The sequence below is a fragment of the Dipodomys merriami genome, unplaced genomic scaffold (genome assembly GCF_024711535.1).
Source record: "Dipodomys merriami isolate MVZ:Mamm:240054 unplaced genomic scaffold, mDipMer1.0.p SCAF_9, whole genome shotgun sequence".
Lineage (NCBI taxonomy): Eukaryota > Metazoa > Chordata > Mammalia > Rodentia > Heteromyidae > Dipodomys > Dipodomys merriami.
Genome location: NW_027206512.1, coordinates 26,472,429 through 26,533,376, shown reverse-complemented (window position 1 = coordinate 26,533,376; position 60,948 = coordinate 26,472,429). Strand labels below are relative to the sequence as shown.

The 60,948-nt window shown below is 35.7% G+C and overlaps 2 protein-coding genes across 2 annotated transcripts in view; both read right to left on the bottom strand.

The window, feature by feature from the left end:
* Positions 1–754: 754 nt before the first annotated feature.
* LOC138821040 (transmembrane protease serine 11C-like) lies at positions 755–44,393 on the bottom strand. Its single transcript, XM_070013117.1, has 10 exons — positions 44,338–44,393; positions 36,133–36,248; positions 32,770–32,888; positions 30,577–30,644; positions 26,703–26,866; positions 12,960–12,998; positions 9,178–9,349; positions 7,647–7,906; positions 5,487–5,629; positions 755–916 (listed from the first exon to the last, which is right to left on the bottom strand). Exons 1-10 carry the CDS (start codon positions 44,391–44,393, stop codon positions 755–757), a joined length of 1,299 nt encoding a protein of 432 aa, XP_069869218.1.
* A 14,410-nt stretch (positions 44,394–58,803) lies between these two features.
* LOC138821039 (transmembrane protease serine 11D-like) overlaps positions 58,804–60,948 on the bottom strand; it is a 49,367-nt gene continuing 47,222 nt past the window's right edge. Inside the window, exon 10 of the mRNA XM_070013116.1 lies at positions 58,804–58,965. Within this exon, the coding sequence (XP_069869217.1) occupies positions 58,804–58,965 (162 nt within the window). The remainder of the gene's footprint in view (positions 58,966–60,948) is intronic.

Sequence of the window (60,948 nt, the reverse complement as noted above, 5' to 3'; positions counted from 1 at the left end):
TCCCAATGAGCTAATATTTTAGATAAATGACAGCATACAGGCTAGCAACACATTTATAGACATCTCTGACCTCAACCAGATTGTTTCTCTAGAAGTCAAAAAAATGAGAAGTAGAAGCAACATTTGCATATTATTTATTCGAATTAGTAATTTGTGTTATTGAGAACTTCAAGGAATTTGGATATAAACAGGATGACATTATTTGCATGTTGCATTCAATCCATATATTGAAACAAAACCCTTGGATATGAGGATGCATTTTTATTGTGTGTATATGTGAGAATCATTTTCTTGCCTCACTTTCACATTCAGAAGAGAATGAGACAAGGCAACAAGCATCCCGTTCTATTCAGTGCACCTCAGGGTCTGTCATGCTGTTTTCTCTCACCAAAGAAGACAAGACATAAGTAGAGAAGAAATTAGCACTGACACATGGGCCAGAAAGAAAAGAAGCAGATAAAATTTCCTGAGCAATTCTGCAACTTACTATACAACTGAAAAATATATGAATTCAGTGGCATATATGAGTTTGTCCGCAGACGTTTTTTATATATTCAAAGACAGCTTATTGTTAACATCTATTTGAGATTTCCCAAAAGTTCTAAATCTGAAAATTATCAGAGTAATTACATGTATTTTGATTTACAACATTAAATGTGCATAAGAAGTGATATGTAAGTTAAATATGGCCAGGGAATGATAACATAAAATGTGAATATAACTTTTGAGCCTTAATTGGCAGAAGATTTCTATACTAGAGACCAGTTTTGGACATGATCCAGTCTCTATAGTATGTCACTCGAGTGTAGACACCAGGCTTGTTTGGAAGAGCACACTCATCTCCCCAGCTTACAATACCAGCAAGGAACCAGGTGCCTTTAGAATCTGCACTAACCAGTGGTCCACCAGAATCACCCTAGAGGGAAAAAGAATAATGTACAATCACTATAATTTAAAGCTAAACACTGGATATTATTCTTTTATAGTACATACAGAGAAGAAAAGGAGACAAAAACCTCTAGATACATTAATACTTCATTGGTACTAACCTAGAACTTTCTTCGTGTCCTATGAACATTAACTTAAATCCAAGATGCAAGTATATGTTTTTAGATATAATAATATAATGAAGAAAAACAGACATGAAAAATTTCAACTGAAATTTTCATTCAGCAGAGCCATTGAAGAAGACATTGCTTAAATAATCATCAGTATACTGAGGAACACTTTTCCCAAACCCCTATTTTCAGGTAGGGGTTGTGGAAAAGGGAGGTTTGTATTCATCTAACACCAATACTACATTATTTTCATCCTTCTTTCATGAACATAGCTCTAATTTTGTGAATTGTGTAATTTGGCTATATCCCATCAACACAGTTTTAACCTTTACACCTATTTCCCAGAATGATGAACCTTTTCAATGTTTGGATTTTCCTTTGCTCTAATCCTCAGCATCCTGGATATTTTTCACATCTATAGGGATGATACAGTTAACATCTTAGCCCACAATTTCTTTGCTTCCTTGACTCTTTTCAGCCTCATTTTTATTCAATAACTCCATGTCACCATTTCTTGTCATTGCCTACTTGCTCTACTTGTGAAATACCATTACTCAGCGTGATGACTTCATGTTCTACTTGTTCTAGTTTACTAGGCACCTACTCTTCAACTTCACCACGAATGCCAATTTGCAAATTCCTTTCCTTTCTTTCACAACTTTATGTAGGATACATTCCTTAATTTACCCATACCACTATACTCTCCATAATATGTTTAGCTCCTTATCATCCTGGACTCAATCATACACTGGGAAATACAATCATATTATAACATTATCACCTAACAACGTCTTTAGTGTGTCTGGCTACTTTCTTTTATCATTTTTTAGTCAGTCATTTAGAATTCTTGTGATTTCACAACTCAAAAGAATCCACTTTTAGCACTCACAGCCCATTGTACTAGTTTCAGATTCTGAGAATAAGCAGAGGGTAACAGCAATCCCATCCTTCCTTGCCTTGTCACTTGTAACTGAACTCATTTAATATATATTTTTTTTTAGGTCCGGTCGTGGGGCCTGAACTCTGGGCCTGGGCGCTGTCCCTCAGCTTTTCAGCTCAAGGCTAGCGCTCTACCACTTGAGCCACAGCGCCACTTCCGGCTTTTTTTTTTCTGCTTATGTGGTGCTGAGGAATTGAACCCAGGGCCTCAGAGGCATGCAAGGCAAGCGCTCTACCACTGAGCCATCTTCCTAGCCCCCCTCATTTAATATTAGCTCATATTTGTTTCTATTTTTCTTCTTAGATCGATACAGTTCAGCTTTAAAAAATGAGGAAAGTATTCACAAATAAACATTGTTTATGTTTAAAATGAGCACACACATATATATTTCAAAATATTCCATTGTTCATTTGTATATATCTCAGAACATACATTTACTCCAGTCAAGAGAATTGTTATTCATTACTCCACATATTTATGTATGAGAATATATACAGTCCATTTTCATAGCATTTTCAAGCATACAACACATTATTATTAAGTTACTATGTTATATAATAGGTTCCCTAAACATTAATTTTGTAGTAAAGTTTTTCCTGTTTTAAGAATATTTTTCCATTTTTTTCCTATTTCTCAGCCACTGACAACTATCATTGTATTCTGTTTTGATGGCTTTGATTTTTTAAAGATTCAATTGGGAAGTAATTGCAGTAATTCTATTTCTTTGTCTGACTTATTTCACTTAGCACAATGTTTTCTCTATTTGTCCATGGTATCACAAGTGGCAAGATTCCTATTTTATATGTAAAATTCTCTCTATATATTGTAATGCAATTTATAAAATATAATGTAACATACATTATATATGTGATATGTATATCATGCATAACTGATATATAAAATATATGATATTTAAACTATTTGTTTTTTCCCTTCTGCTCTCCAAATTATACCAACATCAAATACAGTGAAAACAGGGGTTATACCATGGGGGAAGGACATACAAAGCAACAAAAAAATCACATGGTACCTTATAAATATGTTAGGAACAATAGCAAGAAAGAAAAAAAACCCACTTGTGTCCTTATCATGGGGTTCATTGCAACAATGAGATGTACAAGATGCTATGTTGAAAAACAAACTTTATAATTCAGTTAGGGGGGGATGTAGTTGTGGAGATGGGAGGGAAGGGATAGTAGGGGAAAAACAAAGGAGGCAACAATGGTTAATAAGAAATGTACTCATTACCTTGATCATTTGATTGTAACCCCTCTGTACAGTATTTCACAATAAAAAACTTACTTAACTAGTATATGTCTGAGTCAAGCAGAAAAGGTCAGATAAGTTGATGTTAGGGGAATAAACCCCAAGAAAAGTATTCAAATCGTTTTTTTCCCTTTCATGCAATTGTTTCTGTCATATTTATAAGATGATTTCTAGGGCTGGGAAGGTGGCTCAGTGGTAGGGCGCTTGCCTTGCATGCCTGAGGCCCTGGGTTCGATTCCTCAGCACCACATAAGCAAAAAGAAAAAAAAGCCGGAAGTGGAGCTGTGGCTCAAGTGGTAGAGCGCTAGCCTTGAGCTGAAGAGCTGAGGGACAGCACCCAGGCCCAGAGTTCAGGCCCCACGACCGGACCCCCCCCCCCCAAAAAAAAAGAAAAAAATAGATGATTTCTATGTTGCTTTGTATGTCCCTCCCCCACAGTATAACCCATACTTTCAGTGTATTTGATGTTGGTATAATTTGTGGAGGGGAAGGGAAAAAAAACCAAATCGTTTAACTAGGGAAAAAAAACCAAATCGTTTAACTAGGGATACAGGTGGACCCATTGCAACAATGAGATGTACAAGTTGTTATGTCGAAAAACGAACTTTACAACTTTGGTGGAGAGCGTGGGGGGGGGGGAAGGGGGGGAGTAGAGAAGTATGGGGAGGGATGGGAAGGGGAAACAAAGAGGAGGCAACAATGCTTGATAAGAAATGTACTCATTATCTTTCCATGTAATTGTAACTTCTTCTGTACAGTATTCTCACAATAAAAAAAAGTATGATATTGATCTGTTGGAAGACACATTTATTTTTTCCATCCCTTGGCTAGGATGAGTAGTGCTACAATAAACATATCTCTTTGAGATACTAATTTTATTCCCTTTGCATATATACTTTGAAATGGAATTTCTGAGTTATGTAATAGTTTTGTTTTTATTGTTTCAAAAAAACCCTCCATGCCATTTTCTATAATGACTATAACAATCTACATTTCCAAAAATGATATACAAGAGTTCCTATTTCTTCACACTCTTGCTGAAAATATTTTTCATCGTCTTTTTGATAGTAGCCTTCATACCAGGTGTAAGATAATATTTCATTATGGTTTTAATATTTTACTCTGAGCATGATATTGAGAGCTGCTTTCTAATTGTATACCTGCTTTCCAATTGTATGTCTTCTTTGGAAAAATGTCTATTTGTGCCATTTGTAAACAAGATTTCTTCTAACTTTTTTCAATAATTTACATAAGAAATCAAATAAAGCTGATAAATAACTATATCATTAAAATGTTTAGGATAGATGAAGTCATTGGGAGTACTACAGACAGAGTATTTAAAAATAATAAAACACATGTGTCTACCTGTGTAAGGTAAGGAGTTATGAGGCTGAGGATGATGAGCTGAGAGGATTGGGGATTTAAGCTCTTCCTAATATCAAAGAATGGTTTAGACAGAAGACAATTGGAAGGAATGAAATATATAATTAGAGATGATAAGTATGTACTGTAAGTAGTTGTTTCCATGTCTGCTGGCTCCTAGACTGCAAGAACATGCACTATTCATTTTAACTTCCCAACATATAACCCAGGGTCTGGCACATAGAAGTCAATAAATAGTCATTAAATGTAACAATGAACAAATAAAATAAGCTTCTTCTTTAATTTACCACCAATTCTGCCACAGTACTTGTATTTTGTTAGCTCCAGTGCAATTGCTAATTACAAGCACATAGTGTAGCATGTTGAGGATGGTTTGCAACCATCAACACATGCTGCAGAAGATGGTCACTACTAGGATAAATCAATATTTGTAAAGAGCTTAAAAGAGTGCCTGTTACATAGGGATGCCATCTAAAGTTTGTTAGATAAAGAAAATACTTAGAATGCTGGAGCCAGATTGTGAATGTTCCATGGTTGCTTGGTTTGGTATTAGTATTAGCTATGTGTTTCTCAGTGAAAGATAAAAACCATTATATTCTACTTCATCTCTCTATTGCTTACACAATGGGCCTTACCAATACCCAAAGCTTCTTATAACAGGAAGCATGATTTAAAATGTCAGAACATTAATGAAATTTATATTGATGATATAGTTTTAATTAGATGATGGGACCAAACCAACCATAATCAATATTTTAAAAAATCTGAGAAAAACAAAACACTTAATTGTAAACATAAAACAAAAATATATAAATTGAATATAGATGAGGCAGATTTACCTGGCAGGCATCTACACGTCCTTTTAGGAACCCGGCACACAACATTCCACGGGTGATGACTCCACCATATACTTTTCCACTGTTGCATGTCTTATTATCTATAATCTTCACTGATGCTTTTTGGAGTATATTAGGAGTTTTTCCTAAAACAAAAATTACATTACATTATTTTTTTTACTAAAATTCAATTTTAGTTTTTCTAGATAGGTCATTAATATCTGAACTTAGCACTTTCAATTTCTTTTTTTCTTTTTTCTTTTTTTGTCAGTCATAGGGCCTGAACTCTGGGCCTGGGCACTGTCCCTCAGCTCTTCAGCTGAAGGCTAGCACTCAATCACTTGAGCCTCAGCCCCACTTCCAGCTTTATCTGCTTATGTGGTACTGAGGAATCGAACCCAGGGCCTCATGCATGCAAGGCAAGCACTCTACCACTGAGCCACCTTCCCAGCCCAAGCACTTTCAATTTCTAAGTCAATGTTAAAACATGTTTCTTAAGTGAACTTAATGTTTTCTCCTTACATTGTAATAAAGAAGCATACAGTGCTAATGGATACTCCAAGCTATTGTTAAACAGTGTCATACTTAGAAATACTTAATGCTTATAGCCAAATGTAATGGGCCTTTAACTTAGCTTAGAATTTTATATTTATTAAATGTACTCCTTAAAATAATAAAAAGTTCATAACATGGAAACATGTTTCATGGTTGTTAGCTAAATTTATTACTGTAATTCTTCACCCTGGAATTAATTTAAATATTTTCAAAAGTATTTTTTGAGGGGTCTGGGAAGGTGGCTCAGTTGTAGAGTGCTTGCCTAGCATGCATGAGGTCCTGGGTTCGATTCCTCAGCACCACATAAACAGAAAAAGCTGGAAGTGGCTCTGTGGCTCAAGCGGTAGAGTGCTAGCCTTGAGCTGAAGAGCTGAGGGACAGCGCCCAGGTCCAGAGTTCAAGCCCCACAACCAACCAAAAAAAAGTATTTTATGAACTTAAGTAGCCATTGCATTATTAAGGTTATGATGCCCACACATACACACATACTCATATACAATCTTTACTCAATTAAGTATTGAGTTTCTTGTTTTGTTTGATCAAAAATGCTTTTTCCAGCTTGCATCATGGGTTCACATCTATAAGCTTACCTACTCTGGTAAGAAAAGTCCATAAAACTCCATCTTTAACTAACAAAAAGCCATACTAGAGGCATGGCTCAACTGGTAGAGTACCAGTTCTGAAACTTTGAGCTCAAGCTAGAAAGACAGAAAGGAAGGAAGGAAAGAAAAAAGGAACAAAGAAAGAACAAAACAAGCAAGCCAAAACGGTTCACTCTCCCAAATTCCCACCCCTTGGTTAAAGCATAATTTATAATGCTTAATTTATAATTTACTTATTTATAAAGCTTTAATTTATAGTTTACATGTTTCTTATATTTTGTGATTATTTTTGTGATTATTATATATGGATGAGCAGACAAATGAAGTGGATCAACAAATATTTGTAAAAACTCCCCTTGTTAGGAAAATTATGCTAACAGCTCTTGGAAATTATAATTTCTGCATTAATGATCCCAAGGGTGATTTTCAGTCCATTATACATTATTCTCTTTAAAATGATTAGGAAAATCAGAAAAAATTTCTCCTCCTCCTCCTCCTCCCCTTTCCTCCTCCCCCCCTTTCCTCCTCCTCCTCCCCCTTCCTCCTCCTCCCTCCCTTCCTCCTCCTCCTCCTCCCCCCTTCCTCCTCCCCCCTCCTCCCTCTTCCCCTCTTCTTCCCCCTTCCCCCCTCCTCCTCCTTCCTCTTCTTCCTTCTGTTGCTCCTCTTCTTCCTCCCCTTCCCCTCCCCTCTTCCCCCTTCCCCTCCTCCTCCTCTTCCTCCTCCTTTTGATTCCAGTCCCTGGAGCTTGTATTATGGCCTTGGCACTAGCCGAGAGCTTTTTTGTTCAAAGCTAGTGCTCTACTGCTTGAGCCACAGCTCCACTTCTGGCCTTCATGTAGCTTTTGGAGATAAGAGTTCAAAGACTTTTCTGCCCAGGCTGGCTTCTAATGGCAATCCTCAAATCTAAGCCTCCCAATAGCAAAGATTCCAGGCATGGCCCACCATACCCAGCAATTCAAGTTACAAACAACCATTTTTCTGTAATGGAGGGTGGTTCAGAACTCACCATCAGATTTCAATGTTCCCCAGCCAGTGACCACCACATCTGAATTGGGTGGGAATGTGTGATTAGTTTCAGGAAGACATATTCTTCGAATATTACTTGTGTACAATACTGGTGAAGATAGACGCACAACAGCAATGTCATGATCGTGTGCAGGGTAATGGTAATTTTCATGAATTATAATATCCTTGACAGCTCTTTTTGTTCGTTGATCACTCAAAAGAAGCCCAAAAGTAACATTCCATTCTTTGGGATCATTGGCACTAAAGAGAATAGATGTGCTTATTAAAAATCCTCTATATTGGAGTTATAGAAATTAATTTCTTAGCATTTAAAAATAGTTATATTTGAATTCCTGTAGCATTTGTCAGTACTCATAATAAAGCTGTGTGTAACAGAAAATAATAAAAATGTTATCATGAACAAGCAAAATAAGCTCTGCTGAGAAAGATATCTGATGGAAAGTATATTTTATTTCTTGGTTTCAACAGAGAATACTAAAGGGGATTTTTGTAAGATTCATATGACAAACATAAAATAGATTAACTAAGAATCAGACAAAGATAGAGCCTATTTATTTGTTTTAATCTTTGAAAAGAATGAGGAAAATACTTTGGAATTTATTATTTATTATTTAAAGATTTGTACATGTAGTACTGAAAAATAGTGCTGCAAGAAAAATCAAACTTTCTACTAATATGATGTAGTCAAGTAAGATTTTAGAGAGAAAAACAATGGAATTAATGAAGATAACCATTATAAATTATTAAAAAGTATGTAAAGCAAAATGGAGCAATTGTTGAGTGTGAAAATAAATCCTTTAAAAACATTATCACTTCAGCTAGACATGGTGGCATATGCCAGCGGTCCTAGCACTCAGGAGACAAGAACAGAATAGTTTGGAATACATAGAGAATTCAAGGTCATCTGGGAAAAGAAGACTTTGTCTCAAAAAATGAAGCTTCTGTGTGTGTGTGTGTGTGTGTGTGTGTGTGTGTGTGTGTGTGTGTGTGAAGAGGTTGAGATTAGTGATCACAAAGCATCATTTTAAATAGGGCTGAACATGTGTGGGTGGATGCAAAACGGATTCAGTTACTTATAAATAAATGGACCGTAATAATGTGAGAAAGACATAGAAGATCGTGTTTAATTTGAGATTTAAAGTTTTTAGATAATATTCAAGTACATGACTCTAAACTAATAGTTCTCAATTAGGTCATTTTTGTCCTCCCACATTTGGCATTTATTTGAAGAAAACTTGGCTGTCGATAGTGAGAAAGGTTCATGGTGAGTGAGGGCAGGAATACTGTCAAATATTTCACAGCTTTCCACAACAGAGAGTTACTTATCTGGTCCTGTAGTACCACTCTTGACAAACCATGCTCTAGACTGACTATATGGCCTACTTTGCTTATTAATCAGTAAGTAATTTTGAGGTGGTATGTGACAAGATATTCAGCAGTTGGAAGCATAGTTATATAGCCCTATTGCTAACAGATACTAGATTGAGCACTGTGTGCCTTTGACAGCTTACTTTATGAAACAATGAGCAGCAGTGACAAGCCAGCTGTTGCTAACGAGCGTGGCTCCACATCGGTGGATATGATTTTGCTGAAGACTAGCTTGCCAGGGCCATTCTCCTTCCTCTGCATTCTGCCCGCCTGCGATTTTATTGCCAGAAGGAGTGATTGTGCGCTGTCCACAACCTGTTCAAAATAGAGTTAATTGGTATGAATATTTCTTTGCGTGCATATTAATATAGTAAACAGACACCCTATAATTCTGTATGTGACCCTATAAATTCTGAACTGAGGAAAATCTCATAGTCTTAGAGAACTTAGGATAGATTTATTATGAAATGAGATTTCCTGAGAGTTCATTCAAAATATATTGACATTTTACTCTAAACCTATCATTCACCTATACTCTATGTCTCTGTTCTTATTATAAAATAATTTAAGGGATAGGAGAATTGTAGGTTAGATTTCAAAAGATGGTAACTGTGTATGATACTGAGTTACCCAGGGAAATGTTGTTTTTTAAAAAAAATGTGAATGAGAACTGAATGAGAACTGAAAAAACTGAATGAGAACTGTCAACAGTGTAGAAAGAAATGGGGTCCACTTCAGTCACAATATCTGGATAAAAGAAACGACACAAATCAAATGGTTTCTGAAGTTATGTGATTCTATCAGTCTGGATTGTGTGTTTTATGTCTGTTTAGACTCAGAAAATGTGCTGGGGCTGGAAAGGTGGCTCAGTGGTAGAGTGCTTGCCTTGCATGTATGAGGCCCTGGGTTCAATTCCTCAGCATTACATAAGCAGGAAAAAAAAGGCAGAAGTGGTGCTGTGACTCAACTGGTAGAATGGTAGCCTTGAGGTGAAGAGCTGAGGGACAGCACCCAGGCCCAGAGTTCAGGCCCCACGCCGGACCCCTCCCCTGCCAAAAAAGGAAATGTGCTGGACTTTGAAGTCCACACTAACTATACAACTTGATTCTCTCCTTTTTCCTCTGATTACCTTGACTGATCTAGCTTTATTTAAAGCACCTACTTTGTCTCTTATGGTACCTTTTAACTAGAGCAGAAACCCTGTCTTCAGGACCTACTACTGAGAACATATTACACATGACTCATACAGAGACAGTTTTGTACATCATCTCTACAGGAAATACTTGGCAATGTTGGAAACTTTTTTACTATCAAATTTAGATGTGGAGGAGGCTACTGTTATCCATTAAGAAAGCTCAGGGATGCTGCTAAATATCATATAATACTCACGAGAGCTGCTGAAACAAAATGATCTAGCCTCAACTAAATAGTGTTCAAAGAATGAGGCACCTTGTATTAGAAAGTGAGAATATATAAGTAAGTTGCAAAATTAGATAGTCAGTGGCATCACATGTCACAGAAATGTTAGTTACATATGTTTAGATACACTTAGTGCTATTCTTTCCTGAGGGTGGAGAAGCATTAGAAGTCATACACACTAAAGTCTTAAAATTGGGCCTTAGGCTTATACATTTTTTGTTGTTGTTGTTGGTAGTGGTGGTTGTGTGGTTTGAGCTCTGGGCCTGGGCACTGTACTTCAGCTCTTCTGCTAGCATTCTACCACTTGAGCCACAGTGCCATTTCCAGTTTTCTGGTGGTTAATTTCTGGTGGTTAAGAGTCTCACTGAGTTTCCTGCCCAGGCTGGCTTTGAACTGCAATCTGAGGATTTCAGCTTCCCGAGTAGCTAGGATTACAGGCTTGAGCCACCGGTGCCTGGCTAGGTTTATACATTGTTTTTAACTTTATATTATTTTCGAGTCACCCAAATCTCTGGATGTTAAAGCTGAATTACAGCCTTTGTGGCAACTAATACTGATGAGAGCTCTTACCATGACTCATTGAATGTAACTCCCTTTCTTTTCTTTTTTCCCTCCCTTACCAAGGATAAAACAATCCACAGCGTAGAAGTTTCCTCCCTATCCTCCCTCCTACCTGGGCAACTCCTATAGGAAGTTGGCTTTTACCCAACTTCTTTCAGAGCAATATAAAAACAAAGATGCTTCTCTATGGTATAGAAATTTCCCCTAGGCAACTTGACTTCACTGTTTCAGCACTTACTCAGAATTCTCACTTAATTTCTACCCTTGGGTTAACTCCTAAGTTCTCATTTACTCATGATGGTAGTGTTGGTTAAGCTTGTAGTCACCACTTCTGTGATAGTTTGTTGTTACATCTGTGGAAATGCTATATAGCACCCCATAGCTTACTTACACCAAAAGAAATTATGTGGTAAATTTCAATAATTTAAAGAATATAATGAAGGTTGCTTGTTGACACTTTTCAGAAACATTGACCAGATCTATAGAACTCTTATTGCCTTTCTGCCCTTCTTATTTATCTACACTCCATTTTCATGTGCTTTATTGTGCCATACAGAAACTCTATTTTTCTAACTTTGTTTTTTCTTGCCTAACTTGCTTTTTTGTGGTGGTATTAAGGATTGAATTTAAGGCTTTGAACTTGCCAGGCAGATGATCTCCCAATGGAGCCACTATCCAATCCCTTATTTTCAAGGTATAGTTTCACTTTATTCATGCTCTAGTCTGGATTATGTTTCTCCTACTTGTGCTTCCTGTGTCACTGGGGCTGACAGGCATGTACCACCATTGTGCTTCCCGCTAGCAGGTGTGTGCCACTGAGCTCAGCTATTAGTCTTGAAAACTTTTATGCCCAAGCTGGCCTTAAACAAAATTCCTCTGAGCTCAGTCTCTAAGTTAACTAGGATATCAGGCCTCAGTCACCACACTCCAGGCCCCTTGTTTTTGGGTTTTTTTTTTCACTTAAAATATTATCAGAATCAATCATAGGCCAAGTCATTCTGAATTCTTGGTATAAAGGATTGTTCACTAATCAGGCTGAGTAAATATACAAGTCTATGACTTTTTTTCTCATCCCTGACCTTATGCCTGTTTTTAAGTATCTGCTATGACCCTTCCAGATTTGTAATTATTGTGTTTTTACAAGTATTAGATATTCTTTGGAATAATTCACATTAAAATACCATTAAATTGCTTGAGGATTGGTTCAGTTGAAATCTATGAGAGAGAAAAATAATGTAAAACAGCTTTGTGTTTGTTTTGCCCAGGTATCTTCAGCATAATTATGCTGTGATCCAGGTTGAGTAAGAATGAGTGAGGTCAGTGTCTCCTGTCTTTGGAAGAGCCATTGAATCCAGTTGTCACAATCACTCTCCTTACCACTGGCTCTATTCTCAGTAATCTGGGGGATCCTATTTCCAGGACAGGTAGTAGGAAAGTGGCAGCACAATGCCTTGCATAGAAAGGAAGACCCTTTTTTCATAATGGATAGCTTTCTTCTCTACTCTTTTCAAGATCTCTGCTAGGATTAGAATTCCACTCAGTTGGTAGGCCCATATTATTCATAAGTAAAGTAGAAAATATAAATGACTGGTACCAACTATGTGCTTACTGTGTGCCCTACCTTCACAGCAATTTGAAGTGAGGCTTTGGGAAGTTAAATATAGTTATGTAAATTTATTCATTTAGTGTGTGATAGATCTCACACACCTGAATCATACTTTTTAAGTTCTGTGCTAGCCCTTCCTGCCTTTAGGTCTTCTCTGCCATCATAGTATATGGTAATGAGTTCCATATTTTAAATTCAGGATATCAGAGAAGTTAAGGTCCATTGAGGTAAGCATCATACAAGTTTTTCAAAATAGCCTTTATGAATATCACACAGAGTGCCAAGGGGAAGTCTTTTTTGGTATTCAAGGAAAATAGAGTTCTTTGTTGGTGAACTTACATGTATGGAGAAGATTTTCTGCTATTGGCATCGCAATGTCTAAAAGACAAGGGAGAGGAAAATTAAAAGTTACATTTTATAAATAGGTTACATTAATATTGACAATAATTATTTCATTTTTACAAATGTTTTATAGACAGAATGTTTTTATTTTATCTTGGGTATACATTTGTACATTCATAAGTTAGTGCAGAAAGTAATAAAATCCTTGAATTCATTCTTCTATTTATTTCTTAGATGACTCAAGTTTCTAATTGTCAGTTATTTGAAAAAGAAGCGTGATTGTCAAAAGTAACTGAAATATACGAGAAATATTGACAGTACACAAGGTTGTACCTTAACAAATAATGCTAGTAATAGGACAAAAGCACTTAAATTGTTATATTGTGTGTGTGTGTGTGTGTGTGTGTGTGTGTGTGTGTGTGTGTGTGTGTGTGTGTGTATAAATGGCTCTTCCTATATGTGTAATCCTATTAGTACTGTTTGCGAATTAGGTTTCAATTATTTGGTGCCTCTCATGTCCCATTCTTTTGGGATTAAGAAGAATGTAATTTAACAATGAGGCAGACTTGAATATTATCAACTCTTTCCTAGATAGATATATCACTTTAGGGAATATTATAGAATGAAATCATTTATACATATAATTTTGTATGTACTATATATACTATGCCTGTGGTCTTTAAACTTTTTGAATTCATGTGAAAAATATATGAAAAAGGAGACAAACCAATGAGTCATACTCTAAATTTTAGACACACTGTAAACTCACTAGCTCTTTGTATTTTAAGAGTTGTTCAATAAAGCATCATTGGGTGTTGTATGAATTGCAAATTATAAATGTCAATGCAGGTTTATTTTTTAATATGCTCTTTGACTTCAATAAGTCTAGGAAGGAGTATCCAGCTGTACATGCCTATTATAGTTACACACTCTTAGATTAGGTTGCACAATTAAATCTGAGAGACAATAAACATCCTTCACCAGAAAGTCTACCTGTCTAAACAAAAAGACAAGAATCATTCAGCATTCAGTTGGGCTGAAAAGGTATGAGACACACCTACTTGAACAGAAAGCTGGAATAGTTTCATCCTATTCTTCACAGATTCCTTCCAGAAGCTTTTTGTTTGATTTGATAATTTTAGAGTTTAAAGTTGAAGATTTTATGCTTGATGCAATATACTAAATTGGGGGATAGAGGCATGGCTCAAATAGTAGAGAGCATATGAGAAGGCTTCGGATATATATAAATAAATAAATATATATAGATGAGTGGGTAGCAGACTAGCTGCCATGAATAGGAAGATGACTTATACCATCATCCTTTTGGGCTTAACCCTGATTTCACAGTTGGATTTCCTGCCTTTTAAGTCCTTGGCTCAGGCTGGAACACCTGTAGGTTTACCTCTGAATCAAGAATTCAGTAGTACAATCCCAAGATACATAGTTCCTGCTATAGCACATGAAGGAAGAAATAGAAGACAATGGCATAGGAAATAAAGGATAACAAGAAGGCTGAGCATGGTGGCACACACCTATAATTCTAACACTGAGGAAGCTGAGCTATAAAGATGTTTAGTTTCATGCAATCCCATTTGTCCAACCTTTCTTTGATTTGTTGTGTTTCTGGGTCTCTATTAAGAAAATTTCGGCCTGCGCCAAGGAGACCTAGGGTTTCGCCTATTCCATCCTGTAATGTTTTCAGGGTGTCTGCTTTATCTCCAAGGTCTTTGATCCATTTAGAGTTGATTCTGGTGCAGGGTGATATATAAGGATCTAGTTTTAGTTTTCTGCAAGTAGTTAACCAATTTTGCCAGCACCATTTACTGAAGGGGCTGTCTTTCTTCCATTCTATTGTTTTAGCTCCCTTATCGAAGATTAGATGGCTATAGGTCTGTAGGTTCATTTCTGGGTTTTCAATTCTATTCCATTGGTCTTGAGGTCTGTTCTTGTGCCAGTACCAAGCTGTTTTGATTACTATGGCCTTGTAGTAGAGTTTGAAATTTGGTATTGATATTCCTCCAGCAGTGTTCTTTCTGTTGAGGATCGTTATAGCTATTCAGGGTCTTTTATTGTTCCATATGAATTTTTAGATTGCCTCTTCTATTTCCTTGAAGAATGAGGATAGAATATTGATAGGTATCACATTGAATTTGTAGATAGCCTTGGGAAGTATTGCCATTTTCACGATGTTGATCTTTCCAATCCAAGAGCATGGGAGTTTTAGCCACTTTCTAAGAAATTGCAGAGCTTCTGCATGGCAAAGGACATAGCTAGCAAGATTAATAGAAAGCCCACAGATTGGGAGAAGATCTTCACTAGCCTTACAACAGACAAGGGTCTCATATCTAAAATATACCTGGAACTCAAAAAATTAAATCCCCAACAATAAATCTTCAAAGAAACAACTGCCCAATAAATAAGTGGGCTAAAGACTTAAAGAGAAACTTCTCTGAAGAGGAAAGAAGGATGGCCAATAGAAACATGAAGAAATGCTCAACCTCCCTAGCCATAAAAGAAATGCAAATCAAAACAACATTGAGATACCACCTCACCCCAGTTAGAATGGCTATAATCAAGAACTCTAATAACAACAGATGCTGGAGGGGATGTGGCCACAAGGGAACCTTACTGCATTGTTGGTAGGAGTGTAAACTTGTTCAACCACTTTGGAAAGCAGTATGGAGGTTCCTCAAAAGACTCCACATAGAGCTCCCCTATGACCCAGCAATCCCACTTTTGGGCATTTACCCAAATGATCACAAACAAGGCCATACTAAAGCTACCAGCACGACTATGTTTATTGCAGCATTATTTACCATAGCTAAGATATGGAACCAACCCAGATGCCCCTCAGTAGATGAATGGATCAAGAAAATGTCATATATATACACAATGAAATTCTATGCCTCCATCAGAAAGAATGACATTGCCCCATTTGTTAGGAAATGGAAAGACTTGGAAAAAAAATATATTAAGTGAAGTAAGCCAGGCCCAAAGGAACAGGTCCCATGGTTCCCTTATTTGCAATAACATATGTCTGAGACAAGCAGAAATGGTCAGATAAGTTGATGTTAGGGAAATGAACCCTAAGATATGTATTCAAATGTTTTTTTTTTCTTTCAGGTGATTGTTTCTAACATATTTATAAGATTATTTCTTTGTTGCTTTGTATCTCCCTCACCCATGGTATAACCCCTGCTTTCACTGTATTTGATGTTGGTATAATTTGTGGAGGGAAAGGGAAAAAACAAATCATTTAACTACGGATACAGGTGGATCCATTGAAACAATGAGATGTACAAGTTGTTATGTGGAAAAACGAATTTTATAATTTTGGTGTGGGGGAGGAGGATTAGGTGGGGGGGCAGAGGGAGGATGGGAAGGGATGGGAAGGGGAAACAAAGGAGGAGGGTTCAATGATTGATAAGAAATGTACTCATTATCTTGCCCATGTAATTGTAACCCCTCTGTACAGTATTTTCACAATAAAAAAGAGAGATATTTAGTTTGATGTGAGTCTGGGCTACATAGTGAGAACCTGTCTTAAGAAAGTGGGAGTGGATAATAAGAAAAAAACACACAAAAACCCCAGCTCAGCCAGGCGTTCGTGGTTCACACCTGTAATGCTAACTACTCAGGAGGCTGAGTCCTGAGGATCATAGTTCAAAACCAGCCTGGGCAGGAAAGTCTGTGAGACTCATATCTCCAATTAACCACCAGAATACTGGAAGTGGCACTGTGACTCAAATGGTAAAGCGCTGGTCTTGAGCTGAAGAGCGCAGGGACAGTGTCCAGGCCCAGAGTTCAAGTCCCACGACCGACAAAAAACAAAAAGCAAACCCAAAAAAAAGCTCAGCAAATGCATATTGCTTTTCTTTTATTGATGTATCAATGATTAGATGTGTATACGCCCTCAGTAAATTTAGAGGTTGGCAGACAAGAAACACAGCCCAATGGATAATTGAAATCAATGTGATAAATGCTATCATAGAAGAATGCATAACAAATTGCACAACCAAACAAAAGCATTTAGCATAAAGATAAAAGAACTCTTGTTTGTAAACATTTAGCTACCAGCACAACTATGTTTATTGCAGCATTATTTACCATAGCTAAGATATGGAACCAACCCAGATGCCCCTCAGTAGATGAATGGATCAAGAAAATGTGGTATATATACACAATGGAATTCTATGCCTCCATCAGAAAGAATGACATTGCCCCATTTGTTAGGAAATGGAAAAACTTGGAAAAAATTATATTAAGTGAAGTAAGCCAGACCCAAAGAAACATAGGTCCCATGGTTTCCCTTATTTGCAATATCTAGTATATGTATGAGTCAAGCGGAAAAGGTCAGATAATGTGATGTCAGGAAAATGAACCCTTAGATGTGTATTTTAATGTTTTTTTCTTTCATGCATGTGTTTCTAACGCATTTATAAGATTATCTCTTTGTTGCTTTGTATGTCCCTCCCCCACAGTATAACCCCTGCTTTCACTATATTTGATGTCAGTATAACTTGTGGAGGAGATGGGAAAAACCAGTTGTTTAAGGATACAGGTGGACCTGTTGCAACAATGAGAAGTACAAGTTGTCATGTCCAAAATGAGCTTTACAAAGTCGGTGTGGGGGGGCGGGGGGGGGGGGAAGGGGGGGAAGGAGAAGGATTGGGATTGGGGGGGAGGGGGAAGGCTGGGAAGGGATGTGAAGGGTAAACAAAGGAGGAGGCTGCAATGCTTGGTAGGAAATGTACGCATTATCCTGCCCATGTAATTGTAACTCCTCTGTACAGTATGTTCACAAATAAAATAAAATTAAATTAAAAAAAAAGATAAAAGAACTCAAAATGCTGATAACAAATATACCTTTGGAAGAGAGTCAAAACATTTATTTACATGGCAAAGTAGACATCGTTCACAGTCTATGAAATATTGGATTGGAAAACAATGCTAAACGTTGTAAAGTCTGTAGTGTAGCAGGTCCATGACTAGAGTTCGGAAATAAGAAATGCAACCTTGGATGTAGTTATAAGAATGAGTGCTCCCCCAAAAGTCTGATTTCAAGCTAACTTCAAGCTGACATTTTTTTTCTTTGAAAGTAAAAATCTGAAACAATGACAATTAAGCTATACTATTCTAAGAATAGGGAAGAAGTGACAGTAGTGTTGATTTATTTATCACAAATTTTGCTTATATCTATAGGCTTATCTGCATTTAGGTAAATTTATTTCTTTGTGTGAGTCCAAATACTAAATTTGTTGATTAATTGTACTTCTCATAGGGTTTTCTTAGCGTTCTAACATGAAAGAATATAGAAGAATTCAGTTTCATTCTCTTACAGAACATAGAAGACATTTAAAGTGTTCAACGGGTAGACTTCTGAAAAGAAAAATCCTCTTCCTCCATAAGTCTTTATTCATGATGTTTTCATGAATTGAAAAAAAAAATTCTCTGGAGCATAGTATGGTTGGTCTACATGAAGAATCACAGGAACAGAGCTGGCTCTAAATTCTGGTTGCACAAAATCTGAATCTTTCACTCATTTCAGGTTTTGTTTCATCAGCTAACTGAATATTTGCCCTCACTAAATGCGTTTATTTGTATTTCTTATTGCATGGAAAATGTCCTTGTGTTAGTCATGAATTACATATCATTTGTCATTTCTTAGTGTGCTGGAGGTTAGTTTTTAATAGCATATACCTTTAGTTACTACTTCGAAAGAGAAAAGGGTAACATTTATATTAGGTCAATGTAAATGAATGATGAGTTGTGAGCATGGATGGTAGTTTTAACAATGGAACTATTTTCCATTTTTTAAACTTTTTTAAAAATTGTTTTTGTTTTGTCAGTCATGAGGCTTGAACTCTGGGCCTAGGCGCTGTCCCTCAGCTCTTCAGCTCTAGCATAGCGCTCTGCCACTTGAGCCACAGCACCATTTCTGGTTTTCTGGTGGTTAATTGGTGATAAGAGTCTCATGGACTTTCCTGCCTAGTCTGGCTTTGAACTCAGCCTCCTGTGTAGCTAGGATTATAGGCGTGAGCCACTGGCAGGAATATTAATTTTTGTTGGATATCTATTTGTATATGCTTTTTCTATAACTCAAGCCACTGTGGATCTTTGCTTTAGAAGCAGTGCAAAAGGCTGCTGTGGTGAAGGGAGGACAAGACACATCGCCAGGGGTTTACTCAGTTGCATCGATGAAGTGCATTGTGGGTAAAGTAGGTGATAATGTGTTTTATGCTTCATAGGGGATTTTTTTTTCTTTTGAGGATACACATTGAATATAAAGTTAATATTTAGGATTATCATTTTCGATTTGAAAATACTTAGCTTTGTCCTCCCAGAAATGTAGACAACCTTGAAGGTTTGCACTTGGGTGGAACAGATCTGATTACTTCCCCTATAGCAACCGTGTGGAATCCTTTTAGTTCATGCCAATTGCTTTCGTTTTTCTTTTCTTTTCTTTTCTTTTCCTTTTGTCAGTCCTGTGGCTTGAACTCAGTGCCTGGGCACTGTCCCGAGCTTTTTTTTTTTTGCTCAAGGCTAGCACTCTACCACTTGAGCCAGCACCACCTCTGGCTTTTTCGGTTTATGTGGTACTGAGAAATTGAATCCTGCTTCCTGCATGCTAGGCAAGCACTCTGTCACCCAGCCACATTCCTAGCCTCCTATTGCTTTCTTTAGATCTTAAAAAAATATGTAGTAGTAGAGTTTAAATCCACAACTTTTGCTCTATGTCTTGAGCCATAATACATGATCTCTCCACTGAGGAAACTGGTCCTTAAAAAACGAATGATAGATGTCAGCAGATTGTACTCCTATAGTGTGATACTAGATACTAAGGAGGTTGAGACCTGAAGGATGGAGGTTCAAAACCTGCCTTGGCAGAAAAGGCTTGAAACTCCTTGAATTAACAAGCAAAGTGCCAGGATGGTGGATACCATCTATGAGCCATCCAGGATTGAATGTACTGTCACTGTAGTATACTGTATACATATATGTAAATTAAACAGTGAGACTTACTGAAATTGTTTTAAGAAGAAGGAGGGTAGAAGAGAAGGACTTACATAACTGTTGCAAAATTATATATTTTTTTCCTGTGATAGAAAAGAAGAAAATTATTAGAATATAAGAAAACAATGTGGTGGGACATTTTTTTGGTAGGACATTTTTATTTTGTGGATGTGTATCTCATGTACCCTACTGATAATGACCCCCTTTATTATTATGACCATAATACTATCATTTATACTTAAAGCATCTTAACAGTACTTAATGTGTGCTTGTAATATTTAATAATAAATATTTCAAAATGTAAACTGAAGACTACATTTGAAAAATACTTAAATAGTGTGACATGGATCAAGATGTATTATACTCATGCCCTGACTTATGGAATTGAAACCTCTAGGTACAACTACTTAATAATAATGGCAGTAATAGTAGTAATAATAATAAATAAAATTTGAAACTAGAATCTAAGAGCACAAAAATAGAAATATTATCTTTGTAGAAAGATATTCTGGAACACCAACAGGTACAAGTTTCCACATATTTGGGAGACAATACCATTTTGTCTCTAATGTAGTCAAGAATCATGCAACAAGAATATCTGGGAAGCAAAAAAAATCAATGTATGGGAGATTAGAGAATTAAATAAGCTCCAACACGTTTTCATTAAAAGTAAATTTGCTTTTCTAATTTTAATGTAATAATTAATACAAAATACTTTGAACTGAAAAAAGTTAGAAAACATGTCTTAAAAAATGGCTCTGAGAAAATAGAAGTAGCTATTTTGGCTGACACTGAGGATGAACAGCAATAAAATGTAAAGAACAGATATGAAGCTGGGCAAAGGTGGCTCATACCTATAAATGCTAGGTACTCTGGAGCCTGAGACCCAGAGGATTACAGATCAAAGCCAGCCCCAACAGAAAGATCTGGGAGGCTCTATCTCTAATTAACTAGCAGGATGCTAGATTGGAGGTGTAGAATGCCAGCTATGAACAAATAAGCTGAATGAGAATATGTGACCATGAACTCAAACTCCAGCACACACACACACACACACACACACACACACACACACACACACACACACACACACACACACACACACACACACACAAAAGAGAAGAATAGACACAAGAACTCAAAACCCCAAATGTTGAAGATGCCAGTAATCTTACATTTCCCTCAAAGTCTGGAAGCACCACAATATCCTTTCTATATTAATGGACATCTGTAGTGATGCAGCAAAGTTCATGTTACATTTGAGGACTTTTGTAAAATTAGAATATTAAAAAGCATATATTTCATCAACATGATACAATAAGAACTATTTAGGAAATTTGCTTTTTGATAAATAATTACCATAACTGGTTAAGGAGTTAACACTAACTAGAATATCTGAAGAAACCTTTTTTTAATACAACAGGTTTATAGTGTTGATTCTTGGTAACAAATACACACTAAGTAGCAACTGCACTTTAAAGTATTTCTTCCAAGATTTATCAAAGAATAAGTGGGTAATTCAGTCAATGGCATGAAGCAATGCCTTCTTTCAAGATCACATCACATGAAAAATGTGTATTATGCCAACATAATCCACCCCAATGTTGGCTGGCTTCTCATAATGAAATGCAAGGCCCAGCTTCACTATTCTTTGTGTAAAGTTCTTGACAGTGAGTCAGGATTACCATCTTTGTGCCTGACAATCTTTGTTATTATTCTTTTTATTACCTCTATATAATTTTAAATTTTACTTTAACCAAGTATGATTTAGGGTAGGTATTTAAAATATGTTTCATACCTATACAATTCACTGGTTTGGGTGTACCATAATCTATAAATTATGTTTATGATCATTATTTTAAAAAACAAGTGACAAACATGCTCTTAAATTTGCTCATTAAAGTTAGAACCATTCAACATATAGGACATATTATTGAAAACATTCACTCTAGCATGAATCTTCTTTCCTCTTTTACAAGGATCAGCTTGGATTTTTGTCCTAAGAGTGCTGCCACATGGTTGTCTTTGCAGTTTTGTAGTTGGTATGTTTGGTCTGATATTGAATTGTCTTTTTAGCCACTGGCTGGATGTTTTACAGTAGTAATTGTCAAGCGCATCATGCTATGTGACCAACCTATTTGGCTTGTGAGAATATTTACATTCTTTCCCTCCCTCCTTCCTTTTCCTTCTCTTAATCCACCTCACTTCCATTATGTATTTTTTTTTACTTTGCAAGAAGAACTATTTGGTGTTACAGAATCTTAATTTTCTTTGTCTTTAAAGAAGTCAACCAGATTAGAGATCTCTAAGGTTTTCTCCAATTCTAAGTTCTACTAAATGCCCAATGTGAAATGAGCAATGCGTTTTCTATGGATGGACTGAATGTCAATAACCTATTTTCAGTATGCCTAATATTAATTATTGGTATTGATACTCATATTTGGTGATCTGTGGTAAATAAGTTAATACACATTATTATGAAGCATATAACTATTAAATGGAAAATATTTGTGTTTGGTTTTTAGTTTTAGTCATTCCTGAGAAGTTATGAGTTTTTCCCAGTTAAGAGTTTTTAAGTCCTTTGGAATATGAATAGGAAGAGAAAATCAACTTAATATTATCATAGATTAAAAATAATTAGTAAGCCAGATTTTTACTTTAAATTTCAAAGCCATAGTCAGTGTTCAACTCATATTTATTTAAAAATGAGCAAAAATGCCAATGAGAAATGCTTTAAATCTTTCCTTGTTATGATTTAATATTATAATAATCAGGAATTATATAAAGCTTTTTCTTAAGGTAGGTATAATTATTAAGTGCTGAAATGTTAATGGACTCTACTTGATTAACTGCTTTTATTCCTACAAGAGCAATAATTTTTTTTATCCCTGGTTTACTTGATCACTGAAGCTTGTAAAATATTCAGTGAACTTATTGTTCTGCTTTGAAACTATAGAAAACATCCAAATGCGTATTTTCCTTAATATTCAGTTGCTTTGTGCAGTGACCCAGGATTTTATTATCAGAATAAATAGGAAAATATTTCTTTGCTATATATGTGCATATATTTATATTTATCATCTACAAATATTTATTTACTTTAGGCCAATAGCTAAATACTATGCCTATGCTTTGGATGTGTGTGCTATAATTCTACTCTAGCTATCCTCCTTTCCTTTTTTTTTTTTTTTTTTGTCGGTCGTGGGGCCTGGGCACTGTCCCTCAGCTCTTCAGCTCAAGGCTAGTGCTCTTCCACTTGAGCTATAGTGCCACTACCGGCTTTTTCTGCTTATGTGGTGCTGAAGAATGGAACCCAGGGCCTCATGCATTCAAGGCAAGGACTCTCCCACCGAGCCACATTCCCAGCCCCTAATATCCTTTTAAACATAAAGAAACTAAGACTCTGAGATGAAGTGATATTTTTTATGGGAGCTTAAGGCAGAGTCTATTCTTTAGAAATGTCTCTACTTCTTTCTCCTTCACCCAGAGAGTAATCAATCAATCAATCAATCAATCTATCTATCTATCTATCTATCTATCCTATCTATCTATCTATCTATCTATCTATCTATCTATCTATCTATCTATCTATCTATCTATCTATCTATCTATCTATCTATCTGTCTGTCTGTCTGTCTGTCTGTCTGTCTGTCTGTCTGTCTGTCTGTCTGTCTATCTACCTACCTACTTACCTACCTACCTATCTGTCTATCTAACTTGAAAATCCACAATCTTAAGATGTACATTTTGATTATTTTCTTCATCTTGTGAAAAATTCAACAATTAATGACACTTTATATAAGATCTGTCTCAAAATTACTTTGTAAAGTACTAGGTCTTGGAAAGCCTCATTACAACCTTAAGAAATGTTTTTTCTATTATCATTCCTATGGTGAGATAGTTTAGATTGAGTCACCAATCATTATGTAAATTTCTCAAAATATTAAGTAGATTTCATAAAATAAAGTTCCTTTCTACATATACCTAATACATGGAAGGCCTAAAATTCTACTCTCAATCTGACCGTTGAAAAATCCATGACAATAGCCACTGTGTTCCAAATATAGGATGCTGAGGTTACAGTCAGATATTTATTGTAGTAAAATGCTTTGGCCAAAAATATTTACATCATAGCCATAGGAAATAGTGACTTTCCTCTACATTGAACAGTTTGGATGAAAATGAAACTTACAAGCTTGACAAATTTAGGAGAGTGCTAAGGATTGTGGATTTGCAAGTTAATTTGACAGATAGATAGATAGATAGATAGATAGATGATAGATAGATAGATAAGTGGATGAGTCAATTGATAGATAAAACCTTGCTTCTAAATTAACCAGTCAGGATAAAGAAGCCAAAATAGTTGATGCTATAATGGCAGCTTTAGATTATTAAATAACTTTCACAGATTCCCTTCTGGCACAGATCTATTTACTTGCTGAACCATGATGATGTACCCTTCATCTTGTAAGAGCTGTCAAGAGTGTAAGCCTTGTTTCAGTATGGTTTTTTTTGTGAAAATACCATACAGAGGAGTTACAATTACATGGACAAGATAATGAGTACGTTTCTTACCAAGCATTGTAGCCTCCTTCTTTGTTTCCCCTTCCCATCCCTTCCCCTCTCACCGTCCCCCCAAAGTTGTAAAGTTCATTTTTCGACATAACGACTTGTACATCTCATTGTTGCAATGGGTCTACCTGTATCTCTATTTAATCGATTTGATTTTTCTCTTCCCTTCCACAAATTATACCAACATCAAATACAGTGAAAGCAGGGGGTTACATCATGCGGGATGGACATACAAAGCAGCAAAGAAATCATCTTATAAATATGTTAGAAACAATCACATGAAAGAAAAAACATTTGAATACTTATCTTGGGACTCATTTCCCTAACATCAACTTATCTGACCTTTTCTGCTAGTCTCAGACATATACTAGTTATTGAAAATAAGGGAAACCATGGGGCCTATGTTTCTTTGGGCCTGGCTTACTTCACTTAATATAATTTTTTCCAAGTCTTTCCATTTCCTAACAAATGGGGCAAGGCCATTCTTTCTGATGGAGACATAGAATTCCATTGTGTATATATACCACATTTTCTTGATCCATTCATCTACTGAAGGGTATCTGCATTGGTTCCATATCTTAGCTATGGTAAATAATGCTGCAATAAACATAGTTGTGCTGGTAGCTTTTGTACGGTCTTGTTTGTGTTCATTGGGTAAATGCCCAAAAGTGGGATTGCTGGGTCATAGGGGAGCTCTATGTGGAGTCTTTTGAGGAACCTCCATTCAGTATGGTTTTTTAAGCAGTTTTTTTATTGTGATTAAGTGATTACACAGATTTCACAAATTTCACAGTATTATGGGATAGTGATACTTAATTAAAGTCACAAACATATTCTAACCTTCATGGGGCAAATTGTCTTTATCATGGTCTGTAAGGTTTATGAGTTCCATGAGCTTTGACAATACAGTTATTTTTTCCACATCAGGTGATATGTACATTTCTTTCCTTTTGCTTAGTGTCAGCAAATTTCAATATGGTTTTGAAGGACTGTCAGCAGCTGGTTTGCTCCCAGATAGGTGAAACCTTAGTCAGTTTTATGAGGCACCTAGCTTCTGATAAAGGGTAAAGAGTGAGGGATAGGAAGTTTTTAAACAAGTACAGGTTAAGGGAGTACCAAAGCATAATCTGCACTACACAAGCTACATTTAACAGTCTCCATTCTTCATAAAATTGCAATATGGCATTGTAACAAAACTTTTGAGAAAAATCATATATCTGGAAGAGGCCCCTAGACCTTCTGTTTTCCTGGGATCTTACATAATGGTCTTAAAGTTTGGAAGAATGGTGGGAATGTAATACTATTTCTTTTTACATTTGAGTTTATGTTTTTAGCAGATGAGATTCTAAAACATATGTCTATGGAAACAAATTCTGTACCAATGGAAGGCTGTTTTATTTTTGTTTTTCTTAGGTTGCTACATACACAGTAAGCTGAGAAAGAAGGTAGGTTATTAGTGAGATCATCTCACAGCTAGAGGAGAGCCACATTTTAAGAACATGCTGGCTTTTTATCCAGGAAAGAAGTCTACTATTTGCTTTTTGATCCCTTGAATGTACATGAGTGCTTTGACTACATTATTTCTTCCCAAACCTCAGTGTTTCTTCTAGAGGACGCAGCACTTCTAGGTGAAACTTGCTGAGCAGTGAGTTTACAGTTCAGCTTTGAGCTTCACTTAGTTTGGCACAGAGCGGATATCCCAGTTCATTACTGATTGTACTTTCATCAAGCACTGAAAGATGGTCATAGTGCTGGGAATGGAGGGATGGTAGTCTCTACCTTTTGGTGACCATATTTCACAATATTACAAGGTAACTAAGAATAAGAACTAGAAAGAATGAAAGAGACATGAGAATGATACAAGTTTCATTAAAGACATATTAAGAGTAAGTTTGATGTCAAAGGTGGTCCAACAAGTCTAGATTTTTGAAGCATTCTTTAACATAATGATTCACTAAATAAGTCATGAGTTTAAAAAAGTCTTGTTTTGCAAAAAAAATTATTGTAGACCCTGGTTACTCTAATTGTGCATAAAAGTAGGTATCATTTAATACTAAGTGGCATTTAAAGTAATAATGTCATTTTCATTTGTATAACAAGATGTCATATTTAAATTAAAAGAAATAAGCCATTTTTAACTATACATACTCTTACCTGAAAATTTAAATGAGGAAGCATCTATAAATAGTGACCCAGTTTGTCCTGTTAGCTTTTGACGTAAAATAGTTTCAATCTTGTCCCAAAATTTTGCTGCATTATTTTTACAACAGGACTTAAACTTCAGCACAACATGAATCACTGATTTCCCTTTGGCTCGACTGCAAAATAGAAACAAATAAAATTTTTATAACTGAGCCTGTATCATTCTTACTTGGAGAGATAGGACATTTCTAAACTAGCGGAGGGTAAGACAGTAAAGTAGTATACTAATTTATTGTTAATTATCACAGAGGAGTAGAAATACTTTATAGTGGAATAACGTGAAGAAAGTATGATTTAGATTCAGGGGAATGTTTAGGTTTTAATCCACTGTTTGGCATCATATTGATATTCTCTGTACATGTTTCCTTATCATCTCTAAACTACCGATTTAATAATCTTACTTTACTTAGTTATTATAAAATCAGTATAGATTAAATGTATCTTGTAGATGTGAATATAAAAATATTTTGAAAATCATAATGTGCTTAACAAAAATTGTTTATGACTCCAGTATGGACTCTGTGAGGCAGACTAATAGAAGACAGCAAAAATGAAAGAAAAATGTAAAATGAGGGAATTCATTATTTCATTTTTTCTCTAAAATTGATGCACAAGTTAAAATAGTGAGCCAGATGTTTCTCACTTGCTGAAAATCAGGACAAGAGCAGCAATGTCAGATTAGACTTACTTTCATTGTCATTCTGTTTTAAAGATGCAAATGTATGAGCCATAAGTTTTACAAGGAAGTAACTTGATATAATATCTATTCTGTTCTACTCTCTTTCTTTCTTTCTCTCTGTCTCTCTGTCTCTCTCTCCCCTCTCTCTTGGTCATGCAAAGGGCCTGAACTCTGGGCCTGAGCACTGTCCCTCAGCTCTTCAGCTCCAAGCTAGCATTCTACCACTTGAGCCACAACACCACTTCCAGCTTTTTCTGCTTATGTGGTGCTGAAGAATCGAACCCAGGGCCTTATGCATGCAGGGCAAGCCCTCTACCTTTGAGCCACCTTCCCCACTCCTGTACTACTCTATTTCTTTCAAAAAAATGTTTATTCACACGATACAAGGAGAATTCTTTCATATACATGCATATAAAGTTCTTTCATTTACGCATATAATATACTTCAACCATACTCACTATCATTCATTCTCTCTAATAGCCCCTCATTTCCTCCAATATATCCTGTTTTAGTTTCTGGGGATTCATTTGATTTCATCATATATTAATTGTACACAGAGGCTTCTCTGTGGCAATTCTCTTGTCCATATCCCTCACTTCCTCCTTCTAGGGATGTCTCCACATTTGTACCTCTGAAAGTCAACAACCCAGAACTCTGTGTAACCTAAGAAAATACTGAAAACAACCACTTCCAAACCTTCAAAGTGCTCATGAACAGAAACAGAGGCCATAGCTAAGATCTAAAATGTTCTCGTGATTGCAATTCTTTATTATTTCTATTATTTTCTAGGATAACTTAAAAAATATTAATTTCTATGTCACCTGTTAAAATGTGTATATATTAGATGCCCTCCTTTGGGGGCTATAAATGTATACTATGCTTTTATTTCCCTTGAATAGTAATTAGTAGTTTTAGTAATTATATGACTGTTTATTCAGTATTCTTATCCTTTTATGTTTTCCCCAGGTATGACCTATGTTTTCTAGTATGACCTATAGAAACAATCCTTTGTTTCTTATGGAACTGATGAGGACATATTTTTATTACTCTGTTGCAAATATTTTGTCAAATCAGAAATGTCACTCTGAACTTGTCTCCTGGGTCAAACACAACTTGAAACCAAACTAAATATAGCCATATGAATTCTTATTCTGATATCAGTAGGATTGTAGGATCCTTTATCACTGAAAATGTATACTAAAAGCTATTTTACTTTTACCTTTTCTTGACTCACAAAATAATCAGTAGTTTTATATGACAAATAGGTATAATTCTTTGCTATAGGCAGTTTACTTTCCATTCCTGAACTTCTGATTCATTTGTTCATTTAACAAATGAATATTAATTTATGCAATATGTTTGAGTTCTACATGCCAAGCTATTTCACTATTTAAGAACTTATTTTACTTTGTTTGTTTGTTTGTTTGTTTGTCTTGCTGGTCCTAAGGTTTGACCTCAGGGCCTGGGCACTGTTTGTGAGTTTTTGTATTCAAGGCTAGTTGCTACCACGTTGAGCCACAGCACTATTTCTAGCTTTTTGGTAGTTAATTGGAAATAAGAATCTCATGGACTTTGCTGCCTAGGCTGGCTTTGATCTGTGACCCTCAGATCTCAGTCTTCTGAGTAGTTAAGATTACATACATGAGCCATTGACACCCAATCCCTGAGTGCTCGAGTGCACATACACACACACACACACACACACACACACACACAAACACACACACACACATTCTAGGAGTAAAGACAGCTTCAGGGAACATCTTTTTGAAGTAGGACAATACTGACAAGGGAGTCATGCTGAGATCTAGAGAAGGAGCACTTCGAAATGGAGCACTTGGAAAAGGAGCAAGTGTAATGGCCTGTTATAGTTCCTCTGGCAGTGCTACTTTTTAAGTCATCTTTTTGGTTGCAGGCCCTCAGCTTTCTACTTCAAAAAGTGTGCAACCATTTCTTTATCCCTTTGCAGTGTGTGTTGATGTTCTAAAAACAGTTTGCTCTTCCAATCTAGGAAATGTCTTTGTCAGGGTCTTGAAATCCATCTCTTTGAAAAGAAGCCACCAAGGAGATGGCTTTCTTACCATGGAGATGACCTTTCTACCTACATATTTTTCAAATGTGTGTACAAGCCCAAAATACCACTGTGAAATAGATTTTGCTTATTGATTACTAATTTGTCAGTACTGAACCATTCTGTCCAAAACTCCCTTGCTGTTTTAGAAGGTTTATTTACTTTTGTTTTTTATTTTCCTTAAGCAACAGTACAAAGAGATTTCAATTCATCATGTCAATTTATGAGTTCAATGCACCTCAATCAATGTCACCCCTTTCATCGCCCCTTCCTCTCCATCTGTCCAAACTCTACCCACTTCCATCAAGTTATCTGGTTCAATTTTCCTATATGAACATTGAATATTATTATTCTAGGCAGATATTTAACTCTCCATTTATCTGTCCCTCAAAGTTTTATGTTTAAATGATACTCTAGTTTCAGATTCACTTTTTGACTTTGTGTCTTCAAATAAAGTCCAAATTCCTTTAGCTATCTCATGAGCACAGTCATCTGCAATTCTTGGTTGTGGTTTCATAATTTTTTTTAACAGAACCTAAATATTTTCTTCACACTGGGAGTTTTCTTCATGCTGGGAGTTTTATTACTCGTAATTAATTCTTTTTTTTTTTTTTTTTTGTCGGTCGTGGGGCTTGAACTCTGGGCCTGGGTGCTGTCCTTCAGCTCTTCAGCTCAAGGCGAGCGCTCTACCACTTGAGCTACAGCGCCACTTCCGGTTTTCTGGTGGTTTATTGGAGATAGGTGTCTCACGGTCTCTCCTGCCCAGGCTGGCTTTGAACCGCGATCCTCAGATCTCAGCCTCCTGAGTAGCTAGGATTACAGGCGTGAGCCACCAGCGCCCGGCTCGTAATTAATTCTTAATTCTTCTTCTTTTTTTTTTTTTTTTTTGTCGGTGGTAGAGCTTGAACTCTGGCCTGGAGCGCTGTCCCTCAGCTCTTCAGCTCACTGCTTGTGCTCTACCACTTGAGCTACAGCGCCACTTCCACATTCTTAATTCTTGAATTGTAAGCAAGTAAAAGCATTCTATTGAGTGTGAGATCTAGAGGTAAAGGGCCAATCTATGTCTCAGAACATACCTGACTTGAACAACATGCGATTTGACATAGTATCTTCTCAGGCTAGATTCATGAAATGTCTCATTTATCTGTTAAAAACAAGGAAGGGGAAAAGAAGAATATAAATTTACAAAGCTCTTAAAAGTCAGAGATGAATAAAGATTCTAAAATGTGTATCACGGAAAAAGAAGGGATATTAACAGATTTTCTTTCTAAGTTCTCATTTTGAAACTTCAAATATATATATATAAAAGCAAATAAGAGAATAAAAATAAATAATAATTGTTCACTAATATAATAATAATAAAATAATTATTCACTAATTTCATAAAACATGGTCAGCTATTTCTAGATTGTGGGGAACAACATGATAAGGTAGAATATTTCATTTATATAAATTTGGCAGTATGTTTAAATGCAAGGCTTATATTTTCTAGGCATAGTAATAATACATTCATAATAATCCTACCCTTTTAGTGTGTGTGTATGTGTTCACACACGCATCAGTTATGTGCATGTGCTGCTGCAGACCTTATAATTCCTGAACAGCAATCTATTTTTTTCTTCTGCTTTTTTAAGAGATGGTAATCTTTTAAAGAGTTATGTAATAATCTCCTTCCCTCACTCTTGTTAATTTCCTTTTCTCTAGTTGAATGGATGATTTCTTACAACAGTATCTTAATGTATCACTAGACTATAAATTTCACTTTCCACATTTTTTACTTGGGCAAGGTGACTTGTTGGAATTGGCAAAGGTTTAATTTATATTTTCCTTTCTGCTCTAAAACAATTGGAATTGCATTTTATACATATCTCATGAAATGAAACTATGGACAAGATGGAGTCAGACTTTTTTTTGTAGATTCAATGAAGGAAAGAAGCATACATATGCAGATACAAATAATAAGCATAATAGTTTGAGATAGTGTTGAGTAATATGAAGAATGTAAAATTACGAGATGGAGTGGCTCAGGGTAATATTTAATCAAATAAGACCTCTTTGAAGAACTGACTGTGAGTGAGACCTGATGGGTGAGAAATCAGCCATTAAGAGTAGAAATGTACAGCTTTCTACGTAGAGGATCAGCAGGTCCTAGCTAACAATAAGACTGGTTATTTGGGGCCTACAATCAGGGTAACTGTGTCTCATGTAAGTAAGGGAGAAAGCATAGGAATTGAACTTGCCCAGGAAGGTAGAGGTGAGTTTCCAGAGGGCCTCGTTGGTTGTGTGAGGAGTTTGGATGTTATTTTTAAGTGCAGTAAATGCAGACACCTTGAAATGATCATAACTAAACGGAATATTTCTTTGGTTCACTAATTATAATATATCTGCTTCTCTGGGAATAAATGTAATTGAGATGAATGAGAATCAAAAAAGAGAGAGATTATACAGAACTCATTTCCTATAGGTCAGCTAAGAACCCAGAGAACAATCTTAGAGCCTCTTGCAAAAAAGGCAGCATAGGTCACGGAAGAACTCAGCTCACTCATGTTGGTGGACACCCTGAAATAAAATCAGCATTGGAGTTTTGAATGACACACACTTATCATATATCTCAAAAAATGTAATAATATCTATTGCTGATAATTATGAAGAAGGGGTACTTTACATTAATGGCATAAATGTAAGTTATTTCAAACTTGTATAAAACAAAAGTGGGGATGACAGATGCATCTACTGCTCCTGACAGAGTGTGATTCTGTTGACTGAGTTATGTGAGTTATAGTGCTATTGCTGATAATGGAAGAATCTGTTCAAGGCATCATCAAGACTCTGCTGCATTTTTAACCTGGTAAACTTTAACTTGAAACATAGTGTTCAGCAATATGATTTACAATCTTTACTCAAGTCTTAGGGTCTGTAACATGATCTTTATTTTAGCCTCTGTTCTCTCTCAGACCAGCTATTCTTCAAAAGCCTTCATGTGTCAGGAACAGAAACAAGATGGTCTTACTCATGTATCTTGGTGGCGTATGTATATTCATTATGTGACATATTAATTTATTTGAAATACTAAGTATTTCATGTACCACATTTCTTGGGTGTTCTTCAAATGCGTCCCTTTATGCCTTCTTTTTCCTGTACATGTTTTCTAATTGACTAACTACCTTTATCTAGACCTAAGGTAATGATTAGAAATGGTTTCCAACAGTTGTAGCACCTAAAGAAGCCTAGTATTTAAAGGACAATGTACAGAGAAAAATTTAACTTACCAAAGCTACTATCTTTCTATTTAAGCCCATATATTCTTGTGAATATGGCTTTGCAAATTTTTCATCATAGTTGATGTTGTTCACCTTAAAGCTGATGTGATAGTAGAAAGGCACCTTTCCTGAGAAAGCAAGAAGAAATATTTGGCACATGGCACATTCTGATTTTTCCAAGGAAATCATTGGATCAGCATATGCTTGTGAAATGTCACATTACTTGACATTTAAATGGTTGAAAATTCCTGGACAAAGGAATGCTAAAGTATAACCTTACTCAAAATTAATTCCATAATTTCGATGTAATGCTTTAATTTTTCAAGTTTGGGTAATTTGGAGACCAATGTGTTATGAGGAAAAGTATTCACATTAAAATGCAGTAGTAATCTTCCTATCACTGGCATATTAGTATCATTATTATCATTGTTATTATTTTTTTTTGTCGGTCGTGGGGCTTGAACTCTGGGCCTGGGAGCCGTCCCTGAGCTCTTCAGCTCAATGCAAGTTTTCTACCACTTAAGCCATAGCACCACTTCCTCATTATTATTATTGTAATTATGATTGGTTCATTATTTAGTATAGTCTTCCATGTGCTTTCAAAATTAAAGAAATGAAAAGTAAAATAAGACAATCTGTTTGGATTAAATCAACAAAGATGAAAAAAATTAAAAAAAATTAAAATCCAGAAGCTCTTACATTTGGCCAGTGTTAATGCTAATTAGAACATATTTTTGGAAGAAAATTTGGTGATGATATAAAAAGTCTGAACTATATTCTCATCTTTTCATTTAATGATTTCCTCTTTTAAAATTTATTCCCAGTATAATGTGTCCAGACAAATCTATGTTTAAAAATGAAGTCTGTAAAGAATTGTTAAGAATTTAGAAACTGGAGCTGGCAAGGTGGCCCAGTAGTTGAGTGCTTGCCTTGCATGCATGAGGCCCTGGGTTTGATTCCTCAACCACATAAGCAGAAAAAGCTGGAAGTGGTGCTGTGGCTCAAGTGGTAGAACTCTAGCCTTGAGTTGAAGAGCTCAGGGATAGCACTCAAGCCCAGATTTCAGGCCCCACGACCAACCAAGAAAAAAAAAAAAGAAATTAGAAACTATATGATGGATTGAACTGGAAAATCAACAAAATAGCTTACTTATTTTTCTTTTTTTTGGGGGGGGGGTGGTTCCGGTCGTGGGGCCTGAACTCTGGGCCTGGGCGTTGTCCCTCAGCTCTTCAGCTCAAGGCTAGCGCTCTAGCACTTGAACTACAGCGCCACTTCCGGCTTTTTTCTTTTTGCTTATGTGGTGCTGAGGAATCGAACCCAGGGCCTCAGCATGCAAGGCAAGTGCTCTACCACTGAGCCACCTTCCTAGCCCCCAAAATAGCTTACTTATTGGTAACAGCTGACATCATGATCTATCTAATGGTCATGTTAGCAATCAGCCTGTATCTATAGGAGTATATATGTAACTCAATAAGAATCATTTGCAAACCTTTAGTTCTCATTACTTTACCCTTCACATACTTTTTATTTCTGTATATGTCAATGTTCTTTTCCCCTTATAAATCAAAATAGATATTGATATGATTAGATTGATTCTAAATAAATGTTAACTGCTTTTAATGGATTTATAATTATTTTAAATATATTTATTTATTATATTTTTTTCAGAAAACAACGCCATGTTTAAAGCAACAGTTCCTAATTTATGAGGTATGAATTGAATAGAATGGGGGCATGGTGGTAGTAGAAGACAAATCCAAGAGAAATACACACACACACACACACACACACACACACACACACACACACACACATCACCTAAACTTTCTTATGGCCTTTTAAATAATGATTCTTGTACATGGATGTGGTTTTTGTTTGTAAGCATAGATAGATGCAATGAAATACAAAGTTAATTTAAAAATACATCTACATTTACAATATTTATTAGTTCTTATGTGTTTTCTTCCTTAACAAGTAATTATCCCCTCACAGAATGTTTCATGGAGAAAGACAAATGCTATATGTTTTCACTTATATGTGGAAACTAAAACTGACTGAAATGAAGTAGTGAATAGACTGGAGATTACTTCAGGATAGAAAACATAAGAAGAAAGGGAAAATAGAGTCAGAACTACCTGAATAGAGTTAGGAAAAGTAAGTTATAGTTGCCATAGCAAATTTAATTGACTATAGTGTACAACTATGTATTTTACAATAAACCAGAAGAGAGAATTTGAAACTTTTCAGTACAAAGAAATGATGACTACATAAGGACATGTATATAGTAGCTATGGCGATTTAATTATTATATAATATGGAAATGTATCAAATTATTTCACTATATTCCATAAATATATACAAGTGAAATAATTCTGTATTATAGAAAGGTTAAGAAAGAATTAATTAACAATAAAAACAAAACACAGATGTTGGCATTCATAACTATTTTTAAGAAAAATTAAACTGAGAAGATCCATAATTTTTCTAATTTATGTACAATGTATATGAAAGGAATGAATTAAAATTGACTTATTTTTCTTTTATGACTCCAATATTTGGGAATTACCCACATTTAAAGTGGAATAATGTGGGGAAAAGTATAGTATACAGGAAAAGAATACAGAATTTTGAGTAAGAAATCTAACTTTTGGAATAAGAAATCAAACTATAAGCTTTTATATTTGTTATCTCATTGGTGATCTTAGAGAGTTATTAAGTTCAGGAAAGGTAGGGACTGTGTCTACATTTTTTTTTTTTGTCAGTTGTGGGGCTTGAACTCTGAGCCTGGGTGCTGCCCCTCAGCTCTTCAGCTCAAGCCTAGGACTCTACCACTTGAGCCACAGAACCACTTCTGGCTTTCTTTTTTGTTTATATGGTGCTGAGGAATCGAACCCAGGGCCTCATGCATGCGAGTCAAGCACTCTACTGCTGAGCCACCTTCCTAACACATGTCTACTTTATTCATAAAAAAATTAAAAATTATACTAAATTTTAGTTTTAGAATGCCCGAAGCTGATGATTGCTCAAGGACATAGTATGAACACAAAGTATTATATTTCTTGGGGGGAGTGATGGAAATGTTCAATACTTTAATTATGATGATGGTATCATTGGTGTCTGCATATTTCAATATATATATATTAATCATAGATGTAAAATGCATGTCAAAATATATACATTAAATGTGTATCTTTTGTTCAATTATAGCACAGTAAAACTTTTAAAAACATGAAAAAATATGCTACAGATGAATGTTAGCAACTATGAAAAAACTCACCTGATTTCTTTCTTCAACTCTCAAAAATCCTAATTTTTAAAACATAGTATCAACAAATCCATGTTCTTAAAAAGCCAAATGTAATGAGTACTCACCATAAGCCACAAAATAGACAATGAGGCCAATCAGTAAGGCAGCAATCACTGTCATTAAGATACCCAGGATGATCTTTCCACATCTAGTGAGTTTTACTTTTGTTTTTGACTCTGCTCTTCTGAGTAAAACAAATGGGAAAGCAAGTGTTAATATGAGCTAGATACCTCAGAAAAATACAAACTTGATGAACAGTATAAAAGGGTATTATTTTATATATGGAGTTGGTGAATTACTGACCTTAGAAGATGGGGTGCTAGATTAGTGACTATAGAACTTGGCTTGCTATTTTTCTATATGAACAACAACGGGAATCCTGGTCAATATTCACTTAGAAAACATTTGTAGGGGCTAGAAAGGTGGCTCAGTGGTAGAGCGCTTGCCTTGCATGCATGAGGCCCTGGGTTTGATTCCTCAGCACCACATAAGCAAAAAGAAAAAAGCCGGAAGTGGCACTGTGGCTCAAGTGGTAGAGCGTTAGCCTTGAGATGAAGAGCTGAGGGACAGCACCCAGGCCCTGAGATCAGGCCCCACGACTGGACCCCCCCCCCCAAAAAAAAAAAAAGAAAAAGAAAAAGAAAACATTTGTAGAGGTTTTGCTATGTGTTAGGTGCTACTGTAGAAAAAATAAATATCTTTTCTTATGGAGGTTATATTTTGCTGATGTAGACAACAAACAAAAAACATAAGAAACAAATAAAACATATAACAAATCACAAGTTGTTAAATGTCACAGGAAAAGTACAGTTGGGCAAAGCAGGTCAGAGATCCAAGTGTTTTGATAGGTGGAAGTAATAGCAGGATGTGCATTGAATAAGGCCATTAGCATGGAATGAAAAGGTGAAATCTGAGCATATTTCAAACAGGTGAGATGCTTGGATAATCTAGATATCATGGGTATCTAGAATATTCTGGAGGGCCAACTCAACAATGGCCTTTTGCTAATGACACACTTGGGTAAGCTAGCAGAATTGCTAAGCACCAAATGAGAGGAAAGTAGTAAGAAACTGAGGCTGCAAGTTATCAAGGCTTGAAATTTGTCCAGCCCTGTGAGTCATGATAATAACTTTAGTTTTTCTCCAAGTAATATAGCACATTGAAGATTATGATCATCTAACCTAATGTCTTAATGAAATACCTCTGGATGCTGGGAAGTTTAAACTTAAGAAGGTAGAAATTGAAACCAAGTAGAAAGTTAATAAAAGCTCACAGTATTAAAAAAAGAAAATGATGTTGGCTTGAACTAGGTTTGTAAAGGTAGAGGAGATTAAAGAGGTTGAAGTTTAGATATATTTTGAATATAAAGTTGACTGGGTTATTCTGATGGACGAGTGTACAACGTCAGCGGGAAGAAGAGATCGAGGAGTGGTTACTAGATTTTCAGCTGTAAAACTTAAAACTTTAAAGTTGTCTTCGGGTGAGAGGGAAAGACAATTGATTGAACAGGCGTGGAGGGATGATTGTAAAATGCAGGGTTGTTTATTTTATGTTTGAGATGTCCACCAGAACATCTCAATGGAAATGTGAGTTGAATATACAAATCTGCAGCTTAAGATATGTGTGGGTTGGTTATAAAAATTTGACATTGACTAAAAATCAAAGACTAAAAAACAATTTCATCTACGATTAGATGAAATTGCCAAGAGAGTACATATAGGTAGAAAAGGGCAAAATATGGTCGTTCAGGTACTCCCTCACTAAAAGATAAGAAGAGGCGAATCTAGTCAAGAATGTTGAGAGAAACAATCAGTGAAGTAGGAAGAATGCCAAGAGAAGTGGTGTTCTGGAAGTTAATGGAAATGTGTCAAGGTTGAGGAAGGAGATGATCTGATAGCTCAAGCAAAATAAACAAATGAGTATTGAAACCACTAGATTAGCACGATAGAGATGACTGGTGATATTGATGAAAGACTATTTAGGAATGGAAAGGGAACAACTGGTTAGAAATAGTTTAAAAGGGAATAAAACTGGAAGGACTAGAGAAAGTGACTATTGACTAATGAGCTGGCAGCAAACAAAAAAGAAATGGAACGATATATGGTAGAGAAAGTGAGATAAAATGATTTATAATTCATCATGGAAAGTTTTCAATATACATTAAAGTAGACAATATAGTTAATGGGCTATATCATTCCTTCACATAGGTTTCAGATCTACTATGTATTTACATTATTTCAACTGCTTTTCTGATTTTCAGATAGTTACAATAAAGTAATCATATCCCATCATCTTTAATAAATAACTCTTAAATAACATATGCCAAGAAAAATAAGAGATTTCCCATGCTTATTGGAATATTTAGATGAAATTAGTGTTAATTTCATAAAATCCTCTAATACCAAGTTCACATTTAAATCAATACCCTTGTCTTCAAAATACCTTTCATAAGTTTTTATTTAAACAGGCTAAGACCAAATCTCTTCATTCTACTTAGTGGTTATCTTTCTTATGTCTCTTTTAATCTAGAACAGCTTCTATGTTATTTTTTCTTCTTTGTGGTACTGACTTTTCAACATTATTAAGAACACTGTCTTAATTTTTTACTTTGAGACAATTATAGATCTGTATGCAACTGTAAAATAAGGAGGAAATTTAATCTAATGTACTCATTCTAATACAGTGAAGTAATGTTTTACTTTGATAAGAAAAGATGAACAGGCAATGTCAGTAGAAGTTAACGAAATAATTTATTGTACTCACATTATACACCCCCCCTTTTTTTGTGTGGAGCTTGAATTTAGAGCTTGGGAGCTGTCCCTGAGCTCTTTTAGCTCAAAGCTAGACAGTACTCTACCACTTTAAGCTACCGTGCCACTTCAGGTTTTCTAGTGATTCATTGGAGAATAGAGTCTCAAGGATGGTCCTGCCTGGATTGGCTTTCTTTTTTTTTCAGTTATTAACCAGTTGGTTTATTTTTTTCCTTGGAATATTTTTTTATTGTGAAAATACTGTACAGAGGGGTTACAATTACATGGGCAAGATAATGAGTATATTTCTTACCTAGCATTGTAGCCTCCTCCTTTGTTTCCCCTTCCCATCCCTTCCCATCCTCCCTCTGTCCCCCCCACCCAATCCTCCCCGCTCCCCCTACCCCCACCAAAGTTGTAAAGTTTGTTTTCGACATAACGACTTGTATATCTCATTGTTGCAATGGGTCCACCTGTATCCCTATTTAAACGATTTGTTTTTCCCCTTCCCCTCTACAAATTATACAGACATCAAATACAGTGAAAGCAGGGGTTATACTGTGGGGGAGGGACATACAAAGCAACAAAGAAATAATCTTATAAATGTGTTAGAAACAATCGCATGAAAGAAAAGAAACATTTGAATATATATCTTAGGGTTCATTTCTCTAACATCACATTATCTGACCTATTCTGCTTGACTCATACATATACTAGATATTGCAAATAAGGGAAACCATGGGACCTATGATTTTTTGGGCCTGGCTTACTTCACTTAATATAATTTTTTCCAAGTCTTTCAATTTCCTAACAAATGGGGCAATGTCATTCTTTCTGATGGAGGCACAGAATTCCATTGTGTATATATATATCACATTTTCTTTTTTTTTAGTGTGTATACATATAAATTTATTTAAAGAGACTTGAATCAGAAATATATTAATAGCATATTAATGCCAATGAAAAACTTTAACTATCCTGAATAAATTATAAAAAATCCAAATACATATTTCTATAGTAATATAATAACAACCAAGGAACATATGGAAAGATCATAACATACCTAGACATTGCATACATATAGAGATTATTGGAAATAGAAACAATAAGATAGCCCTGCACAACCATTATGTAGAAATTGGAATCCTTATACATTGGTGTTTGATATTTTCTTGATCCATTCATCTACTGAGGGGCATCTGGGTTGGTTCCATATCTTAGCTATAGAAAATAATGCTGCAATATACATAGTCGTGCTGGTAGCTCTAGTGTGGTCTTGTTTGTGATCATTTGGGTAAATGCCCAAAAGTGGGATTGCTGGGTCATAGGGGAGCTCTATGTGGAGTCTTTTGAGGAACCTCCATACTGCTTTCCAAAGTGGTTGGCTTTCACCAGCGAACCTCAGCTATCAGCCTCCTGAGTAGCTAAGATTATAGGTGTAAGCTACCAGCACCTGGTTTGCTGAACATTTTTTATGGATAAAACATACTAGGAAAGAGGAGCATCATGATGATCAAGATTGCTAGTAAATATGAAATCCAAGAACCAAAAAATTTTTTGTTTTATATGCTATATATGGTAGTTCTGTCATAACAAATTCTCACCAACTGAGTAAGTGCAATAGCCAAAAGTTATTTCTCACGGTTCGGAAGTCTAGAAGTCCGAGATTAAGATTTGGGCAGAATTTTTTTTTTTCCATCTGAGGCCAAATCCCTGTGCTCTCCCTTTTGTACACATGTAACTCTAGATTTATAGGGACAACAATTGGAGTTTGCCTTATTAAACTCACTTTAATGACCTCTTTTATTTATTTCTTTTTATTCGCTGTGGGGCTAGAACTCAGGGCCTGGGCTCTGTCCCTGAGCTCTTTTGCCAAGGCTAGTGCTGTATCACTTAGAGGCACAGTGCCACTTCTGGTTATCTGCAGATTAATTGGAGATAAGAGTTTCATAGACTTCCCTGCCAGGGCTGGCTTAGAGCCATAATCCTCAGATCTCAACCTCCTGAGTACCTAGGATTAGAGGTGTAAGCCACCAGCTCCTGGCTTTAATGAACTCTTTGAATTTATCTCCAAATTCAGTTACATTCTGAGACACTAGGATTTATGATGTCAGTCTGAGGCAGGGCATAAATCAGATCACAATATAGTTTGTTTTATTTATATATCATATTATTAATTATTAATTTTAATATATATCAACATTTCATATTTATGTAGAAGCAATATATGCTCTCATTTTATGTACTGTGTACTCTACATACTGTATTTTATGTGCTATATGGTATATATCTACAAACAAAATAGTATGCTTCTATCATATATATCTAAGTATTTTAATATATATGGAAAATCTGTACATTGAAATGATTACACTATTGTTTAGTTTGGATGATCTACATTAATACCTATAGTAATTTAATTTTGTTGTAACAGAATCAAATGTCTATCAGGATGTTTATTCCTTTAATTATTGATAATTTCCTAAATATATGAGTTTTACTAAACATACACTATTTGCTAGATTTCCAAGCCAGTTGAAATTTCCAAGTCTTAACTACTTTAGAAATTATGTTTTACTTACAAAGAAACCATGCTGACCATTTAGAAGTCAGTATATCAATACTTTTATAAATATATGATGTCCTCACACTTTTTGGTGTATTAAAAGCACCTTAAAATATAGGTAAAAGCTCAGAGAAAAAGAACTTTTTCTTGGGTGGGGAAGAATGGACCTTGATATCTTACTCAGCTAGTTCTAAACTCCTGGGCTCAGGAAATACTGCCCAGGAGTTGAAAATATCTTTTCCAATTTGATCAACTCACTTATTGAGTCTAAAACAATGTTTAAAGGTCTGGGTAAAAAAGTCAGCTGATTGGTAAGGTAAATCCTGACAAATTAGTTTCTTGCATATGAGTATGTAGTTTTAGAAAATTTCCTTCATAATTATAAATATATGTTTGCCTATACTCAATATAATTTGCATGGGATCAGCAGTAATGAAAATTGAGAAATAAATGAGAAGTCTAATGTGGTGAATATTTGAGGTATACTTTTTAATTCCTCCACTCTACCCTTCTAATAAATTGAACCATAGAAAAAATTTTGTATTATTAAATGAATATTGGAATCTTTATAATAATTCAGTCTATGTGTCTTCAGAAGCCTTTGTTTATTGTTTTCCCTTCCAATTTATCTGCAAGGTGGTAAAAATGTGCTTCTTGTCTAATAATTTGCATTATTTGATTTCAACCTTCCTTAGAACATTTTTCCTAGAGTGAGAGAAATTCCTAGTGTGAAGTTGGAACAGACTTTACAATCAATCACTGGTCTTGTTTTCCAAATGTTACAGAAGGGACAAACTAAACAATATTTTCTCTTTGGGATATTTTAAGTCTAGAAAAGATTAGAAATATAGGTAGCAATTTGTCCTTTGGTTATTTTTAATATATTTGGGGTTCCATTTGGGGTTCAATTTCTTCTTTCAGATTCAGATATTCTTATTTTAAAGGGTTTTATTGATTTGAAGAATGATTATTCTGTGTATGTCCCTAAATTAAAAAAATTCAACTTTGTCCATATTCAGATGCTTTTCTTTAGATCATTCTTTAATAGCAATATGAGAAATGCTAATTCTATTTTCCCCTTTTTTAAACCATTGGGCAGAATATTGGTTAAAAAAATCACTCAATGTTCAATAGAAATTGCACCTTGAGGTGAGTTGATATGGGGAATAGAAAAACCTATGTATGTATGACCAGATAAGATGATGTTAAGCAAAATGAACCCCAAGTAGAGACACAAGTGGTTTTTTCTTTCTTGCTATTGTTCCTAATGTATTTATAATGTACCATGTGATTTTTTTTGTTTCTTTGTATGTTCATTGTATTTGATTGTCAGTGTCCTACATCTTGTGTGTATGCTTCTCTAGCTTGTGGAGGGGAAGGGAAAAAAACAAAATGCTTAAATAGGGATACAGGTTGACCCATTGTAACAATGAGATGCACAAGACACTATGTTGAAAAACGAACTTTACAATTTAGGCAAGGAGTGGGGGGAGTGTAGTTGAGGAGGTGGGAGGGAAGGGATGGTAGGGGGAAAACAAAGGAGGAGGTAACAATGCTGGATAGGAAATGTACTCATTACCTTGCTCATGTAACTGTAACCCCTCTGTACAGAATTTTTACAATAAAAAAGTATTAAAAATAAAAAAGCCAAAAAAGAAAAACCTACTATGCTTTCACATCATATCTTAATTTTCTATATGAGTTTACTGACTCACAGTATGTGTCAGTAAACTTAAATGTTAAAAACCAATTAAATGTTAAAAAAGTAATATGGTAATGAGAGATATAAGAATTAATTAGGGATTTCTAGAAACACTAGTGAATTGTTTTCAAAATATTTTAATTCCTTGACACGAAACCAGGATTTTTCTATACATTATTTTCTATACATTTGTCTATACATTATTTGTCTATATATTATTTCTCAGATATTGTTTATGGAGCATAAGTAACTGATCAAGTTGTTATGAAGGACATAGAACAGATTTAGAAACAGAAATGAAGATTTTGCTGGAGTACTATAAATCGAAAGAATTAAAATAACAATTTGATGAAAAAATTTCAGTGTTTCCCCTACAGTTAAGAGAAATGTAATGTGAAATTACATTAAGTTAAATGCAATGTGAGTACAAAAATTTACGTTATAAAAACTTTATTGGAAAGTTTTGTCTTGTCAAATATTGTACTGCTCACTTAGAATCTAGATGATTCTATCATGATTTGCATGATATCAAGCTAAAAATTCATGTAAAATTTTATTTTAAAATATCAGTCTCAATGGATTATCAAAATTCATTTTGTGACATTGTTAGGAAAGGTGAATGTGTGTGTGAACACTGTTAATTTGACTTAAGGATTAAAATGTAAAAATTATTTTTCCATTTGTATGTGCATCTTTATTTGGCTGTCAGGCCAACTACTATGTAAACATATGACATTATTAATAAGAAACAATCTCTTCTTGTTTGCACTCCTGTTTCCAATTAAACTTTAAATCATATCATTAAAAGACATAGCAGTGAGCCTGTGATATCTCAACACTTAAAACCGAAGACCACAGCATGTTGCCAATGTATTTATGTCTCTATATTAGTATACATCATTAGAAATACACATACATCCTTGTACCTTTTTATGCTCTTAGTGAAATTAAGATAAAATACCCAAACACCTACAAGTTGGGGCAATTACATTTTTTATGCTTCCTGATCATAATCGAAAATTTTCTCGACAGAGTTAACCAGAATAGACTGTCATGATTAAAACATACCCATCTTAATCATTTTCGGTTTGGATTTGTATTGCTCCTATTGCTACAGAAAAGTCGAGAGAATGCTTTAAAAACATTCAAGTATAAATTAAGTAGCTTTAACAAATTTGACCTTTTCTTTGCCTCAGAAAATTTGCCTCAAGAACCAAGGCAAATTCTCCTGCATTACCCCCTTTCAACTTACCCATCCTGCAGAGATGCCCGTTCTTCCTGCCTCTCCCGTGGCTGTCCCTTTGCCATCTTCCCCTGGAGTGATGGGCAGCACAGTCATTCTCTACCTACCCAGCGTACAAAATTCTCTGATTTTTAATATGTTTTATGATAATGGCATAATGATAATACTTAGAGCTTACACAATATTTCATCTTCAAAGTGCTTTCCTAGCATTTACTAATTCACTTAAAAACATTAGTAAAACGTGAGCTGTGCATAGGCTCCCCCATAAATAATAAATAATATATGACGTAAGTAGGGGCAAAGTTTCAAATTCAGTTGTGTTGACTCAGGAATCACCACAATCTCACCTGGTTTGGAAAGGATGTTGCACCTTTTTAGGGTTTTGGAAGAGGAGCAGCTGCTCTTCTTACTACCTAGAATCCACGTTGAGAATTATGTCAACTTCCTTTTTGCTCTTTAACAGAAAACAAATAGCTCTTCCAACTCGAACCCTCCATTATGGTTTGAATCTTTTCCAACTCATAACTCTCTGTCTCCTTCAATCATGTATCATCCTTTCATGAACATTCTGCCCTGGAATTTTTACTGCTACTTTAATAGTAGTACTCTTTAAAGAATGTTTGATACCCTAAAATCTACAGAATGTGTTCAGTTTTAATTAAACATTTTTATGGATTTAACCAGTAATTTCCCACAGTTTTGGATAGCGTTCTGGTTCTTAGAACCCAGTTTTGATATTGGTGTGGAAATTAGATGGGGCACACCTTAATGTTCACTTACCTAGATGAAAGAGAATTTGTCATAGGCCAAGGACTACAGGAAAGAAGTTTCTCTTTTTTTATGTTGGGAAAGAAGGCTTCCTGCTAAAAGTCTTTGTTAAAGAGACTCAGCTTATTATGGTCTCTAGCATTGTCCTTTCTTCCCAAAATCAAATATTATGATAAAAGAATCACAATTGTAGTTGATATTTCAGTTATTAATAGGACTGTGATCATTTATATCTATATTCTTCAATATTATAAATTAATTACATTTAATGGTTGTGTTTGTGTTTTAAATATATAGTGTATTCTTCCCATCCTTATTCATCTCTATAAGTCCTATTTATCCTTCAAGGCTCCTCCCAATCTAACTTTTTTCATGTGGGTTTCTCAAAGGATACTTCTATATCATCTGAAGCTCATAAACTGTAATAAACTCCTAGAATCTTGCAACACAGTGTACACAGGGCTTGGGCATATTAGATAAGAGAACACATGAAAACCATCCTGAATGACTGTCTAAAATGAAGTTTTGATACAGAATACTGTCTTCCTTCACTGATATAAAATTCCAACCACCACAACAACTGTTGCACAACTTCTGTAGAGTTGGAACTATGCTAACTACAGAATTAGAAACAATTCTCTTAGATGCTTGCAACCTTTCGATGAAGGCAGTCAAATGGTCTGACAATAAAAAGAAACTGAAGTAAACACTAGATAGAACAAATGTGAATAATCATTTGAACACAAGAAGTGACACCTAATCCCTCAGCTGTGGATGGGAATCAGGGAATGAGATGTTTGAAGTTGTTAAGGAAAAACCTTAAATGATATCCATGGAAAAAACATGGCATAGGAACGTATCATCAAAAAGGGTAATTCCAAGATTCCTCTGAAACTCCCTAATTTTATATGCTTGAAGATGTCCTCTATGTCAATCTAACATTTGTAATCATGTAAACGAGGATATTCTCAAAAGTGAAAAGTATTTTTTCTTCTTTTCTTTTTTAAAATTATAATTTTAATGTCTGCTTTATAAGATACTATTAAAATCAGCTAGTCAATGAACCATTAGATTGTAATGAAAATGTGAACAGCTAGTACTAAAATGTATATTTGATTAGCTGATGTAATGGCATGTAAATTTATATACTCGGATAATTATCACAAATAAACATAGAATGATAATAACTATAAAATATAAAAAGTTTGAATAGAAGATTTGCTATATATTATGATCGCAAATGGACTAAAGTATATATGTATTTGGATAAAAGCTGAAAGAGAATTTGGAAAATATTATGATTGCCAGCAGTGCTATAGATTTGTTTGAAAAAGTTTAAAATCACTTCTTGGTATCATTATACTGCTCACAATTGCATTTTTAAGTATGAAGGAGTCTAAAATGTGGTGCCCTATTTATTTATAGACCCTTTTGACCCTTTCAGGAAAAAAATTTAAATGAAATTTTTTAGAAGAATAAAATCTGTGTTCTTTCCATTCCAGCTTTAAAACAACAAACATTTTATAGATAAAACGTTGTTGGTGATGAGGGACTAGACAGAATAAAAAATAGAGGTATTTCAATATTTAAAAATCATTTAGAAAAAACATACTGTTTGTGTGTGTGTGTGTGTGTGTGTGTGTGTGTGTGTGTGTGTGTGTGTCTTGAGGCTTGAACTCTGGGCCTGGGCGCTGTCCTTGAACTATTCAACTTAAGGCCAGCGCTCTACCGCTTGAGCCACCGCACCACTTCTGGTTTTCTGGTGATTTATTGTATATAAGAATCTCACAGACTTTCCTGCCAGGGCTGGCTTTGAATGGTGATTCTCAGATCTCAGTCTCCTGAGTAGCTAGGTTTTTTTTTTGTTGTTGTTGTGGTTTTTCATTTTTTGGTGGTCGTGGTGCTTGAACTTGGGGCCTGGAAGCTTTCCCTCCAGCTGAGGTACAGCTCAAGGCGAGTGCTCTACCATTTGAGCCACAGCGCGACTTCCAGTTTTCTGGTAGTTTATTGGAGATAAGAGTCTCACAGACTTTCCTGCCCAGGCTGGATTTGAACTGCAATCCTCAGATCTCAGCCTCCTGAGTAGCTAGGATAATAGGCGTGAGCCACCAGCACCTGGCTTACAGTTTCTTTTTTTTTCTTTAATTTTTTAAATTTTTAAATTTTTTTATTATTTTTATTTTTTATTATGAAAATACCGTACAGGGGAGTTACAATTACATGAGGAAGATAATGAGTACATTTCTTATCAAGCATTGTAGCCTCCTCCTTTGTTTCCCCTTCCCATCCCTTCCCATCTCTGCCTTCTCCCCCATCTCTCCCCCCCTCGGCCCGCCATCTTCCCCCCTCCCAAAGTTGTAAAGTTCGTTTTTCTTTTTTTATTGTGAAAATACTGTACAGAGGGGTTACAATTACATGGGCAAGATAATGAGTATATGTTTATCAAGCATTGTAGCCTCCTCCTTTGTTTCCCCTTCCCATCCCTTCCCATCGCCCCCCAATGGAATCCTCCTCCCCTCCCTTCCTCCCCCCTCCCACCAAAGTTGTAAAGTTCGTTTTCGACATAACGTCTTGTACATCTCATTGTTGCAATGGGTCCACCTGTATCCCTATTTAAACGATTTATTTTTTCCCTTTCCCTCCCCAAATTATACCAACATCAAATACAGTGAAAGCAGGGGTTATACTGTGAGGGAGGGACATACAAAGCAACAAAGAAATCATCTTATAAATATGTTAGAAACAATCGCATGAAAGAAAAAACATTTGAATACTTATCTTGGAGAAAAGGTCTCACTATGTAGCCCAGGCTGATCTGAAACTTATTATTTCCCTGCTCAGTCTCTAATGGCCTGACTGCAGGACTCTGCCTACAGGCGTGGCTATATTTATTGGTTTGTGAACATGCTATATTTATTGGTTTGTGAACATAATTACGTCGGCCATTTGGAAAACATCATTTTCATAAGTAAGGGAAGGGGTGAGTTGGGGTGGGTGGTTGAGAATGTTGACAGTGATCAAGATGCATTATATTAAAAAGCTGTTTTAGTGAAAGGCAACTCCTTTGTACAACTACTTAAAGATAATAAAAATAATTTTAAAAAATGAGACAAAACTAACATTTCTAAAAGGTTTAAAAAGATTATTTTCTGAAAAACTTAAGTAAAAATAATAATATAGCTAAATTTAAGACATAATTCTGAGATGCATGTGATATTTTAGTAAATGTACTTTCAATTTTGTTAATGATTATACATATAGGCACTAATGATGATTTATGGTTCAATTATGTTGAAATTTTATCTAATATATGTATAAAACTAGCATTATTAGCATGCTAATGTAGGGTTGTGTGCTATATATATAATACATAATATATATGTTATTTGTACTTTGATGTCTTCTCAGTTCCAAAACTCATTTTATTCATAACTTTAGCCATAAAGAAATGATAAATATTTTAGGAGATAGATATATTTACCCTGACTTACACATTACACAATGTACATTGTGCAAATACCCAAACATTAACGGCTACACTATAAATATGTATATTCTTTGACATTTTTATATTTCAGTTAAAAAAATAAATTTTACACTAGGAGACCAAAGGACACTCTGAGGACCATATGTGCATCTGATCATACAAAATAATATTTATCAAAATGAACTCTAGGAAATGGAAGCAAGGGGCTTTTTCTTTATCTGCTATTTTTGTTTTCTTTTATTTTTGGCTTGTTTGTTTGCCTATGTGAGTGTAATGGGAGGCATAGAAGTGGAGGGCCAGGGAGTGATCAAATGCTGCATTGGTATTCACTGGATACTATGTTGAAAATGACCTATATAACTTGTAGGTGGGATGGGAAGGAAAAGCTGGGAGACAGTAAGGAAAGGAGTGATATTGTCCAAAAGAAAATATACTCTTTACTTGGCTTATGTAGCTGTAACCCATGTGTTTTTAGCATTTGTAAATTAAAAAAGAAATATATTTCAGTGGATTGAGCATGGAGGCTCAGTTCTATCATCTGAGCTATTCAGGAGACAGACTGGAGGAATGTAGTTTGGAGCTAGATAGGCAAAAAGCTAATGAGACTCTACATCAACAAATAGGTTAACTGTGATGGTGCATGCCTGTCATCCCAGCTATAAAAAGCATAAACAGGAAGACTGCAGTTCAGGATGGCCTGAGCACAACACAAGATTCTATCTCCAAAATAGGACAAGGAGGTGAGACTCAAGTGGTGGAATGCCTGCCTAGCAAGTTTGAGGACCTTCATTCGACCCCCAGTACTACCAAAAGATTAATTAAACCATTAAATTTCAGTAAAAAGTTATTGAGTTCCAGCAAAAACCTGACCTGTAAATACACAATTCATATCCTGTTTGTTTTGTTGTTGTTGTTGTTAGCTATGAGGCTTGAACCCTGGGCTTGGACACTGTCCCTAACCCTTTGCACTCAAGGATAACACTCTACCACTTTGAGCCACAGCGCCACCTCTCATTTTCTGGAGATTAATAGGAGATAAGAGACTCATGGAATTTGCTGCCCTGGGCTGGCTTTGAATCACAATCCTGTTTCTGAGTAGCTAGGATTACAGGCATGAGCCGCTGGTGCCTGCTTTCTTAGACATAAAACTTTATTTGAATAATTAAAATGAAGTCTATAAAAAGTTTCTACCCTAATCCTGTATCTATAGCTGATATAAAATAACTTCTGCAAAGTAGCAAGCTTTAACAGCAATCCACAAAAATCGGATTTCTGCATGCAAAATAAGAAGATTGAGAGTGAAATCAGGAAAGCAATTTAATTGTAATAATCTCAAACAGAAACAAACCAACCCTAGGATTCAACCTAACCAAGTAAGTAAAGGACCTTTACAATGAAAGCTATAAGACATTGAAGAAAACATTAGGTAATGGAAGAAGACATTAGGAAATGGAAAAGCCTCCTGGATTGGCAGAATTAATATTGTGAAAATGGCAATACTGCCTAAGTCAATCAACAACTTCAGTCAGCACCTAGCAAAATATCAATGTCATTCTTCACTGAGAGAGAAAAACATCCAAAAGTTCATATGGAACCATAAAAGGTCCTGATTGCAAAAGCAATCCAGGACAAAATAAATAGTGCTGGAAGTATAACAATTCCATATTTCAAATTTTACTACCAACTATAGTGATGGTATTGGGTACAAAAACAGGCCCAAGGACCTGGAACAGGATAGAAGACCTAGAACAAACTTACATATTATAACCATGTGATATTAGGTAAAAGGTCCAAAAACAGGATGAAAGAAATAGAGCCTTTTCACAAATAAGGGGAAGCTAGATATCCACATGCATAAAACTGAAAATGGATTCCTATCAGTCACTAATATCAATTCAAAATGTATCAAACACCTAAAGGTAAGACCTGAAACCATAAAGGAGTAGGAGAAACATTAGAACTTGGCACAGGCAGGAACTTTTGAGTAAAGTTCCAGGGCCTCAGTAAATCAAAGGAAGATTTAACAAATGGGATTACATCAAACTTTCTGCACATCAGAGCACATAGCTGACAAGTGATAAAGAAACTTGCAAAATGGGAGATCTTTGCCAGCTATATATCAAACAGCAAGCTAATATTTATAATATACAAAGAGCTCCAGAAATGAAGCCCTCAAAGAATTAATAATCCTATTATAAAAGGCAAATGAACTAGATAGAGACTTCTCAGAAGAAGTAAAAATGGCCAATAGACACACCAAGAAATGCTCAATATCTTGGGTAATGAGGAAATGCAAATCAAAATAATACTGAGATTTCATCTCACTTCAGTTAGAATGACCATCATCAACTGCATTAGGGCTGGCACAAATATGTGGGAAAAGGAACCCTAATGCAGTATAAATGGGAATGTAAACTTGTCCAAACACTCTGGAAAATAGTTTGGAAAGTCCTTAAAATCTAAATATAGAATTATCTTATCATCCAGGAATTCCAGTTTTGGGCATTTATCCAAGAGATTACAAACTATGATGCAGTAAAGCTGCTTGCGCAACCACATTCAATTGTTGCACTATTCACAAGCCAGCGTATGGAAACAGTCCATATACGCTCAGTGGATGAATGGATTAAAAATGTGGTATATATAAACAATGGAATTTTACTCTTCCATTAGGAAAAATATTATTTTCAAGAAAAGGTTGGAGCTGGAAAAATTACATTAAATGAGGTAAGTCAGTCCCAGAGAAACAAATGATATATTTTTCTCATATATGGAGGCTAGAACTAATTTATAAAATAAACACACATGTATGCAAGCATACACAAATATATTAACTGAAGTATGGTGTTTACAGGGGAGAAATCAAATGGTGTTATTCTTTAGGGAAACTCATATTCTGCACAGCAGAAGTGGCTCATGCCTAGTGGATCACACCTGTAATCCTAGCTACTCTGAGGTTTGAGGATCATAGTTCAAAGTCAGCCTGGGAAGAAATGTTCATAAGACTCTTATCTTCAATAAACTACTTAGGGAAAGCAAGAAGTGGTGGTGTGGCTCCAGTGGTAGAGTGCTAGCCATGAGCACAAAGTAGCCCAGGCCCTGAGTTTAAGCCTTAGTACTGTGGTGGGGGTGGATGGGGGAGAAAAATTCATATTCCAACAAAGTTAATACCAAGGAACTGGCACTTTAAAGTTGTGTGTATAGAGGAGGGGAGGAGGAGATCAGGGAAGAGAAAGTAGACGAATGAAGAAAGGTAGTGAGGGGAGAATGCAGTGGCAATATCCAATGCATATCCTATAACATTAAGAAAATTAAGAGGAGGATTTGAAGTTTGGGAAGAATGATAAAAGGATGACTGATTAAGATGCCTTGTACTTATAAATTGATTTGTTGAATGGTAACTCCTTGGTACAACTACTTAAAGATAACAAAAATATAATTTTCTAAAAAAGATCATGTCCCATTGAATTTTTTGATATGTACACAATTTAAAATATGTGGTTGGCTATAAGAAAATATTTTCTTTCAACTAGGCTAATCTCAAGTCTATACAAAGCAAACATTATAATAAAGACTCAAGGGAACCTCTCATGTTTATTGTTGCATGTCTTTTAACCTTGTCAGTATAAGACTTTTTGTTTGATTTACCTAAAAATTATTAAACTATTTGCTTTGCTTTTCTATGGGAGTATATTAAACATATAAGCCGGTTAGCAGGGGCTTATGCCTGCAACCCTAGCTACTCCAGAGGCTGACATCTGAGGATTGCAGTTCAAAGTCAGTTTGGGCAGGCAAATCTATGAGACACTAATCTTCAATTAACTACTACAAAGTTGGAAATGGTGCTGTGGCTCAAAGTGCAAGAGCACTAGCCTTGAGCACAAAACCTCCAGGATAGTGTCCATGACCTGAGTTTAAACCCCAGATATGGTGTGCGCACACGCACGCACACACACACACACACACACACACACAATCTCCCTTTTGGTTGGGGTATGTTTAAAGGAAGTCTTCAAATTAGAGGTGTTTTTCTTGTGAGAAAGAACTTTACATAGTCTTTGCCACTGAGCAAAGCCGCACATTGGTTTCTTACAATTCAACAACCTCTCTAAACTTTGTCACCTCAAGATCATCATACATGCGAATAGTTTGCTTGCTTCTCTTTTTCCTAAAATGCAGGTAATAGTCTAGAAAGTGCTGTCTCATGGTAAGTGTTCAAAAACTATGAAAACTCAAAGAATAAGTGGATAGACAAAAACAAATTAATGAATAGAAAGGTTGATGGCTTTTGTAGAAAAAATAAACCTCAATATTTTTATTTTACCAGTTGCACTTGCAATTTCAGTCTCATTTGTACGATTGGAAGTAGATTATAGACAGCTCTCAAGAATGTCCTGTTCCACATGAAGAAATGCTCAACCTCCCTAGCCATAAAAGAAATGCAAATCAAAACAACATTGAGATACCATCTCACCCCAGATAGAATGGCTATAATCAAGAACTTTAATAACAACAGATGCTGGAGGGGATGTGGACAGAAGGGAACCTTACTTCACTGTTGGTGGGAGTATAAATTTGTTCAACCACTATGGAAAGCAGTATGGAGGTTCCTTAAAAGACTCCACATAGAGCTGCCCTATGACCCAGCAATCCCACTTTTGGGCATTTATCAGAATGGTCACAAACAAGGCCACACTAAAGCTACCAGCATGATTATGTTTATTGCAGTATTATTTACTATAGCTAAGATATGTAACCAACCCAGATGCCCCTCAGTAGATGAATGGATCAAGAAAATGTGGTATATGGAAAGACTTGGAAAAAATTATATTAAGTGAACTAAGCCAAGCCCAAAGAAACATAGGTCCCATGGTTTCCCTTATTTGCAATATCTAATATATGTATGAGTCAAGCAGAAAAGGTCAGATAAGGTGAAGTTAGGAAAATGAACCCTAAGATATGTATTTAAATATTTTTTTCTTTCATGTATTTGTTTCTAACGCATTTATAAGATTATTTCTTTGTTGCTTTGTATGTCCCTCCCTCACAGTATAACCCCTGCTTTCACTGTATTTGATGTCGGTATAATTTGTGGAGGGGAAGGGGAAAAACAAGTCGTTTAAATAAGGATACAAGTGGACCCGTTGCAACAATGAGAAGTACAAGTTGTCATGTCAAAAACGAACTTTACAACTTTGGTGGGGGTGGGGGGAGGATTAAGTGGGGGAGTGGGGGGGGAGGCTGGGAAGGGATGGGAAGGGTAAACAAAGGAGGAGGCTACAATGCTTGATAAGAAATGTACTCATTATCTTGCCCATGTAATTGTAACCCCTCTGTACAGTATTTTCACAATAAAAAATTAAAAAAAATGAAAATGTGGTATATATACACAATGGAATTCTATGCCTCCGTCAGAAAGAATGACATTGTCCCATTTGTTAGGAAATGGAAAGACTTGGAAAAAAAATTATATTAAGTGAAGTAAGCCAGGCCCAAAGAAACTTAGGTCCCATGGTTTCCCTTATTTGCAATAACTAGTATATGTCTGAGTCAAGCAGAAAAGGTCAGATAAGTTGATGTTAGGGAAATGAACCCTAAGATATGTATTCAAATGTTTTTTTCTTTCAGGTGATTGTTTCTAACATATTTATAAGATGATTTCTTTGTAGCTTTGTATGTCCATTGCCCACAATATAACCCCTGGTTTCACTGTATTTGAGGTTGATATAATTTGTGGAGGGGAAGGGAAAAAACAAATCGTTTAAATAGGGATACAGGTGGATCCATTGCAATAATGAGATGTACAAGTCGTTATGTGGAAAAACGAACTTTACAACTTTGGTGGTGGGGGGAGGAGGATTCGGTGGAGGGGTAGGGAGAAGATGGGAAGGGATGGGAAGGGGAAACAAAGGAGGAGGCTATAATGCTTGATAAGAAATGTACTCATTATCTTGCCCATGTAATTGTAACCCTTTTGTAAAGTATTTTCACAATTAAAAAAAAAAAAGAATGTCCTGTTCTACAAAAGCTCAAAAGCTATGTACATATGACCATCTAAGATACTAAGCAAAATGAACCCCAAGATATGGGCACAAGAGGGTTTTTAAAATTGCTTTTAATGTACTATGTGATTTTTTTGGTTCTTTTGTATGTTCTTCCCCCTGTGTATATTCCCTGTTGTCACTGTATTTGATTGTGGTACCCTGCATCTTGTATATACATTTATGTAATTTGGGGAGGGGAATGGGAATAACAAAATGCTGAATCAAGGACAGAGGATGACCCATTGCAACAATGAAACTCACCAGAAACTACATTGGAAATGATCTTTACAACTTTGGAGGGGGGAGTAACAATGTTCAATGACAAGAAATGTACTCATTACCTTACTCATGTAACTGTAATCCCTCTGTACAGCATCTTTACAATAAAATGAAATTTTAAAAAAGAATGTCTTGTTCTTTTTTAAATTCCACTCATTGGAATTCTCCTCCAAAATGGATTGTTATTTCATTTGAATGGTTTGATCTCTTTAAATGATTTGTTTTGTGGTTGTGCATCAGTAACAAACACCCCAACATTTTGCAGCTCCTCTTTCTCATGAAGATCTTGTGTTTCTTAAAGTTATTTGTTTACTATTGGTGGCATCTTAGTCTTGGAAGGAACTTTGGCAAAGATCTGATTTTAAAACAAAACTTATCACAGACATGAAGGTAATTATTCAGCTTTTGCTAAAAAATGGACAGGCTTCTTATTGAAATGAACTATTAGAAAGATCAAATTTCTCTGTTGACTAGTCAAACTGATTATTTAGGAATAGAAAGGATTGAGTTTTAACACTTAGGTTATGTATGTGTGTAAAAAGTACAGGAAGAAAAATTCATGTTGGTCTCCAAATTATTTCATAGTTAGCATCAGGAAGAGAAAGCTAAAACCTAAGAAAGATTTATACCTATAATCTGAAAGGTTCATGTCTCTCTTTCCTCTAACCACAGGATAAATATGGTTCATGGCAACTTGACCTTATGGAATACTAACTTTTGATGTATAATAAAATAAATATGATTTCCATCAGTTTTTAAAGGGTCTTCCTACACAATTTTTTATCCTATAATAAATGTTTAAAATGATACTTACAACATCACATCACATAATGTTTTTCAACAGCACTTTTCATGAAGGGTAAAGACTAGGCCTTATTTATCTTTGTTTCAATTGTGCCTTGTAGAGACCAGGAAGAGCTCAATACCTTTCTTAAATGAATGACATAATTAAGATTTGCAGTTAGAGCCCCATGACCGACAAAAAAAAAAAAAAGAACATTTAAAAAAAAAGATTTGCAGTTAGTAAAGTAAATAATCAATTGTTTGCACTAAGATTTCTTAGATAATCCTGTATTTGATATTTCTGTTTACCATTTTCAGAGTAGTTGTAATATCAATATTCACTCTACTTTTCATTAAAAAATTGGCTAACATGTTTGCTTTCTTTTTTCTTTTATATTTTATTTTGAGAATATCATACAGAGGAGTTACAATTACATGGGCAAGATAATGAGTACATTTCTTATCAAGTATTGTAGCCTCCTCCTTTGTTTCCCCTTCCCATCCCTTCCCATCCTCCCCCCTGCTTTCTTTTTTTAATAAGTTTTTTATTGTGAAAATACTATACAGAGAGGTTACAGTTACATGAGCAAGATAGTGAGCACATTTCTTATCAAGCATTGTTGCCTCCTCCTTTGTTTTTCCCCTACCATCCTTTCCTCCCACCTCCACAAGTACACATCCCCCCCCCCCGCCCTGCCTAAATTGTAAAGTTTGTTTTTCCACAAAGCATCTTCTACATCTCATTGTTGCAATGGGTCAACCTGTATCCCCATTTAAACATTTTGTTTTTTCCCTTCCCCTCCCCAAATTATACCAACATGTTTGCTTTCTATATGCTTCTATATGCTTCTATATGCTTCTTGACAGTAGTTACTCTTTCCCCAACTAGTTTGTGGTGCTAGTTTTCTGTGAGCATCCATACTGATTTACAGTATCTGTAGTCACACAAGGGCACACGTGAAAACACATATACAAACACATAGATGCAGCCAGAGACAAAGACACCCTCCTCTTGAGCCTTACTCTAGACCAACAGTTTAAAAGTTGTCTTCACAGGGCTCAACCAGGGAGTGGTCATGCTGGACGCTTGCCCCATTAATAGAGCTTGATTATAAGGCAGCAAAAGTGCCAAGCCTTTCGAGTCTGGCCGGCAGTTCTCTCACTGGAAAAACTAATTAAATACATGGACCTTCAGCAACCATAACTTCCATAAACAATATGGCAGGGAAAGATTGTAAAAGAGTTTATTTGATGAGCTGAAGTGTACCAAAGATAAGTTTGTACATTTCATCAAAAGTTGCTTACATTTTGAACTTTCCTTCCGAAAAGTTTGCTTTGATGTCAGTGTCTTCAAACTTTTACATCAGGAAATGCAAAGAGTTTTCCTCACAATACCTGGAATGATCTGATACCAAGGCATAGAGAGTTAGCTTGTAGGAAGAAGCCGACACATGAAGATCATGCGTAAGCAAACTTCAGCTACACTAGAAGCCTGTAAAAACTCATAACATTTTGTGATTCAGATCATATACACTGCAGTGCCATAAATTTTAATGAATTTTATTTTATTTATACGTCTTAGTGATAGTGATGGCGATGCTGGTAATGGTGGTGGGTGGTGGGTGGTGGTGGTGGTGGTGGTGGTGGTGGTGGTGTGTGTGTGTGTGTGTATGTGTGTGTGAAAGAGAGAGAGGGGGAAGGGAGTGGGAGGGGGGAGAGAGAGAGATAGAGCGAGAGAGAGAGAAAGAGAGAGAGAGAGAGAGAGAGAGAGAGAGAGAGAGAGAGAGAGAGAGAGAGAGAGAGAGAGAGAGAGAGAGAGAGAGAGAGAGAGAGAGAGAGAGAGAGAGAGAGAGAGAGAGAGAGAGATTTTCTTCTCTGAGAGTTTTTGTTTGCTGGTCCTGGGACTTGAACTCTGTCTTGGGCGCTGTCCCTGAGCCTCTTTGTGCTCAAGGCTAGCACACTACCACTTGAACTACAGTGGCTTCTAGCTTTTTCTGATTATTTTTTTTGGAAATAAGAGGCTAACAGCTTTCCTGCCTGGGATGGGTTCGAACCATGATCCTCAGAACTCAGTCTCCTGAGTAGCTAGGATTATAGAGGTTAGCCACTGGCGCCCAGCTCCTCTGAGATAGTTTTATTGATATTTAGATATTTACCCTTTCTCTTTGCAGTTCAAAATTCCCCCCCTTTACTCTCTAACTTTCTATTGATTACTAAGATTTACATATTAATCATCCTTTTACTCCCCAAAATAACTACAGGTGGTAGGGAGTTGTTAGCAGGAAATTCTGACATGTTAGCCAAATCTCTTTTTAAAATTATTATTATTTAGTCATTAAGAAGTTCTATGGTATTGTAAAGGTGTTGAGAAGATTGTGAAGGCACAGTTCTTCAGCGTGTCTTTGGAGGAGATATAGATTACAATACTTTAAAATAAAAGTCACCATCAAAGCTAGGATTATTCCAGTCCTTCAGAGGACTGAATTGTTTTGGTTCTGGTGATGAATTTCATAGTATCTTCAGAGAGTAGGAGCTGGAGTGTGCTCAGGATAATTAGGATTGCTGTGGGTCAGTACAATGACTTTACATTTCTAATTTCAGGACTCACACATCCCACAAAACACTGAGTAAGCAGGGATTTTAAATAAATGCTAATTTTCTTGGGTCAAATAGTTCTTTCTATTGTGAATCTTGAATGCTATTCTGTTCCTCTTCAGTTTCAACACTTTTCTTTGTTTCTCAGCTTAAATGAGACTTCCTCAGGGATACCCTGTGACCTTTAGACTCGTCCAGATGATGATGATGATGATGATGATTTTAGAATGCACCAGAAAAGTGCCTGCTTTTCTTAGTACTAGCCTTTAACACAAGTATAATTACATTCTTAAAGCTATGTCTCTTCTGTTACAGAATACAAGAATCCTGTCATTTTCTTGAGAAAACATTAAATTCATAGTGATAAAGATTACATAGCATTTGCCAAGATGTATTTTATATAAAAGCATGCTGAAAGGTAGCATCTCTTCTTTTTTTTCAGCTGGAAAGTAAAACTTCAGAAGTTTAGACAGACACACTTGCATACAGACTTTGCAACACAGATGCGTTTATTAGACTACACTCGGGTTTGTTCTCTAATCCAGTTGCGGTAGGCTGCCACTCGGGTATACACGCCGGGTTTATCTGGCAGGCCACACTGATAGCCCCAGCTGACGATGCCCACCACAAACCAAAGCCTCCGCGAGTCTTCTTGTACTAGTGGGCCACCAGAATCACCCTGAAGGAGATAAAATGGTTGATTACTTAAGGTCCTTGGCCGGAATTTGAGTCTACCCCAGAATTTGATCATTCCAATAGCAGCAGAGGAAATCATACTCGTTGTATCCATTGGTTTTGGAATGATCCTAACAAGTCATGGAAAAGAAATTGCTGAATTTTTCCAAGTAAAACAGCTTATTCTTTTAGAATTTCTGAGAAGATGAGAAGCCCATTCATTGCCCACACTTTTTCTCAGGTTACTGCCTGGCTTTACCTACTAATCAAAGCTTTTACTAACCCTCAGAAGACTTCTCTGACCTGCTCCTTTCTGCCCCACTCTCACCTCTTCTACTCCAAAGCTAGAGAATGGAGTCCATTAGTCCACTGGCCTGGTCTCTTTATTATAGAGAGAAGGAAGGGTTGCTGTTTTGAACACTGACAGCACTCAGGCTTCTACAGAGATGTGATTCCCAGATATTTTGGGGACATGAATGTATCTTACCTCTTTAGCTATCTTTACCATCTTGTATGAGGTCTAGTGAATTGTATGTCATCAAGTGTTCTTTTGGTGAATAATGGAAAAGAAATGTATATGGCAGCAAGTAAAACACTCTTTATGGGCTATTTACCAGCCAATTATAATCTTCAACTGGCCAGCAAATATTCAAACATGTGCTAATCCAGAATTAATCACAGAATTAATCTATCATGCTGTATGTAAAACATGCTAAATTTAGCATGATAGATTAATTCTGTGAGTTCTGGAGCTAGATTACCTGGGTTTGAAACTGCTTATCATCAATGTGAGCTTCAATAAGCTATTTAATAACTCTCTATGCCTCAATTTCATTATCAGCAAATAATGTTTTATTAGTTTAAATGAGTTTCATTCATAAAGTAGCCTGAATATAGCCTGGTGATTCACTACTAATAAAAATTAGCTATTATTACCAAGTATGCATCTGTAAAAGTTAGTTACTCATCTGGCTGTTCTTAGTAGTTAGTTTTTCCATGCCTTCTTAATTACTGGTCTGTATGGCAAGAAGTTGCATGCTAAGTGCTACGGGGGGCTGATTGGTCCCTCCCTCCTTCACATGGTGCATGTGTGCTTGGGTGAACTTGTTCCCAGAACTTCCCATCATTGTGATTTGTTTCTTGTTTCTGTTATTTTTTCTCTGGTGAAAACATCTATTTTATTTTATTTTATCATTTAAAAATGTTCATCACTTATTATAAATTCAAATACCAATCAAGAGTAATTTTACATAATCATTACAAATGTCATTTTATTACTATCGTAAAATAGAATAAAAGACCAGTCCCAATATATTACCTGCCTATCATTATTCTTAGTTCTTAGTCATTACCTAAATATCTTAAACAATCTCAATAGTCAAAAACATCTATTTTAATTTAGAAGAATTGGGGTATTTGAACTCAAGGCCTTTTGCTTGTCATGTAGCTACTCTATCACATGTGTCTTTCTTTATCCCAGCTCTTTTTGCTTTAGTTAACTTTCAGATAGGACCAGTCTTTTTTTTTAACCCATGGCTGGCCTTAGCCTTTGATCCTCCAATCTATGCCTCCACCCTCCCCCCCACATAGATGGAACCACGGCACAAACAATAATATCTGTCTTATTTGGTAAGATAGTTTTTATAACTTGTTTGCCCTAGGCTTGCTTGGACCTATGATTCTAGCCTCTGTCTCCCAAGAAGCTGGGTTACATTAATATGCCTAGATTATAGTAACAAAATTTTCAATATGATATCTTATAAAACAAATGTTCAATTAAGAGAGAAATATAATTTTTCCTATATATAGCCAGCTTTGCTGCCTGACCATGGACTTTTGAGCTTCTGTTCTCTCTACTGGACCATAGACTAGGTAAGTACCGAGAATGCTTTTTTACGCGGGCTCAATGAATGGAACATAGAAAATAATAAATACAATGATTTTTGGATGAGTGAATCAACAAATGAAAGAACGAGACAAACAGAAT

What these genes read in the sequence shown, in the direction of transcription:
- LOC138821040 (XM_070013117.1), bottom strand. Translation starts at nt 44,393, where the DNA reads ATGGCAAAGGGACAGCCACGGGAGAGGCAGGAAGAACGGGCATCTCTG. An exon ending in ATAGAAAGATAGTAGCTTTG is followed by an intron (nt 30,645 to 32,769) that starts GTAAGTTAAATT and finishes TGTTTTTAACAG; the next exon opens with ATAAATGAGACATTTCATGA. An exon ending in AGAAAATCTTCTCCATACAT is followed by an intron (nt 9,350 to 12,959) that starts GTAAGTTCACCA and finishes TATTTTGAACAG; the next exon opens with GTTGTGGACAGCGCACAATC.